Raw genomic sequence first — 71,790 nt, 5'->3', positions numbered from 1 at the left:
ACGAAAAGCAGGACATTCCAGGATGAAATCAGAAACTGGGATGGCTTCTCCAAATTAGGGATGTCCCTGGAAAATAGGGACACTTGGAGGGTATGTGATTGATCCATGTTAAAAATAAATAATCTGTTCCATTTTCTGGCCTAGCCTTCTCTCCCAAATCCAGTTGAAAGCCAACTGCACACCGGTGATTGCATTGTCCGTCCCCCCAATGTTAGAACTGGGGAGCTATCCAGTGAAACTCAATGGGAGATTGGGAGGGCAGGAGGAAGCGTTGTCATAAGCTGCTTTGAGGGTTGTTGTTGCTGTTGTTGTTTTAAAAAGTGGTGTATAAATTTTACAATGCAAATAAAATAGGTTTTTGGAGCGAAATAGACACTGTCTTTAGATGGGCCACAGAACATATGCTCACAGAATTTGTGGTGAAGAGGGAGTGGCTGTTAAACCACTGGAAATTGTCACAGTGAGGGGAATAGGGGTCTCCTCACAACTCCCAACATATTTAAACCGCCTATTTAGAAAGTGGTGTCGTGGTGCTTTAAAGGTACAATGTGACCTGTCTAGAGAAGTTAGCTTTCTTTTTCAATCATTTTTTAAATTCATTTTCACTTTTAACATTTGTCATCCTACAGAAATCATAATCATTTCACAAATAGGATTCTCAGAATCCTAGAACTTCCCTCCACCCCTCCATGGTTTCTCCAGATATTCTTTTTAAACTGCATCGTATCATATTCTCCATATTTTCTTAAAACTCAATTCTTATAGTTCTCGCTTCATTGCAAGTGTTTCTAAAATCCTGCCAACATTTACAGTGTTCTTTCAAGTAACTTAAGAAATTTCCCCATTCTTTATTAAATTTATAGTCCTCTTGATCTCTGATTTTCCCGGTCATTTTCGCCAATTCAGCAGAGTTCATCATCTTTATCTGCCATTCTTCTTTGTCCTCCTTCCATCTTTGGGCAAGTAGCATCTGCGCAGGTGTTGTAGCATACCTTAGTAGTCTCTTCTGATCCTTAGGTATTTCTGAACCTAAAATTCCTAGTAAGAAAGCTTCAGGGTTGTTGTTTTTTACAAAAGTAATGTTAAACATTTTTTTCAACTCATTGTAAATCATTTCCCAATATACCTTTTTTTTTGCATGTCCACCACATGTGGTTAAATGTGCCTTCTTTCTCGTTACACTTCCAACGTGTATCCGTAGCAGTTCTATACACTTTTGCTAGTTTAGTAGGAGTTAGGTACCAGCGAGGTACCAGTTAGGTACATCATTTTCATACACAGTAGTTCTCTTTCAACATACAACATGCTGTAAATTTTAAATCTCCCCTCCGTAATTTTTTCCATGATGCCAATTGTGTATTATGTCCAATATCCCTTGTCCATTGTATCATTACGAGAAGTTAGCTTTCTACTCTGTGCAGGCACATCGAGAATAAAGCTCAATTTACCACTAACTCACCTTGTAGCGTGTTTGAACATAAAACAGCAGAAGACGAGGCACGCCAGGCAGAGGAAACTTTATACTTTCTCCAACCAGCTCTTTTTGATGGCACAACCACTTCTGTAAATAAGAGGCACTTCCAGGCCAAATGTCTCTCCCGGAGAACGCAGAGAAAGAGAGGGAGGCGAGAGAGCAAGTCAGCAGTTGAACAGGCCATGGATCATCTTATCTATCTTTTTCAGCTTGCCGGGCCGGTGTAAGTGGTCTGGTATATATTTATGAACACATCAAAGCAGAGAAGGCTGACATTTAGAAATGGAAAGCCATCAATCGGCAAAGCTACATAGGGAAGGGGGGGTTTTGCCCGTGGAGTACTTTACTTAACTGTAATAGGCGGGTGGCTGTGTTAGAGGTCATTAAATAAAAGAACAGAGGGGCAGAGGGGCAAAACATGCACTCCCTTATCCCTTACAAACTTGTAGCTGCTGCTATTAAATTGTTGGTTTTTTTAAGTGTGCAAGAAAAAATTACTTTGAATTTGTTCTGGTCATTCCCCTTGTTGGTTTAACAGTAGAGGACTATCAGAGGAGCCAGGCCTTCAAAATATTATTTATGTATAAACCCCCTGTGCTGCTTTTCCACAAAATTGTGCTCAAGGTGATAGACAATAAACTAAAAAGGTCTTTGCTCCAAAAACCAATTCCAACAGGGTGTCCACCGTCTGTTCTTGTAGTAAGGTGCAAAAATGCTTTACCATGTTTGTGGCTGGAAAATTATTTGTGGTGGATTTAGTGCTGGGATGTGAATAGATGCTAAGAGAGGATATATTTATTAGATATTATCCTTCCTTCTTCACGTTTGTGAGTTCAGAATGTCATCCCTTTGCAGCGTAAAGGGATGCTTAAATGAGCTAGTTTTAGTCTTTTAATTTAAGCAGTCCAGGATGCTTTAAGGCAGACTGGATTTTCCTGTTGTTTCCTCCTTCTCTGCCCCTTAAAATAACAACCACACACAAAATAGGCTTGTATATGGCAAAAATAACACAGAGAATACTTGTTGAAGAGCAACAGTTACGGCAGCATTGTTCAGGCAGGCTTAAAATGGCAATTCAGTTACAAAGGCATCCTTAAGTCTAGCTTAAGGTGGTGTCTGAGCTTACAGCTCAGGCATGGAGATATTCTCACCTTGCTGGCAGAGCGGAAAGAGATGGAAAGAGTAAGGTTTCTGTGGGGGGAAGGGCATGTGCTCTAAATGTGCTTCAAATGTCACCCCCAGAGTGCATTACTTTTGCAGCATGGAGTAGCTTTTTGAAATGGTGTATCTGTGTGACTGGAGTCAAGAGTACAACAGGAAAAAAATGTTCAATTTTTATTTCTGTTTTGCAAACGCAAACTGAACACTCTGCCCATCAGGCTTTTTCCTATTGTACTCTTGACTCAACTCACATGGACACACCATTCAAGAAAGCTCCTCTATTAGAAGATCTAAAGGGAAGGAAGGCCAGCTGAGGTGAATTGTCTTCCTCCTTCCATTCACAAAAACCTACCAGTGTCAACAGAAGCATCTGATGTTTATAGCATACCCCCACAAAACAGGTCATCTTCTTAAGCTTCCCTAATTTTGTTCCAGCGGGAGTTTAATGTGGTGCTAATCAGACGCAGCAGATTATCTGTCGGTTTCAAAGCAACCTAGAGGGATTTTGATTACTGGCCTTCTAAAGAAAAAGAAAAAGAAAAAAAAAACGAGGAATGCAAAAGGCGGCACTTCTGTCTGAAGAACAAGGCTGCTCAAAAAAACATTAATTTCCTAATCACTTCTGCTGATCTCTGTGACTATGTCAGGAAATGTAATGTCAGGAAAGCTGGCATTACTTCAACAAGGGCTAGCTCTTAAGGCCTATCCTCTAATTTCTCTTCCATACCCTAAATGTTGATGTAAAGTGATGGTTCCTTCCAGTGCCATCTTTGTCTTAGGTGCAGCAGGGTTGAGCTGAATGTTTGTCGTTTTCACTTTGTGCGCTTTGAGAGGGGAGAACGTTTAAAAGAAATAATAACTATGAATTATTGAAAGAATCTAAACTGCTTAAGAAGCAGCAGTGGAAGCTATAAGCTGGGTATGTTTAGCCTGGAAAAGGAGAGACTGGAAGGAGACATGGTGGCCATCTTCGAGTGTCAGGGGGCTGTTGTGTGGGAAGAAGAAGAGGAAGAGGAAGAGGAGGAGGAAGAGGAGGAGGAGGAAGAGGAGGAGGAGGAGTTTGGATTTGATATCCCGTTTTATCACTACCGTAAGGAGTCTCAAAGTGGCTAACAATCTCCTTTCCGTTCCTCCCTGTTATGTACTGAGTTGAATAGGATCCAAAATGCAGCAGTCTGATTGGTCCTAGAACAATAGGATTCAGAATGCAGCAGTCTGATTGGTCCTAGAACAATAGGATCCAGAATGCAGCAGTCTGATTGGTCCACAGGAGACACCCAATCTAGCTCCAGGTGGAAGTGAATCTGCAACCTGATTGGCCTACAGGAGAATCCTGGAATTAGCCAATCATGTGGGGCCCATTGTGTAAATAATGTATATAAGCAGACATTCTGAGGGAACTTCCATTCCTCCTCACCACTATGAGCTGAATAAAGAGTATATTTCACTCCCCCCCCAACAAACACTGTGAGGTGAGTGAGGCTGAGAGACTTCAGAGAAGTGTGACCAGCCCAAGGTCACCCAGCAGCTGCATCTGGAGGAGCGGGGAAGCGAACCCGGTTCACCAGATTACGAGTCCACTACTATTAACCACTACACCACACTGACTGGGGTGAGCTTGTTTTCTCCTGCTCAAGAGACTAGGACCCAAACCGATAGATTGGGGTTGCGAAGAAGGAGATTATGACATGAGGAAGAACTTTCTAACAATGAATCTAACAATGAATCAGTCTATGCAAGAAATACATTTTTTGGACACTACTATAAAAATACAGGATGGGCACATAGACACCACCTTATACCGTAAACCAACTGACCGACAAACATATCTACATGCCTCTAGCTACCATCCCAAACATACCAAACAGTCCATTGTATATAGCCAGGCACTACGTTACAGCCGCATCTGTTCCAATTCTACAGACAGAGACTCTCACCTAAGAGATCTACAGCAAACCTTTTTGGAACTAAAATACCCAGCAGATGAAGTTAGACAACAGATCAACAGAGCCAGACTGATACCCAGAGAGAACTTGCTGCAAGACAGACCCAAAAAAGAAAATAACAGAACACCTCTAGTCATCACATACAGCTCCCAAGTTAAAACAGTACAACGCATCATCAGAGATCTACAACCTCTCCTGGACAATGACAGTTCTCTTTCTCAAGCTCTGGGAGGAAGACCTTTCATTGCCTACAGACAGCCACCCAATCTTAAACAACTCCTAACCCACAATAATACTACAACCAGACCTAACACGGACACTGGCACCAGAGCCTGCAATAAACCCAGATGCCAACTTTGCTGCCACATACACCCGGACAACACCATTACTGGCCCCAACAACATCACACATACCATCTCGGGACTATTTAATTGCTCATCGTCTAACATTGTGTATGCCATCAAATGCCAACAGTGTCCTTCAGCTCTCTATATTGGACAAACAGGCCAGACCTTACGCCAAAGAATAAACGGACATAAATCGGACATCAGGAATCACAAGACAGAGAAACCAGTAGGAGAACACTTCAATCTCCCAGGACATTCTATACAAGATCTCAAAGTAGCTGTTTTACTACAAAGGAATTTCAGAAATAGACTGGAAAGAGAAGCTGCTGAATTGCAACTTATCACCAAACTTAAAACCATGGAGAGACCTGGCCTGAACAAAGACCTTGGATTCTTATCTCATTATACATGACAAAGCCATTTTTCACCTTTTCACCCCTTGCTTTTTCCTGTAAGACCTATTGCAGTCGTTAAGAGTCATCAACAGGCTCATCACAGCTATCTGCCAATCACCCATTCCCACCACCCTTCTGAGTAATACCCCTCCCCACCTTCTCACTATATAGAAGGGTCTGGAAACTTCTGTTTCAGTGTATCTGAAGAAGTGTGCATGCACACGAAAGCTCATACCAAGAACTGACTTAGTTGGTCTTTAAGGTGCTACTGGAAGGAATTTTTTTGTTTTAACTTTCTGATGGTTAGAGCTGTTTGACAGTGGAATGGACTCCCCCACAAAGCACCAGAAGTTGTGTTGGAGGCCCCGCATTGTGGGTGCTGAGTACCCAGGGCCCCCTAGAGTTGGTGCCAGGGACAGGAGTTCTTCTGCATTCAAGGCATTTGCTCCTCTACTGACCATTCCCTCCCCTGTTCTGAGAGAATTGATGGAGCTGATGGAGTTTAGCTTGAAAATATTCCTAGGGAAAAGGAGTTGCCGTGAATAATTATCACATCTGCAGAGACATCCTGGTTCAGTAAAAAGGGGGGGGCATACTGCATTGGTTATTTACAATCCAGCTGCTTTGGCAATTAGAACTTTAACGCTTGATTTTTTGGATACGGTCGAAAGGAGATTCAGCTGAAATCAGGAGCCTTCTCTGTTTTCCAGCTCAGAAATCAAATCAGTAAACAGGAAGTGGGCCCACTGTTGCAATAATTAAATCCCATTTGCCATAACAATGTTTTTGTTCAGTTTAAGGTGTATTTTTTTAAGTGCTGCAGGTGTTCATAATTACCTGTTGCCCAATTATGTGTGTATTTTGTACAAGAAGTTATAAAGCGGGGACTACGGGAGCATTTCAATTTATGAGCTGGTGCATATTTAAGCTGGGAACTCGTGCAGCATAAATGCTTCCTTACCCCACTGGCAATTTTGGATTAAAAGTGTGTTGTAGCACACTGAACACAAATATTGTGTGCTTGTTTCCAATGGGCCTCATGTCAACAGCCAGCATAATTTGGCATATGCTGGAACCCACAGGCCTCAGGAGGACACTCTGGGCTGACGCTGGTCTCAGACATCTCTTTTCCTCCTCCCACTCCACCCCTTTCTTTCTTTAACATTTTAGTGGGATGACAGGTGTGCTGGAAAGCAAAATGTCAACTGGGGCTGGGGACAGGCCCTCCCCACCTTGGGTCTGGCAGATTGAGTAGGTGAGACCAAGAGTGGATCCAATGGTCCAGAAGGCAGTTTCAACCTGTGATGTAGAGGGAAGGGAGGGGCAGATGGGGCTCGTCCACCTGGGAAGGTAACCCATGTAGGAGAAGGAACGGCTTCTGGAGTAAACCCTGAGGAACAATCCATACCCACTGTCTTGTGTGACACCTTTGGGGAAAGAAAAGGCTGAGCAGGGGTGCCCAAATTTTGTTCAAAGAGGGCCAGATTTGATTTGATTTGATTTGATTTGATTTGATTTGATTTGATGAAGTGAACATGCGTGTGGGCCGGCCAAAGTTGTTGACCTTTTTTTTTAGGACTGAAGTTGTTCAGCTTTTGGGGAAAAACCCTACACACAATGTCAGTTTGCATTTCTTAGTGATATGTAGAGATCTTTCATATTCTAATTAATTTAAGAGGGTTCTGGAAGCATCTGGAAGCTTCTCTGTGTGAAAGAAGCAAGAAGAAGGTTCATGATGATTGGATATTCCTTCAGAGAAGCTGAAGACAGCTGGCTCTTACCTCTTTTCTGTCAAGGTTATGCTGACTATAAAAGTCAGGCCAGAAGGAGGCTGGGTTTCACTTTCTCTTTTTGTCTTCCTTCTGGTGTGGTGTTCTGTACATAGTATGTTAAGGTTTAGCCTTATTGTAAGTTTAAGTTAGGGACGCAGGTGGCGCTGTGGGTTAAAGCCTCAGCGCCTAGGACTTGCCGATCGAAAGGTCGGCGGTTCGAATCCCTGCGGCGGGGTGCGCTCCCGCTGCTCGGTCCCAGCGCCTGCCAACCTAGCAGTTCGAAAGCACCCTCGGGTGCAAGTAGATAAATAGGGACCGCTTACCAGCGGGAAGGTAAACAGCGTTTCCGTGTGCGGCTCTGGCTCGCCAGAGCAGCGATGTCACGCTGGCCATGTGACCCGGAAGTGTCTCCGGACAGCGCTGGCCCCTGGCCTCTTAAGTGGGATGGGCGCACAACCCCAGAGTCTGTCAAGACTGGCCCGTACGGGCAGGGGTACCTTTACCTTTACCTTTTTAAGTTTAAGTTAAGTCTGCTGCAACTGGATTTTTTATGGACAGGGCCAATCCTGAATGTATTGGATTTGTGACCGTTATGCTCATTTGCCTTCAGTAGCAGTAAAGCTCTGCTGAATAAAATAAAATATTAGGGACGCGGGTGGTGCTGTGGGTAAAACCTCAGCGCCTAGGACTTGCCGATCGTCAGGTCGGCGGTTCGAATCCCCGCAGCGGGGTGCGCTCCCGTTGTTCAGTCCCAGCGCCTGCCAACCTAGCAGTTTGAAAGCACCCCCGGGTGCAAGTAGATAAATAGGGACTGCTTACTAGCGGGAAGGTAAACGGCATTTCTGTGTGCTGCGCTGGCTCGCCAGATGCAGCTTGTCACGCTGGTCACATGACCCGGAAGTGTCTGCGGACAGCGCTAGCCCCCGGCCTCTTGAGCGAGATGGGCGTGCAACCCCAGAGTCTGTCAAGACTGGCCCGTACGGGCAGGGGTACCTTTACCTTTACTGCTAACTATACATTGGAGTCTACTCTGGATCAATACTGAGTAGAATTTCATGACACACAAATCTGGAGTGGAGTCCCTAAGACAGTTGGGACGGTGTCATCTTTACAATAATCTTTATTGTCATTGTCCCATACAGAACAACGAAATTGAAAATCTAAATCAGACATTCAGAAACCAACAAGCCTGCTATCCCAGCTATCCCAGCCTGGTTAGCCCCCTAAAAACTCTGATACCCCATAATTAAATACACTATACTCCCATAGAGACTACCTTACACTGCATTTAAAACCAAAATCGCATTTGAATAGAAAATGTTTCTCAGGCGACTAGTCCTAGTCCTTATAACCCTGTACAGTGGTACCTCGGGATGCGAACAGGATCCGTTCCGGAGCCCCGTTCGCATCCCGAACAGAATGTAAGACGCAACAGCGCGTCTGCGCATGCACGGGTCACGTTTCGCCATGCATGCGTGTGATGTCATTTTGACCATCTGCGCATGTGCGAGCAACGAAACCCGGAAGTAATGCGCTCCATTATTTCCAGGTCGCCGCAGAGCGCAACCCGAAAGCGCTCAACCTGAAGTGTATTTACCCCGAAGTATGATTGTACCTTCTTCCAGAAGGCAAAAGTTGAAAGAGATCATTTCTGGGGTGAGCACTATCCTGCACGATCTCTGCAGCCTTCTTATGGCACCTGGAAGCATAGATTTGACCCAAGGTCGGGACGCAGGTGGCGCTGTGGGTTAAAGCCTCAGCGCCTAGGGCTTGCCGATCGAAGGGTCGGCGGTTCGAATCCCTGCGGCGGGGTGCGCTCCCGCTGCTCGGTCCCAGCGCCTGCCAACCTAGCAGTTCGAAAGCACCTCCGGGTGCAAGTAGATAAATAGGGACCGCTTACCAGCGGGAAGGTAAACAGCGTTTCCGTGTGCGGCTCTGGCTCTGGCTCTGGCTCTGGCCAGAGCAGCGATGTCACGCTGGCCACGTGACCCGGAAGTGTCTCCGGACAGCGCTGGCCCCTGGCCTCTTAAGTGAGATGGGCGCACAACCCCAGAGTCTGTCAAGACTGGCCCGTACGGGCAGGGGTACCTTTACCTTTACCATTAGGGAGAGTGCACCCAATTATTCTCTCCACAGTCTTTACAACCCTTCCAGCAACTCCTGCAGCCCAGCCAGTGCCAAACGCTTTGCTCTGCTTTCCAGATATACTGCCCAGGCTGACGCCCCAGAGAGGTCTCTTCAGTGCTGCTAATGCAGCAGTTTGACTTCATTCCTGGAGGCGCACTCCACTGTCTCTCAAGACAGACAGATGCCAGCAACTTTTCTGCCCTGCATTTACTCTAAGGGCTTCAGGTGGTCTGCAGTATGTCTGTGAAGAACGCTTACAATCTGAGTTATGCAGAATTCGATGGGATTCAGAATGTAATACAGCAAAATAAATAACTGGAGTAATTAAAATGCAATGAGAATCATTGCAGCACCTAGCACAACACGTTACAGTTGCTGCAGCAGGGAGAGAAAAACCACAAAGTGGTCAGACAAGACTCTCAGCAATTTTCACGTGGTCTGTGTGTGGGGAGGGGGAAAGCTTGGGAACCACTGATGTGCAGGATTTGGTCTTTCCTGCCCCCTGACCTTTGCTCCTCACAACAACCCTGTAAGGTAGGCTGGGTTAAGAAATAGTGACAGGTCCAGGTAATCATCCTGTGCCACTTTTGCATGTTCTGCAGGCCCCATCTACAACCTCTCAGTCATTTGCCATGCATCAGGTGTACAAATGTGTTGTGCCGATTACAAAGACACAAAATGTTTATAGAACTTTTTTTTTGCCAAGTTAGAGACAAAGACCTTCTTTTCTTTTTTTATTAACATATAAAACACATACATGTATTTACACAATGCACATACACAACACACTACCTTATTTTCATAACATAAAACATACCTACATTACTCTATATAATATCTACCTATACTGTACATATCAACATACCTACACACCTTCCCCACACGGACACCCACCAAGTGACTTGACTTCCAGCCGTTCTAGTTACGTTACTTTATTTTTCCAACTATCTTAAACGCATTTCATTATTTCTTTAATCTCTTCTTCTATCTTGACTTTACTCTCCTTTCAGTCTAATCATTTTCTGGATTCACTCAATATCTGTCAGAAATTCTACTTTTTCCACATAATTTTTGAGGTATTCCTTAAAGATAGCCTTATTCACTTTTTGTACCATATCTCCTCTTAAACTCCCTGTTAGTTCGGCAAGAGCCAAAGAAATTCTGATCCAGGAGCAATTGTAGGTGTGAGCTTCCATGCAAAAAAGGAGACACAAATAAACCCCTGCTAGACCCACTCTGACCATTTTTATTTACCGTAAATTATTCCTCAAGAGCAAATCCATCCTCTCTAACACACACACACACACACACACACACACACACACACCTCAAGCCAGGATGCAGCCTGAAGCCAGATACAGATCTGGTGTATCCTCAACAAGCTGGCGCTCGCCTCTTCCAAAAACTGCAACAGAAAAGAGCTTCCTTGCCAAGAATTTGTTTTTCTGGATCACTCGGATAAAACCTCAAGACATCAAGGAAGCTGGTATATCCATCTCTCGGAAGCTAAGCACTGGGAAGGATGCCCACGCAATCTTCCCCCATAATCTTCAACCTTCTGTCAGAAGCAGGGGGACTAGCAAAGCGGGTCAGGTTTTTTTTTCCTGGCTTAATTGCAGCACATTAACTCCTGGCCTGCTAGAGATGCTTTCGCAAAAGGGGTGGGGGAGAAGCTTCTGCAGCTTTCCAGGAAACAAACCTGACATTCTCAGGTGCGAATGTTGTTACACCCCACCCCTCTCTGTGAGGTCACATCTGCTGCCTGTTCTGGGGGGGGGGGGAATAGCAAAGGAAAATAATCCTTTTTACTTCCTCCCTCCTCAGAGTTCAGTCTGTTTTTCGCCATGTAGCTGAAGAGGAAGGAAGCCTGTTCCGTGCTCTCCGGAGTTTCCACGTTTTAGGCTGCAAAAGGGTAATTTTGAACCCTGCTAACTAGACATTGAACTCTCGCAAACGAGAAAAAGCAAGGATAAATAATATCCTAACCCCACCCTCCAAATCCATCCCCAAAGGCTGGCTGTGCTGGTCCCGAGGTCCGAGTCCAGTCCCAGGTCGAAGGTGCAGTAGGGAGGCTGTCCGTCAAGGCTGAAGCTGGGTCCAAGGCAGGGAGTCGGGTGAGGACAGGAACTCTGGCAGAAGAGCAGGACAGGGTGCAGGCAGGAACAGGATACCAACAACGTTGCTCCCACAACCTGGGACTGAGGCTGGCTGGCTTTTATCTGCCCTGAGGCATAGGGCGGCCCCAGTCCACAGGTGACTCGCCTCTCCTGGCCTGGAGGTGAGCACTCCTCCTGCGGGAACTTAGTTCCCTCCTCCTCTCTGCCCTGAGCCTCTGCAGCTCAGGAGAGGCTGGAGGGTCACTGGACCCAGAGGCAACCTCAGCTTCCTCTGACGGGGCTGAGAGTGGAGCACCTGCAGGCAATGGGTCCTCCATCACCTCAGGAGCCAGAGCAGACTCAGCTGGTGCCTGCACCTGAGGACCCAGCACAGGTGAGGACCCTTCAGGCTCATGCCCCAACCCCGGCTCAGCTGATTCTGGAGGCAGGGACTCCTGTGCAGGCTGGGATTCCTCAGGTTCAGCCTCCGAGTCCGAATCCCAGGCCATCACATTGGCAATAACTATCCGGAATTTCAATCAGAAGTCTTTCTCAGGCATACCTGGAGATGCTCAGAACTGAACCTGGGGTTTGTTTGTTTTTGCATGCAAACACTAAGCTATGTAGGGTTGCCACCTTTGTTCTGGCAAACTACAGGGTGGGGTCGTTGGGGGGCATTTTTTTAAAAAATAAATAAATATGGTGCTGAAGTGACTTCAAAGCAAGCCATTACCATCTATTGTAGCCTAACAGGATGGCTCCTCTGGAATTTGTCACACACACACACACACACACACATGCACAAGAATTTGTAGATATGTCTGTGCTTGGCTACCCTAGAGCTCAAATACATGACCTTTCACACACCTGCATTTGGAGAGGATCACTAACTTGGCAGAGAGAGAGAGAAGACCTGAAATACAGGACCAAACTCTATCAATACAGGGCGTAGCGTTTTACTCTGAAATACAGGACAGGTGGAGACTCTATGGGCCTTCCACTAAGAACGCAAAGGAAACGCATGGAGGAACTAAGGACCTCTGGGACTTTTCGTTCTTGAGAGCTTGTGGCATGGCAGGAGTGGGGATTCAATGTTCCTCCAGATGTTGATGGCTTCCAGCTCCTATCATTCCTGGCCATTGACCATGCTGGCTGGAGCCGATGGAAGCTGGAGTCCAAGAACATCTAGAGGTCTGCATAAACCTCAGGCACGATCTCTGTTGTTTCCTCATGATAATGGGTTTGCAGTCAGGAATAGAGCACCATAGATCTGATAAAATATAACCTGCTTAACGCCCCCCTCCATGCTTGCACCCCCAATATCGTTGTTGTATTCAGAGGGCAATAAACATGGTTCTTGATTATGAAAATGACCCTCTGTCATGGACTGGCTAGATGAGGAAGAGTGGTGGGAGGTGCCCACCCAGGGAAGTCACAGAAGATGGTGACTTAGATCCTGGACCGTGGTGCTGGGACACTGAGGAGCAGTCTGGGGAATTAAGAAGAGGAGGAGGAGGAGGAGGAGGAGTAGTAGTAGTTTGGATTTGATATCCCGCTTTATCGCTCCCCTAAGGAATCTCAAAGTAGCTAACAATCTCCTTTCCCTTCCACCCCCACAACAAACACTCTCTGAGGTGAGTGAGGCTGAGAGACTTCAGAGAAGTGTGACTGGCCCAAGGTCACCCAGCAGCTGCATGTGGAGGAGCGGGGAAGCGAACCCAGTTCACCAGATTACAAGTCCACTGCTCTTAACCACTACACCACACTGGATGAGCTGGGAGGTGCTAGAAGCAGGGGGTTGAGCGATCAAGGGGGCAGTCAGGAGAAGGAGGCCCTCCCAGGACAGGCTTAGAGGCTGAGAGTCACAGTGTGAATGCAGACAGAGAAGAGTCAGAGTCCCAGTCCTGCTGGCTCTCCTTCCCCCCCTGACATCCCGATTAACGAGAGTCCTGCATGTTGACTTCCGGGTTAGCGCCATCGGCAATGGTGGAATTCCTCTGATCTAGAGGAACCCGCTCCGCTAAAATCGGGTCGTGCCGCCGCGGCGAAGGCGGAGACCCTCTAAAAATCCCAGGCGGAGGAAGCCTGGGAACGTTGGATTCGGCTCACACCAGGAGCACCTTTTCGGGGGCTCCGAAGTGACGCAGGGTGAGTGGCGCGGTGTCTCGAATCGACTGCTATTTTTGCGGAGTGAAGCCGCACAGCCGTTGCCGGAGAGCGCTGACTTCTTTATGTGGACATTCGGATTTCAAACAACAACCCGTGAGTAGTACGGAAATTGGACTCTTAAAAAAATATTTTCAAATTCGGACGATCGGGGAAGGTCCAAACAGGAAGTCCGCCTCCCCTTTCTGTAAACAATTTAAAGCAAAGAACCTGTCAACTAAGGTCGTGGAGAGTTTTTTCTTTCTTTTTTCTTAAAGGACTTTAATTCTACGGATTAACATTACAAGAGATTTTATTTGGAAGCAGGAAAAGAACTAAATTTGGAAATTGATGTGCCACCCTCCCCCCCGGACCCGGGAGTGGTCCGTGAGAGCCCGCTGATGAAGTATAGAACAATTTGACAGCTGTCAAGCTAGCTGTCAAGACGTAAAAAGAGGACTTTGTATCTGCTGTTTGTATTTGTTACAAGCTTGTTTTTGAAAAGAAGGAAGGACTGATACAAATTAACTGGACTTTTGGATATGTGCTGAAAGGAGTGAAAAGAAACTTAAATTCCCCTAGAGGGAGTTTGGGGAAATTGCAGAGAATGGCTGTTGGAGAGGAACTGAATAGGGCATTTTTTCTCTTGGGAAAGTTGCAAGGTCAAATTGATGTTTTGACTACAAATGTTACAACTTTGGACACAAGAGTGAATACTATCATTGGATTTGATAAGAACTTGGCACAGGAATTTTATTCAACTGAACAAACAGGGAAATTTGAGAAGGAGAATTATGTTGTCTCTGAAGAGAAGGAAGAGGGAGCCGTAACCCTGCAGATGCGAAAGGAGAGCTGCAATTTGAGGCCTGATATGACGGTAACAAGAGGAAATAAACCTTTGAAGATGGAAGCTTGGCCTGAATTGGAAAGTGAAAGATGGAGAGATCTTCTTATGTGGAGATCAGATGACCCTAGGATTACAAATTTGATTCAGGTGAAAGTTGGAGCTTTGGGGACATTTGGATTTGAAAGGAGAATGAAACAAGATTTAGAATACCCCATAGGCTTTATTTTCAAGTACGGAGGATGGGCTGGAAGGAAGGTGGATGCTGCTGGGTTGGAGCTTCCCCGAGATTTGGCTCTGAATACTAAGGACTATCAAAAACACTGGCAGAGGGTACATGAGAGAGATTTAAGAGCCTCTGATGTAAGATCTCCGGGCTGATGGCTTCTTGAGATTGATGGACTTATGTTGGGGATTGAAACCGGGAAGGGGGGATGGGTGGAATGGAAATTGGGAACTCAAAGGGTATATAATATAAACTTGCTTTTTTGTTTTGTTAAAGAGTTGGGAAATTCATGGAAGGGAATTTTTTTTTGACCTTGGAGAAACGTCTTAAGAATAAGTAAAGATATAGAGGTTTGGATGAGAGTTAAGATTGGATAAAGGAAAAGTGGTTTTTAAAAATAAATTAAATTATTTAAATGAAAATAAGGTTGGAAGGATTTGCAGAAATAACGATTTGAACTAGAATACAAAAATGGGAGGTGTGAGGAAGTCAAGGAAATAAGCAAAGGAAGAAAGTTATGCAAGGTTTAATCTGGTCTTTTTTCTTTTTTTTAAGTGAGGGTATTTTCTTTTTTGTTGTTGGTGTATTTTTATGTATTGTGTATTTTTCCTTTTTTCTTTTTCTTTCATTTTGTAACTTTTAAACATTGAATAAATATTATTTTAAAAAGAGAGAGAGAGAGAGTCCTGCATGTTGCTGAGCAATGGACCAGGCAGTCCCAGAGCCCACCTGCTCGATGAAGCCTTTATTTGCTAGAGGAGGAAGTGGTGAGGCAACATCTCAGCTGGACAAGCCAGGGGACTCTGCTGTGTTGTTATTTTCTGTTAATAAATCGCGTTCTGTTCCTCCCATTCTTTCCTGCTCTGTGAATGACCTGGGCTTGCTTGACAGCCCCTTGACACCCTCCAGGCCTAGGTTGCTGTGCAGCCTGGCAGATGATGGTGAATACTGGTTGGTGGCCATTGACGACTGGTAACTATTGCAAACCCCAAGAATCCATACGTCTCTCCATCTTAACCACATAGGGGCTGATACAAATATTTTTGGGAGTTTGCGTTGGTGTGGGGACTACAAAATGCACACTACTATCTGAAACATCAAAAAGAAAATCAGCAAAGCCTCATTGCCCGTAATTCCCTCATTGTAGGTATATGAATGACTTTAGCACATTAGCAATAAATGTGAAGGTATTCTTTCAACAAAAAGATTCTTTGTTCCGGGAAGCAATTCGCAACTGCCAATGTTTTGAAGGCTAAGTCAGCCTTCTAGTACCCATCTGTGTCTATCTGAGCAATGAGAATCCATTTGCACATTAGCATGATGTACCAAACTTTCTTTCAGCATTTCTCAACAGACAGGAGCTCAGATTTATTTTATGTTATTCAAGTTTTGGCAATTGGCCATTTTGGCAGTTTCATTGCATGTGGAGGCACATCTCCCCTCTGAATTTTATGTGTTCCTTCTTTTTCTTCTTCTTTGAAGATCCCTCGTAGCCCAGTAAGATTGTCTTCCATAAACACAGTTTTAACAATGAGTCCGTAAGTGACTGTGGAGGCCAATTCTGGACCCACACGTCCTTCCACAGTGGGGATATTGGTTTCTGGGCGGGAGTTGATCACGGTGTCGATTTGCCAAGCGTGCCATCCTCTCAACACATTTCTCCCTTGCGTCCTGAGTTTGAATGTCTTCAAAGCCCATGACACCTTTGGTAAAGGTTGTTCTCCAACTGGAGCACTCACAGGCCAGTGTTTCCCAATTGTCGGTGTTTATACTACATTTTTTAAGATTTGCCTTGAGACATTCTTTAAACCTCTTTTGTTGACCACCAGCATTATGCTTTCCATTTTTAAGTTTGGAATAGAGTAATTGCTTTGGAAGACGATCATCAGGCATCTGCACAACATGACCAGTCCAACGAAGTTGATTTTGAAGAATCATTGCTTCAACACTGGTGATCTTTGCTCCTTCCAGTACACTGCTATTAATTCGCCTGTCTTCCCAAGTGATGTGTAAAAATTTTCAGAGACACGGTTGATGAAATCTTTTGAGGAGTTGGAGATGGCATTTATAGGTGGTCCATGTTTCACGAGCATATAGTAAGGCTGGTAGTACAATAGCTTTGTAAACAAGCATTTTGGTTTCCCTGCAAATGTCCCGGTCCTCAAACACTCTGCACTTCGGGAGAAAGCCACACTCACAAAGCTCTGGTGATGCTGGATTTTGGCATCAATGTTGGCCCTTGTGGAAAGATAACTGCCTAGGTAGGAGAAGTGATCGACATTTTCCAACTTTACACCATTGAGTTGGATTTGTGGCGCTGCAGAGGGGTTATTTTGTACTTGTGTGGGGTAGTGGTTAAGAGCGGTAGTCTCGTAATCTGGGGAACCGGGTTTGCGTCTCCACTCCTCCACATGCAGCTGCTGGGTGACCTTGGGCCAGTCACACTTCTTTGAAGTCTCTCAGCCCCACTCACCTCACAGAGTGTTTGTTGTGGGGGAGGAAGGGAAAGGAGATTGTTAGCCGCTTTGAGACTCCTTAAAGGGAGTAAAAGGCGGGATATCAAATCCAAACTCTTCTTGTTGTTGGTGGTGCAGCACTTTGTTGTTGTTGTTTTTTTTTTGGATGTTGAGTGATAAGCCAAGCTTTTTGTAAGCTTCTGCAAAGATGGTTTGGAGGTCATCCTCTGAGCGTGCGCACACTATGTTGTCATCAGCATACTGAAGCTCTATGACGGAAGTTACGGTAACCTTACTCTTTGCTTTCAGCCTGCTCAGATTGAAGAGCTTTCCCTCTGTTCGATATATGATTTCTACTCCGGTGTGGAGTTCCCCTTTGACAAAGTGTAGGATCATGGCAATGAAAATAAGGAATAGAGTTGGGGCAATAACACAACCCTGTTTAACACCCACTCGCTGGATCTTGTCATGGTGAGTGGGCTTGCATGTTCCTATGACCCTTGTGAGCAAAGCCATCAGGAATTGTATGTGTTACAGTCGGACTTGAAAGGAATATGAAACAAGATTTGGATTACCCCATAGGCTTCACCTTTAAGTATGGAGGTCTGGCTAGAAGAAATATGGATCTTGTTGGGCCGGAGCTTCTCCGAGATCTGGTGTCCAACATTAAGGACTATCAAAAAGACCGGCAGAGAGGAAGTGAGAGAGAATTAAGAGCCTCGGATGTTAGATCTCCAGGCTGATTGCATATTGAGACTGATAGACATTTGTTGGGGACGGAAACCGGGAAGGGGGTATGGGTGCAATAGAAACTGGGAACCTAAAGGGTATATAATTATATTTGTTTTCTTTTTTGTTTTGTTATTTGTATGAAAATTGGGAAACTCGTGGAAGGGAATTGTGGTCGATCTTAGAAAATGTTTTAAGAATAAGTATTGATGTATAAGTTTGGATGAGAGCTAAGATTAGATAAAGTAAAATTGGTTTTTAAAGTGAATTTAAATTAGGTGAGGACTTGCTGAGTTAACAACTTGAATTGGAATACAGAGAGGGGAGGTGCGAGGAGGTCTGAGAAACAAGATAAAAGAAAAGTAAGCAATTGAAATTCTATGTGTTGTTTTTTTATTGTTTTTAAGATTTGCATTTTTGTATTTTTTGTTATTTCTTGTTTTTCTTTTGTTGTTGTATTTTGTATTATTTTGGAAATGCCAATAAATATTTATTATAAAAAAGGGAATTGTATGTGTTTACCATGCAAGCAGTAGAAGAATCTCAGCCTAGTTGCTGGGTGTAAACAAAGAAGTGGCCCTTAGGATTGCCTCCCGCTTTAAGATGTGGTCACAAAGGGATCTCTCCGTAAGTCACACTCTTGCTCTGAAATGCTGTAATAAAGAATAAAGGAAGGAGCCATGGACCACTGTTCGATCTAGCCCATCAGTCTCTACACGGGTAGTGACTCTCCAGGGCTTCAGGCAGGGGATATTCCCAGACCTACCTGGAGATGCTGAGGACTGAACCTGAGACCTCCTGCACACGGAGCCAATGCTCTACCACTGAGCCATAGAGATGAATGCCAGAAGAACAGCTGCTTTGGCCTGCTTTCTGCTGCAGACTGAAAGTGGCAGCACAGTGCCTTGGAGATTAATTGCCTTAGCTGCTAAACCATCTTCTTTCTTGTTAGACCAGCTGCTTAGGAAGTACTCTTGCACTTCCTTGTTGTTTCTTACCTGATGCCAAAAGGGAGAGGCAAATTCTAATGCAATGTGCTCGAATCATCACAAAAAAGATGCCGGCAAGGGCCCTCGCAGCAACCCTGAGCATATTTTCTCCTCTGTGATGTTGCTAATAGCACCCAGCAATTCACATTTTAAGCCAGTTCTTCTATTTCCTAGCACTGATTCCCCCTCCTCTCCCTGGAAAAACTTGAGCTGTTGAGCTTTAATCAAGGAACATAATGTAAACTAATCTCCCATGTCTACAAGAAAAAGGAGCAATCATGGGCAATTAAGCGCTCCAGCTGATCCCTTAGACAATGAGAATCTCTTTTGAGATTCTAACCAAGGGAGCCACACCCCTTTGCTCAAACTCTTTGCAGGCAAGCTGCCCAATGCCATTGTGCGAGAAAGCACCCTCCATTCCTGGTTGACAGGCGATGGCTTTGAAATCTGGATTCAAATCACCTTGGTTCACTGAGAAGAAGAAGAAGAAGAAGAGTCTGGATTAGATATCCCGCTTTATCACTACCCGAAAGAGTCTCAAAGCGGCTAACATTCTCCTTTCCCTTCCTCCCCCACAACAAACAGTCTGTGAGGTAAGAGAGGCTAAGAGACTTCAGAGAAGTGTGACTAGCCCAAGGTCACCCAGCAGCTGCATGTGGAGGAGCGGGGAAGTGAACCCAGTTCACCAGATTACGAGTCCACCGCTCTTAACCACTACACCACACTGGCTCTCACTGGCTCTTTAACTTAGTTCAATTTTATGCCACAATCTGCAGAAATGGGCATGAATATTCCTGCTTGAGAAAAAGCTGCTTTGGGTTAAAGCCTCAGCGTCTAGGGCTTGCCGATCGAAAGGTCGGCGGTTCGAATCCCTGCGGCGGGGTGCGCTCCCACTGCTCAGTCCCAGCGCCTGCCAACCTAGCAGTTCGAAAGCACCTCCAGGTGCAAGTAGATAAATAGGGACCGCTTACCAGCGGGAAGGTAAACGGCGTTTCCGTGTGCGGCTCTGGCTCTGGCTCTGGCTCTGGCCCTGGCCAGAGCAGCGATGTCACGCTGGCCACGTGACCCGGAAGTGTCTCTGGACAGCGCTGGCCCCTGGCCTCTTAAGTGAGATGGGCGCACAACCCCAGAGTCTGTCAAGACTGGCCCGTACGGGCAGGGGTACCTTTACCTTTTTAAGGTGCTTTGAGACCCGTGTATGTTGAAAGCAGGCCCAAAACATTTTGCTGCCTGAGTTCAGAGGGCAAGATGCTACGATTCTATGTCCCTTCTCCCAACTGAACCTTACTTCAACCCTGGCAATGGGACAGCGTTTGCTAGGGCACCTGAGGGCAGCAAGCTCGTGTGTAGCATGCATGCCACACAGTTCTCCAGCAAAGGGGAGTGGGCAAGGAGGAATGGCTGGGAGGGCAGGGGAACTGCTGCCCCTCAGTATCTGTCGCCTGAAGCAATTGCCTCACTCTGCCTTGTGGTATCACTGGATGAGTGTCTCTCTTCGAAACCCTGGAGATCTGCTTCCAGTCATTGTGGACAATGCCAAGTTAGACGGACCAAATGATCTAACTGAAGCCACATTCCCTCCCACCACCACCCCACTCCAGAATTCCTGGTGGAAAGGGATTGATGTTAAACCACTCTGTGTCAAGGGTGCCCCCCGCAGCCCAAAGGAAGTGCACATGACAGAGGGTTAACTCCATATTGCCGAAAATAACACAGTCGTTTCTACAGATCTGGAGACCTATGCATACTGATTCAGTGTTGAGGCAGCTATTCCCAGGTCTGCGCTCTATGGAGCAGTTGTAGTGACTGGGGACCACTCTCCCTTCACCTACCCCCGACAGGCTGTGTGCATGTAGCTGGAGACTATGCCTGTGTGGAAATTTCCTCTGCTCTTCCCTCTTCAGTCCCCTCCTGGTTCAGGGGAGGGTGAGGAAGTACCTAGCTCTTCGAAAGAAGCTTTCATCACACTTATACCAAAGACTGAGGTTGATAAAAAACAGATCAAGAACTACCGCCCTATATCACTACTTAATGTGGATTACAAAATTTTTGCAGACATTTTGGCAAGAAGACTAAAGAAGGTGCTGGTGGAGGAGATCCATAAAGACCAGGCAGGCTTTCTCCCGGGTAGGCATATATCTACCAATGTAAGGAATATAATTGACATTATAGAAATGCTGACAGTGAACATTAATACAAAAGCAGTTTTAATTTTTGTGGACGCGGAGAAAGCCTTTGACAATATATCTTGGAAATTTATGAAAAAGAATCTCCATGGGATGGGGGTAGGCCAAAGGTTTGAAAATGGTATAAGTGCAATTTATTCTGAGCAAAAGGCAAAGTTAATTGTAAATAATGTGGTTATGGATGAACTTCCTATAGAAAAAGGGACACGTCAGGGGTGCCCAATATCCCCATTACTTTTTATATCGGTCCTGGAGGTCCTGTTAAATATGATTAGGGGAGATCAGCTGGTAAAAGGGATTCAGGTCGGAGCCAGACATTACAAATTAAAGGCCTTTGCAGATGACTTAGTACTGACTTTGCAAGAGTCAGACACTAGTACTAAAAGAGCTTTGGAATTAATTCAAGTATTTGGCCAGGTCGCAGGATTTAAGTTGAATAAACAAAAAACCAAGGTATTGGAAAAGAACTTAACGAATGTTGAAAGGGATAGATTCCAAGAGGAAACTGGGCTAGTGGTGGCAAAGGGTGTAAAATACCTGGGGATTAACATGACATCTAAGAATGTGAACTTATTTAAGGACAACTATGACAAGTGCTGGACTGAGATAAAGAAAGATTTAGAAATATGGTCAAACCTGAAGCTTTCCTTGTTAGGTCGAATTGCAGTGATCAAAATGAATGTATTGCCTAGAATGTTATTCTTGTTTCAGACACTACAAATTGTTGATAAACTGGACTGTTTCAAGAAGTGGCAGAAAGACATATCTAGATTTGTCTGGCAGGGCAAAAAGCCCAGAATTAAGTTTAAGATACTTACTGATTCTAAAGAAAGAGGGGGGTTTGCCCTGCCGGACTTAAGACTTTACTATGAATCGGCAGCTTTCTGCTGGTTAAAAGATTGGCTACTTCTTGAGAATCCAGACATTCTAGATTTGGAAGGATTTGATAATAATTTTGGTTGGCATGCGTATATCTGGTATGACAAGGTTAAAGTGTATAAGGGTTTTAAAAATCACATTGTCAGGAAAGCACTATATAATGTTTGGATACGGTACAAAGATTTATTGGAAAATAAAACTCCCAGGTGGCTTTCACCAATGGAGGCCAAGGAGGTAAAGAAACTCAATATGAGAACTAATTGGCCGAAATATTCTGAAATTTTAGAACAAGAAGGTGGTGAACTTAAACTACAAAGCTATGAGAAAATAAAGTCCAAGGTACGGGATTGGCTCCATTATTTTCAAATAATGGAGGCCTATAAACAAGACAGGAAAATTGGTTTCCAGGTGGAGAAATCGAAACTAGAAACAGAACTGTTAGAACCCAATACTAAGAATTTATCAAGAATGTATAACTTGCTGTTGAAGTGGAATACAATAGATGAGACAGTGAAGTCAGCTATGGTTAAATGGGCACAGGACATAGGTCATGACATTATGTTTGCTGACTGGGAGCAGTTATGGACCACAGGTATTAAATTTACGGCATGTAATGCCTTACGAGAAAACATTATGAAAATGATTTATAGGTGGTACATGACCCCAGTCAAGCTTGCGAAGATTTATCATCTGCCCAATAACAAATGTTGGAAATGCAAAGAGACTGAAGGTACCTTCTTCCATCTTTGGTGGACCTGCCCAAAGATTAAAGCCTTCTGGGAAATGATTTATAATGAAATTAAGAAAGTGCTTAAGTGCACCTTTAACAAGAAACCAGAGGCATTTCTCTTGGGTATGGTCGGCCAGCTGGTGCCGAAGAAGGATAAGAATTTCTTTCTGTACGCTACTACGGCAGCAAGGATTCTTCTAGCAAAGTATTGGAAGACACAAGAGTTACCCACGCTGGAGGAATGGCAGGCGAAAGTGATTGACTTTATGGGACTGGCAGAAATGACCGGCAGAATCCGCGACCAAGAGAAAGAGACTGTGGAAGAAGATTGGAAGAAATTTAAGATGTATCTTAAGAATTATTATAAAACTGAGGAGTGTTAAAATGCTGAGGGAAAAGAAGACGTAGAATTGCAGCGATAAATTGGGTTTAAATTTTAGGGTGGAGTAGAAAAAGAGGATGAATTTATATTTAATTGGGCAAGAAAGGTTGCTGAATAATGGTACTAAATTAAGGATGCAAAAAGGGAAAGGTATGGGGAAGTCCGGGAAAAGAGGGTTATGAAAATAAGGTTAAGAAAATATGAGTTTTTTGTTTGTTTGTTTTTATGTTGTTTTTTTGTTTGTGATAAAAAATTGGAAATTAATAAAAATCTTTATTAAAAAAAAAAAGGAAGTACCTAGCTCTTCACTTGCCTGACCTGCCTCTTCCTCCTCTTCCTCTAGCTACGAAGCTTCCCCTGCCTCTGATTCTCGCCTCCTGGCTGGTCCAGATCCCCACAAACCACTGCTCCCCTCTCCTGAGTCAGACTCCAGCCCCACTTTTCCCAGGGCACACTTGTCAGCATCCTGCCAGTCCCTGATGCTCTGGCAATTGTAGCTCTGGGAGGGGAAGAGAGGCGTCTCCTAACAACTCTGGGTGCCCATAACAAACTACAGCTCCCAGAATTCTTTGAGGGAAGCCATAACTGTTTAAAGTGGTATCACAGTGCTTTAAATGTATTGTGTGAATGTGCCCTCAGTATAAGACAGCTTCCTATGTTCCTAAATTAGGCCAGAAAAAAATGGAAAGGTGGAAGATTCTTAATATATCGGTCCTGTGTCAGAAACAAAGGCTGCCAATTTGGAGCAAACTGCAGGAAGAAATTTACATAGGAAGAGACTCTCAGCAACATCCCTATGGCAAAGGCAGAGAGCTAGCTGCAGTTTGACTCCCTGTCCGCCCAGAATGACAACTTTTTGAAGTTTTGTAAATGACTGCATTGAAATCCAGCTAACTGGAGTGATTGTCTCAGTGCCTCAACTTGCCAGCCCTTTCCGACCGAGCTGTAATTATCTTATTAAGCGGCATTTGAGATGTAATGAACCAAAGGTGCTTATTTTCTCTCTATTACAGCAGGCTCTGCTATCGTTTAATCACCCTGCCATTTAGGTTGTGTTCAGACGTCACTCACAGGGGAGGTCTACAGTCCTGTGCCCCAAAATCTGTAGTTTTCCACAAAAATGAAATTGGGAAAAGAAGAGGAAGGTGGAATAAGGACGGATCCTCATATCCACTACTCTCTGGGCACTTGAGAGTAACATCTGTCCAAACTACGTGTTATGTCTCAGTTTATGAATGGCATCCTCAAACACACCCTTATTGATAACAACCCCCCCCCCTTAAAGATATTTATTGATTGTGTGTGCTTTTTGCTGCTGCTTCTTTTTAGACCTGACTGCATCAATATTCTTTAGCTGCAATGATACATTTTTATCAAACAATCATGCAATGTTAATCAAAGCACAGGAGCCCATAGGTGTGGTAAGCACGTATTGGACATTGCCCATAATATCATTGATGACAACAACCCTTCCCTTTGCCCCATAATTTTTGGTAATTTTCAGGTGAGAGCTTTTCTGTTGTCCTGCAGAAGATGTAAATTTTTGCAGTTGAAAAAAGTGGCAGGGAAAAACACCGATCCTGTCAATTCCCCCCCTGTAGAAACAGTTTGCTACTTCCCATTTTATTTTCTGCCTGCCTATATTTTCCTTAAACATTTAAAGACGGAGACCTTCCCCCTCTGGGAATGTCTGACTCCGTTAAAGAACATGCTTTTTTGAGTTGCCTGTGAGGTGCTGTTTGAGTTCTCTCCGTAGTGACAGATCTCTGTGATGGCAAATTCACACAAGCAAATCTTCATCTGATGGTCATTTCCGAGTGCCAGGCCGCCCGACGAATGGATTAGAGAGATGTCATTACTTGGAGAGAGGGAAAGTAGATGCATACACAAACTATTATTCTTCTCACATCAGCCTCCTCTTCAGACCACAGGCTGTGGCAATGCACCAAATGGGCTGGTTTGCTTTGAAGCCGTCCCAGAAAGCTTACAGACTCCCCTGGTGTCAGAAGTATCTCCTCTGTTGGCTACGTCAGGGTCTCCAGCGACTACAAAGTGCTGATGTTGCCAAGTTTGGGAGGGGGTGCTCCTTCATCTACCACATCAAAGACCGGTACACCCCACCCTCATTTACAGACACTTATATTATGTGTCTATTTACCTTGCATGTGGTCCCAAAGGCATGCAACTTTATGTTGGCAATTTAAATGAATAGTCCATTTCGGACAGTTTAAAAGAAGAAGCACTTTTGCTTTTTTAACTGTTCCATTCATAGAATTATAGTGCAATGCAAAAATCTTAACTCGCTGCTGCTGCTGCTGCTTCGGTGATCTCTCGTAGCCGAGTAAGATTGTCTTCCATGAACGCAATCTTAACAGGGAGTCCGTAAGTGACTGTGGAGGCCAGTTCTGGATCCATACGTCCTTCCACAGTGGGGACATTGGTTCCCGGGCAGGAGTTGATCACTGTGTGGGTTTGCCAAGCATGCCTCCCCCTTAGCACATTTCTCCCTTTCATCCTGAGTTCAAGCGTCTTCAAAGTCCATGACACCTTTGGTCAAGGCTGTTCTCCCATTGCAGCTCTCGCAGGCCAGGGTTCCCCAGTTGTCGGTGTTTATAATCAAGCATCCATGACAGATGGCCATCCAACCTCTGCTTGAAAACCTCCAAGGAAGGAGAGTCCACAACCTCCTGTGGGAGACTGTTCCACTGTCAAACAGCTCTCATTGCCAGAAGGTTCTTCCTGGTGTTGTGTCAGAATCTCCTTTCTTGTAACTTCAAGCCATGGGTTCGAGTCCTACCCTCCACATTTTGATGTGTCACTGAACAGTGTAGCAAGTATTAAGCTGATGAAAAGCATAAGGACATAAGAAGAGCCTGCCTGCTAGATCAGGCCAGTGACCCACCTAGTCCAGCATCCTCTTCTCTCAGTGGCCAGGTGGACATCTATGGAGAAACCTTCAAGCAGGATCTGAGCAGAAGAGCTCTCTCCCCTCCTGCCGTTTCCAGCAAATTGGTGTTCAGAAGCATTACTGCATCTGACTGAGCATAGCCAACATGGCTAGTAGCCATTTATTTGTTTTTGGTTTTTTTTTTTTAAAAAAACACCTGTCCAGTTTTTAAAGGATACCTAAAAAGAGGTGGTGAAATGGGAAAAATTTCACCAAATGATATGACATAAATCCTGGGAAATCTTTGGCCCAGATGTCTGCATTTGATTGCTTAGGAAAGAGCAGCACAAGTCAAGGGGTCTCCTGTCCAGAATAACTGGGAGCCCCTCCAGACTGAGTAGTTGGGGTTTTTTTTGCAGGTTTATTCTGCAACTTGCCATTGATGCAATAACAGTGCATTTAATGGTACATTTGTACTGTGCCATCCACACCTTGTTCCCCTTTCTTATTTGTTCAGCGATGTTTCCCCAACCATCACCAGCTTGGAATATTGGTGCTATAAGGTAAAAGATAAAGGACTCCTGGATGGTTAAGTCCAATCAAAGGCAACTATGGGGTTGTGGCGCTCATCTCGCTTTCAGGCTGAGGGAGCCAGCGTTTGTCTACAGAGAGCTTTCCGGGTCATGTGGCCAGCAGGACTAAACAGTGATGAAAAGTCTGTTCAACTTCCCGGCGCAGCTCCACCTATTTATCTACTTGCACTGGTGTACTTTCAAACTGCTAGGTTGGCAGGAGCAGGGACAGAACAATGGGAGCTTACTCCGTCACAGGGATTCGAACCACCAACCTTCTGATCAGCAAGCCCAAGAGGCTCAGTGGTTTAGACCACAGCGCCACCCACGTCCCTGTAAAAGATGCATTGCAGAAGGGGGAAGCCACCAAGATGACAGAGGCGACACTTGAGGGAGTTTATGAGAAGCCAACGGAGCCGACCTTCACCATGTCTGGCCCCAATCCCAGTGCCACCAACGTGGGTGCCTCCGGCCGCTCGACAGCAAAGCCGTCTCCTCGCAGGCCCCAGGATCCACTGTCAGGCAGAGGAAATGTGCTAGCTGTGGAACAAGGAGTGCAGGCCGTACAACTTCTGCAGGCACTGGAGGGATGTGGAGATTTTATACAGAAAATCCCCCTGGCCTCAAAGTCGGTCCTGTTCCAGTTCTCGTTATGAGTCTCCTCTTTATTGCATCTGTATTCATGTTGCATATTTCGATCATAGACTTCAGTGAATCCCACCTGCCAACTTGAAAACTACAATTTGGACCAAAAGTATGGTAGCTTTCAGAGTTTACTTGGAGTAAAGTCATTTGAGCTGTTTCTCTAGATAAAGCTTGATTTTTTTCCTTAATTGGTTTTGCTGTTGAATGATCCCTTAAACTTTCTTTAAGAAGGGTTTTTTATTCCTTTCTGTCAAAGTTTATTGCTATTTCCTATGTATACTTTATTTCATTAAAATTTGTCTACATAAAAAAAAGGTGCATTGAAGTGGGTTGGAGTAGATGACCCTTAGGAACCCTCCCAGCTCTCAAATTCTGTGGTTCTTGGGTTTCAGCTGGAAGTTCCAGGACATGCACTGATTGGAAGTGAAGTGGTAGTCCCATCCCAAAACCTCTGCAAGAGCAAGCAGTCCTGGAAGTGGGATATGTAACCACCATCATGAGCTCATATTATTCTGAGTAAAGTACAAATAAAAGGGCCACAATTCTGACATAAGAAGAGATCAGTAAGCCCTGTGGTTCCTAGAGTCTTACACACACTCATAAAATGATATTTTTTAAAAAAACAACAACAACACTATTTTCAATCAAATGGCAGGTCATTTCCTCATCAGAACAGCTGTGTTTATTCTCCCTGAGTGTGCTGCAGATGTGCTACAGTTTCCCAAGCTTAAGAACGCTCTCCCTTCCCTCAGACAGCAAAAATCAGGTTGCAAAAAGGCAGGGGTGGGTGGCTTCTGTGCCCCCACCTGACGTTGCAGCAGCCATCAGGAAGATGTTGCCTTTATTTAACACTCCAGACAAGCAAGTCACGGTTCAAAGATGGAGAATGTGGTTATTTTCAATTCCAGGGCTGAACGCAACCTGCTTTCAGAGCCCAGAGAATCCAGCCGTCAAATTGTAGCTGCTCAGGAGGGACAGATGAGTATCGCAGTATTAGCGACGGCAGGGAGAATTGCATACAGTTACTATTCTTTCATCTGTTGTGGAGAGAGCAACAGCAACCGAATGAATAGATATTAGATAAAGATTCCACACTGCAGATAAAGATGTCTCACCAGGCAAGGTTTGTGTCAGGGAACTGACATCAGAGCGAAAAGCGGAGGCAGGGCTCCAGAGCGATGCCGGAGAGGGAACCAGTCGGGGGGAAGGAATTCAGCGTGACACCAATAGAGAGGAGATGGAGGAATCGGTGTCAGGGCTCCAAGACCCTTCAACCGAAACCAGCGGAGAGAGCGCTGGCACGCCCTTGCCATCCCCTTACTTGCGCAGACGCGTTCCGCGCAGGGAACATAGGCGGAGACTTGGGGTCAAGCAGCTTTTATGCTGGAAGAGATTCAAGAAACGCCCACTGGCAGATTCTGCAAGTGACTAACAGGTCACGGAGGGCGAGCTCTAACCCTGAACATGTTTGAGCAAACCACCTAATCGAAGTGGAGGCAGTTTACGCACGAGTAACCACACAATACCGTTACAGTTTGCTATGGTAAGAAAGGGTTTAGAGACTGCAGAAGTTTGCAGCAAATGGTCCGTCCCCCCCAGTGAGAACCCATAGGTTAAACCATGAGTGTAACCATAGGTTTAAACCATAGGTTTAACCATATGTTAAACCAGAAGGCGTGACCAAGATGTTAATTGTTGTCTCAGGATTTAAACAAAAAAGGAAACACTGGTTTTTCTCCCTCTACCAAACCCCTTAAATGCTCAGTACCACAATACCTCAAGAACTGCCTAGGCAATTGTTAAGCGTGTAAGGACAAAAGACGTAATTATAATTTAACAGTTTTCATGTTATTCTATTTTATTAAAGCAACTAGAAAAAAATATGATGGGAAGATCTCACACAGGGGAAAGGAAGCAGTGGGGAGGAGGGGAGGGTTAGGTTGAATTTGGGAAATAAAATAATATATGGGACAGCAAAGGATATAATAGATTCTTATAGAATAGTAATATATTGGGGTGTGTTGTTGTTTTGTTGTTTTGTTTTAATTATTTACTAGCGTTTTTATCTTGTATTTTATTCTGTGAACTGCCCAGAGATCTTGTGTTGAAGGACACTGCATAAATTTTAATAATAAGAATAAGAATAAAGATCACCCAACAAATCCAATTTATCCCCATCTGCATTGTGCATTTAAAGTAGTATTGAACCACTTTAAACAGTCACTGCTTCCCCCAAAGAATTCTGGGTGCTGCGGTTTGTTATGGGTGCTGAGGATTGTTAGCAAACCCCTCTTCCCACCCACCCACCCCAGCTACAATTTCCAGAGTGGTTTAATCATCAGTTCCTCTTCACAAGGAACTCTGGGACCCCTGTACCGTCATACCTCTTGTTACGTTTGCTTCAGGTTAAATCTTTTCAGGTTGCGTCCCATGGTGACTCGGAAGTACCGAAAAGGGTTTTGCCGCTCACGCATGCGCAGACACTCAACATGACATCACGCGCATGTGCAGAAGCGGCGAATCGCAACCAGCGCACGCGCAGACGCAAATTGCGTTCTGCTCATGTTGCGAATGGGGCTCTGGAACGGATCCTGTTCGCAACCAGAGGTACCACTGTAGTAGAAAACATAGCCCAACAGAGCAATCTCTTATTCAAAACAACCTTACTCTGTTGTTTTTTAAAAAATATTTATTGCATTTGGTTAGAATGTCCCGCAACACAAGACAGAATCCTGCATAGAGAAATGGCAATATACCGTATTTTTTGCACCATAACACTCACTTTTTTCCTCCTAGAAAGTAAGGGGAAATGTCTGTGCGTGTTATGGAGGAAATGCCTACGGGTGGCATGCTTACGGATTTTCCTCCTCTAAAAACTATGTGTGTGTTATGGTCGGGTGGTGTGTGTATATATATATATATATATATATATATATATATATATATATATACACACATACATATACACACAGTGGTACCTCAGGTTAAGTACTTAATTCGTTCCGGAGGTCTGTTCTTAACCTGAAACTGTTCTTAACCTGAAGCACCACTTTAGCTAATGGGGCCTCCTGCTGCCGCCACACCGCCGGAGCCCAATTTCTGTTCTCATCCTGAAGCAAAGTTCTTAACCCGAGGTAATATTTCTGGGTTAGCGGAGTCTGTAACCTGAAGCGTCTGTAACCTGAAGCGTATGTAACCTGAGGTACCACTGTATGTGTGTGTGTGTGTGTGTGTGTGTGTATAGCAATCTCATCCACATCTTTGACACCCAATCCTTATTGAAGACTCGGCCTAGGAAAGGTTAGCAGGCAGGTCTGCATAATGCACCCAAGATGCTATCTCTGGTTTCTCTAAAATCCACAGCAAATGCCGGAGATTAAAAGTGCAGGCACCACATCTTTGAACAGCGGTGAACTCCTGAGCTGCATTTGCCCACAAAGAGCTTCTCGCCTGTCAATCACTTTTCCTCCAAGTGCCAGAGGCAGAACGATACAGATCTTTGTTGGGTTTCCACGAAGAGGAGCTTTGATGCTCCGTCTTCCATGGGGGGGGGGGGGCAAAAACCTCCTCTTCTAGGAAACAAAGCAAAGGTCTAGCCAGTTGTCCAGGTATTAGGTTTACTGTACCAGATTTGGGGCAACTTTATCCCCGTGACCTTTAAGCAGTGCCTTCTGTTGTCTTCCATCTGTGCAGCCTCCAACATTGGCAATTAGAATCCATTTTGGGTTTTTTGCATTGTGAAAATGTAGCTCTTCTTGGCTCAGTAAAGCACTGGGGGGGGGGGATAAATACTGCTTCCAGGAGTATCAGGGCTTGGCATATATCACTAAGCTAATTTTTAAAACGTTCATCTCAAAATATATTTGCTTACAACCCTCCGGAAAACATGGTTGCAAACAGAGATGCCACAACTAGCCTGCATAGTTTTTGTTCAGTGCTTCAGACAGAGTTCCCATAATAATAATAATAACAACAACAATAATAAATTTTATTTATACCCCACCATCCCCAGCCAGAGCCAGGTTGCTAACACCAGTAAAATTACAGTAAAAACATAATAGGGGAAAAATACTGGTTAAAATGCAATTTAAAAGGCAGCCTCATTTTAAAAGTAGCCCATAGATCAAAACCATAAGGGGAGGGAAACATAAGGGTCAGACTGAGTCCAAACCAAAGGCCAGGCGGAACAGCTCTGTCTTGCCGGCTCTGCGCAAAGATGTCAAGTCTCGCAGGGGGCTAATCTCTTGTAACAGAGCGTTCCACCAATTCGGGGCCAGTACTGAAAAGGCCCTGGCCCTAGTTGAGACCAATCTAACCACCCTGAAACCTGGAACCTTCAAAATGTCATTTGTGGACCTTAAGGTCCTCCGCAGGGCATACCAGGAGAGGCGGTCCCTTAGGTACGTGGGTCCTAGGCCGATAGCAAAGTTGCTATATCACATGCTGAATGTGGAATAGAGAGGAATTATTACTTCTCGTGATCTGAGCACTGTGCTTTGGAGAAGGGCTATAGCATGGATTTGTTGTCATCCATCAGTCTCGGGAGACAATGCAAGAGTGCATCTTTAGGAAGCTACCGAAATTATTGAGCTTTTTTTTTTACAAACATGCCAAAACACCGCAATTTTTCGATTGCCTAAGATTCAGGACAAAGCGCCGCCTTTCGAATGCTTCTCTCCCAGACGTCAATTACGCCTTTGAAATCCCAGTAAAATCTGGGGAAATCCAGACATGTGGAAGCCCAAAAAAGTTACAGGGCTTGCCGTGGCTGTGGCTGTAAAGACTGATATAGGAGAGACATGTTTTGTTGCAGCCTGGACAGATGGAGGAGGCCAGTTGCGCTGCTGCAGGGCGTTTCTTATCTCTGCACTCCTGCCAGAAGACATTCCTTCTCTGGTCACTTCTTTTGAAATGTTTAAGGTTTTTTGTTAACTTTGCTGTGTTGAATGTGCATAGGTGCCAACACCCTGGGGCCCTGGGTGCCCGAGCACCCACAAAATACTCCATGAAGGGGCCGGGCACCCACACATTTCTGTGCCAGGGCCATGCATGCTGCATGGCACCCATGGCCCCAGACACCCACAGTTGCGTGTCCAAGCTGGCACTCCTGTTCCGTAGTTGATCTTCTTTGCAATGTTTTATTTTGAAATCTTTAAGATATAATATTTTTGTTTCCTGTGAATTACATTGCTTTGAAATGGAACACTCAGGATGAAACGGTGAAATCTGTTATGATTAAATGGGCACAAGATGTTGGACATAATATCATGTTTGCTGACTGGGAACAGTTGTGGATCACAGGTATGAAATTTACGGTATGTAATGCCTTACGAGAGAATATGATGAAAATGATATACAGGTGGTACATGACCCCAGTCAAGCTTGCAAAAATTTATCATTTGCCCGATAACAAATGTTGGAAATGTAAAGAAATTGAAGGAACATTCTTTCACCTTTGGTGGACGTGCCCAAGGATCAAGGCTTTCTGGGAAATGATCTATAATGAAATGAAAAAGGTATTTAAATATACCTTCCTTAAGAAACCAGAGGCCTTTCTCCTGGGCATGGTCGGCCAATTGGTGCCAAAGAAGGACAGAACTTTTTTTTATGTATGCCACAACAGCAGCAAGAATACTTATTGCAAAATACTGGAAGACACAAGATCTACCCACTCTGGAAGAATGGCAGATGAAGGTGATGGACTATATGGGACTGGCAGAAATGACCGGCAGAATCCGAGACCAGGGAAAAGAGTCGGCGGAAGAAGACTGGAAGAAATTTAAAGACTATTTACAGAAATATTGTAGAATTAATGAATGTTAGAATGATGTTGGACAGAAATTAAGTGGTTTCCAGCTGTAATGCTTAAGAGAATATGGAAAAAAAATGCTTAAGAGAATATGAAAAAAAATGGTTTAGAAATAAGTAAAAACTAATGGTGACGATTTGCTGAACTAACAATCTGAATTGGAATACAAAAAAGGGAGGTATGAGGAGGTCTGGGAAATAAGTTAAAAGAAAATAAGTAATGGAAATTATATGTGTTTTTAATTGTTTTTATTTTTGTATTTTTGTATTTTTGTTATTTTTTCTTTTTATTTTATATTGTATTATTTCTGAAAATTTTAATAAATATTCTATAAAAAAAGAATTACATTGCTTTGAAAGTATATTTTATATTCGACTTTCTTTGGTAATGTTTCATTCGGGATTATTTAATTTTATGATAAAAAATAGTAATAAAGAAAAGTTAAAAGCAAAAAGAAATTAAAAACATGTGTCAATAGAACATTGTTGGGGATGTACTCTTAATTGCCTACTAAAGCCTGGCAAAATAAAAGTTTTCAGGAGGCGTTTAGAAGTTGGCTGCTGAATCTCCAGTGGCAGGGTGTTCCACAGGACTGGGTTGATGAAATTAAGGCTCACTTTCTCATCCGTTTCAACTGAGCCTCACCAGCCCTGTGGAACGATCCAAGACACTTTATCATTATAGTAGTACCTCAGGTTACAAACACCTGGGGTTACAAACACTTTGGGTTACAGACTCCGCTAACCCATAAGTTAACCCTTGGGTTAAGAACTTTGCCCCAGGATGAGAACAGAAATCATGTGCCAGCAGTGCGGCAGCAGTTGGAGGCCCCATTAGCTAAAGTGGTACCTCAGGTTAAGAATGGTTTCGGGTTAAGAACGGACCTCCGGAACGAATTAAGATCGTAACCAGAGGTACCACTGTATAATCATTGTTGCTCCACTTTTCTCTGTATGCTAATTGCATTACTAACCTGCACTGGATATTAGTGATTTACTTGCACACGGCATGTGGAAAATAAATAAAAAGTTGTTTTGTGTTTTAAACCTCATTAGTCACTCAGAGGATTAATCACTTGCAGAGCAGAATTTTTACAAAAAACCCACAAGAAAATTAAAACCACCAACAGCAAAAACCCAACAACAACAAAAATGCAAAGGACACTGCCAATTAAATTTCTCTTGCAAAAATTTAATTGCAGGGAGGATAATTTAATGGGCACAGGATATTGGGATGAAAGTCAGATAAGGATGAGAGACAGGGATGGGGCAAAGGTGATGCTTCTCATTTCAAAGGGGGAAGGAAGGCCAGGGTGAAATTTGAGAGCTCTAAGCACTCACAGAGCAGACTGTTATAGATGAGACAGAAGAAGAGTTAGACAACTTTAATCTAAAATCTCTGGGGGGGAAACGACTAGGACTCACTCTCAGACACGAATTAGTGTTGTAGGACTATCTGTCAAGTGGTGGGGGAGAGACAGCTAGGGAAAGTCAGGAGTCAGGGAGTGCAGCTTTAACACTCATTTTCGAGATCTAATTAATCTAATTAGTCTCTCATTCCTGAATTCCTGGGGCTGAATAGGTGCTTCAACAGATGTGCGCGCAACTCAAGGGCAAAAAAAATCCAGTGCTTTCCATCACTGCAAGGAAAGCTCTCCTAGGTGTACATATGAACATCGGAAGCAGACTCGGACAAGGCATGCGCACACCAAACATTTAAAGCACTACGATGCCACTTTAAATAATTCCATCTTCCCCCAAAGAATTCTGCTATTTGCAGCCTAGTTCTAGATGTCTCTACAGGTCTCCTGTTGCAAACCCCTTTGCCAAATGTATCCTGGCTTTTGTTCTCCTTTCTTTTTTAAACTCTACGGTTTCTTTCTTCCCTTCCTAGCCCATAACTGTCAACCGTCCCTTATTTGGTGGGAAACTCCCTTATCCCAGCACTGTGTCCCACTGCTGTCCCTTATTGATGATGTCCCTTAAATTTCCCGGGTTTCAAAGGAAGCAGCTCCTCTCCCTCCCTCCCTCCCTGCCGGCCAGGGAGGAGGGAGGCTCCAACTGTGTTGCTTGGCTGCGTTCCTCACCCAATAAGGAGTCTACTGGGGGGGGTGGAGCTTGCATGCCTTGTGCCGATCAAATCGGCCACATTGCCTGGGGACTCGCCTTTGCTCAGCACTTCCCAGCGGAGAGGTGACGGTGGTTTTCCTTGCTGCATCCCCTTTGTCGGGTTGCTGCGCTGTGGGAACCACCGCTTGAGGCTTCGTTTGGCTGCTGGCTGGGCTTTCTGCCTTTGGCTCGGAGGGGCTCAGAAGTTGAACATACCTGTGCTTGGAAAATCCCTTATTTTGGCTGCTGATCCCTTATTTTTGAGGCTGCTGGTCCCTTATTTTCAAATCTGTAAGTTGACAGCTATGTCCTAGCCCACTAATCCAGAGGATGAAATTCATTATTGGGGAAAGGGGATTTAATATTTTTTTTCTTTCCCTTATTGTTCTGATCTCCTACCCCTTCAGAAACCCCCAAAACGTAAAGTTATTTGTTGATGTATGCGCCAACGAATGGAAACAACAAAAGAAGAGTGGCGGATGAAGTTGATGGACTTTGCAGAACCGGCAACGCTGACAGGAAAAATCCGAAACCAGCATGATCAAGTATTCCAAAAGGACTGGAGTAAATTTATACAATACCTGAAAGATTATTGTAAGCAATTAACATCACTAGCAGGGTTGTCCGAAGACTTGTAATCAGAAATTTTCTACCATTCTATGTTTATTTAAATTTTGAGTCATTTCGTAATGAATGCAATTAGAATGGGGAAACGTACAAAATGCAATGATATAAAGGTTTGTTTTGATAGCCATGAGGCAGGAGGGAAGGAAGTCGATGACTCTGAAGAGCCAGGGCGGTAAAGTGGATAATAATGATGTGAATGTATATAATTAAATGGAAAATAAATGTTAAAAATGTACACACACCAAAATATATATATATATATTCTGGGAGTTGTTATTGCTGCTGGGGGTTGTTAGAAGACTGCCATTCTTCTCACAGAACTACAATTCACAGAGTTTGCAAGCTGTAGCTCTGTGAGGTGAATGCGGTTTCTAAATAGTAATAATAATAATAATAATAATAATAATAATAATAATAATAATAATAATGTATTTATTTATATCCCACCCTCCCCAGCCGAAGCTGATTACCGAAGGAGGGGGTCAGACTGTGCCTTGGTCAAAGGCCTGGTGGAACAGCTCTGTCTTGCAGGCCCTGCAGAAGATGTCAAGTCCCACAGGGCCCTGGTCTCTTGTGACAGAGTGTTCCACCAGATCGGAGCCACAGCCGAAAAGGCCCTGGCTCTGGTTGAGGCCAGCCTAACCTCCCTGTGGCCCGGGATCTCCAAGATGTTTTTGTTTGAAGACCTTAAGGTCCTCCATGAGACATACCAGGAGAGGCAGTCCTGTAGGTACGAGGGTCCTAGGCCGTATAGGGCTTTAAAGGTTTAAACCAGCACCTTATACCTGATCCTGTACTCCACCAGGAGCCAGTGGTCCTTGTATTCTCTTCCACATCACTTTGTACCAGAGATCCTTTTAAATTTGGATTCCAGGGATTACACCTGTGGCCCTCCAGATTTTTCCTAAACTTCAGCTCCCTTCATCCCCAACTGATTTAAGGGGGAGTTCCCATGCATTCAGTTCTTTCCTTCTCACGTGCAATCATTATATATGCATCAAGGTAGTACTACACAGATTGTGTGTTTACAAAGCCTTGTACGCTGTTGGAGGGCACCATGGATAAATAATCCCCTATATTTTCAGTGTTCAGGATGCAAGTGCCAATCATTACAGATATCAGCAGCTCTGGAAGCACCAGCAGATTTGTAGAAGTGCAGAAATCTTTAGGGAAGAGCTCTACAAAGGGGACGCTCCTTAAAACATCCAGATGAAGATAATCGATCACACATTGCTGATTGACTTGGTCAGGGTTCAGGGAGGGCATACTCTGAGCAGAAGCAAACTACACTGCAACATTGAGTTGCAGCTCCCACTGATGAAACAAGGCAGCTTCAGCATCACTTGCAAAAACACCCTTAGCAATGTGTGAATTTATGATCCTGTAAATATTATGTGAATTATGTACGTAGAAAGCTTCTGACCTGTCTGAATTTGCTTGTTCTCCAAACCCTGCATCCCGCCACTTTCTAAATTTGTAATCCTGTTCAATTGCAAGCCTTTTGGCAAGGACTAGCACCTTTTACGGTCCTCATACAGTGCCCAGAAAACTTTAGGCACCTGATTAATAATAATTTCCACGATACTCCCAAATTTCAGTATTTCTATGAAAACCCAGCCTCACCAAATATCTGCTGAAGCCGATTTTGGGACACAATTCTGAAGACAATTCTTTTTGTCTTTCTTTAAAAGAACGTTCCACCTTGAAAAGCCTCAGAAACTCATTACTAAGTGGAAGATAAGATCAACAAATTTCACCAACTACCCTTAAAGGACCTAGCAGGGATGTTGCTACTGCTGTCGGCCAATCATTCACTTTTTTTATATATGATGGGGAGATTTGGTTCCTCTTGTCTCCTTATCGAAAAGGCCATTCCTTAAGCTGTTCGGCTTAAGTTGTCTTTAAAGGAGGGCTCAGCCACTTGACAAGGGGGATAAGATGCAATCGCACTGCAATTAGTAGGAATCATTGGAAAATTCCTGATTTATAATTCTTCTTTCCAGTTACAAGGGCAGTAGTTCTTTGTGGCAACGCCTGACACTCCTCTTTGCAGGAGATAAAACTGGGGAATTCCTTGTCCATTGCCGACAAATTTGGTGGTGCAATTAGAAATATCTGGAGGGGTGTGCGAACTAGATTACAGAACAAAAGGAAGTCTCCTTCACAGAACACATAGTTAAACTGGGGGATTTGCTCCCAGAAGATTTAAACCAGCTTGGATGGCTTTAAGAGACAAATTCATGGAGGATCAGCCTTATCAGCTACAAGCCATGATGGCCATGTTCTCCCTTCACTGTCAGAGGCAGTATGTTTCCAACCAGAGACGGAGGTTATGCGCTTCTTATTACAGGGGAGAGACCTGGAGCTCACCAAGACAGTAGCTAAGTTCCTCTATTTGATTTTTTGTCCTGTATGCTACAGGATCCTGCCCTTGCTGAAACCCACAGCGATGAGGCGGATTGCTTGCCTCTTCTGCCTTTTGGCAGGTCACTGTGCGGTTGGGGCGGCGACGAGATCGCACTGGCCTATCTATTCTGAATGTATTCTGAATGTTCTTATGTGATGCCAATAAAGGTTACTTGAACTTGAACCTGAGTATGTTTCCAATAACCTGTTTCTGGGAATCATAGGTGGGAACTGTTCATTTAATTTGAAACTGCCCATGGTTTCCCTGTTATGATTTTCCCAGTAGTGATGTATGGAAGTGAGAGCTGGACCATAAAGGAGGCTGATCGCCGAAGAATGGATGCTTTTGAATTATGGTGCTGGAGGAGACTCTTGAGAGTCCCATGGACTGCAAGAAGATCCAACCTATCCTTTCTGAATGAAATCAGCCCTGAGTGCTCACTGGAAGGACAGATTGTGAAGCTGAGGCTCCAAGACTTTGGCCACTTCATGAGAAGAGAAGACTCCCTGGAAAAGACCCTGATGCTGGGAAAGATTGAGGGCAGAAGGAGAAGGGGACGACAGAGGACGAGATGGTGGGACAGTGTTCTCGAAGCTACCAGCATGAGTTTGACCAAACTGCGGGAGGCAGTGGAAGACAGGAGTGCCTGGCGTGCTCTGGCCCATGGGCTCACATGGAGTCGGACACAACTAAACAACAACAACGGTTTCCCTGCTCCACAACAACCCTGTGAGGTAGGTAGGCAGTGGCCGTATCACCCAATGAACTTCATAGCTACAAAACCCAGTGGCTATGTTCTAGCTCCATTATCTGAGGCAGGAAGAGTCGGAATGCACATTGCAGGAGGGCAGAGGGCTCTTGCACTCAGGTGAGGCTTGCGAGCTTCCCATTGGGGCATCTGGTCGGCCACTATGAGAACAGGATGAAGGACTAGGTAGGCCACTGGCCTGATCCAGTGGAATTTGCTGCCAAGGAGTGTGGTGGAGTCTCCTTCTTTGGAGGTCTTTAAGCAGAGGCTTGACAACCATATGTCAGGAGTGCTCTGATGGTGTTTCCTGCTTGGCAGGGGGTTGGACTCGATGGCCCTTGTGGTCTCTTCCAACTCTATGATTCTATGAAATCTTGGCCACAACATGCTTGAGACGACCCTAAGGTGTTGGGTAGTTTGGGAAGGAAAGGAAGGAAGGAAGCCTAAGAGTTTTAATCTTCTTCCTCGGAGGTTTATAAGCAGAGGTTCGATGGCCATCTGCCATGGATGCTTGAGCTGAGATTCCTGCACTGCAGGGGGTTGGGCTAGGTCAGCATTTCCCAAACTGGGGTCTCCAACTGTTTTTGGACTACAGTTCCCTTCATCCCTGACTACTGGTCCTGCTAGCTAGGGATGATGGGAGTTGTGGTTCAAAAATTTAATTTGTGGGTTTCGCTTCATGCGTTCAAACATGTTTCATTCCCCATTTGTGGGGTTTAAATAACAAATTCCTGAAAGTTATTGGGAAACAGGGTAGACTGGATTTTGAATGACACGTGTTCTCTTTGTCTTGTCGTCAATGTCCTGTGTTTTATTGTATGTTTTATTTAAAAAAAAAAAACAACTTTAAAAATGGAATGGAAATGGACTCACTCATCTCTAGTCCATCCCTAGTATTTACTAATCTTAAAACCAAAAGGAAGGGTCCATAGCATCGTAACATTCCACCAAGGCAGGTCTGGAGAACTTGTAGTCCTCTAGAGGTTGTTGGGACTTCAGCTCCCATCAGTTCCTAACAGCATGGCAGCCAGGAACAGGTACCAGCAGGTCAGCAATAACTCACATGGAGTATGTTAAGTCTTTATCAGAAGAAACAGGATCTGCTATGGGGAACCTGGTCCAAAGAGCACAGCAACTCTTCTCAGTAGATCTTGCCTCTATGAGGCAGTTGTGGAGACTGAAGGTCTTCGCTTTCCCACAGTTGCCCGAGTCTCCTTTTGTCCTGGGTCCTTCCCAAGCAATCTGAGACTACACTGACATGCATGGCTCTGCTCCTCCCTCTTCATACCTCTTCTGGTTCTGGAAGACCAGGTGGGAGGGGAGCTTGTCTCAGCAGGAGCAGGAGACCCCCTGGCTTCTTTGCAGCCTGACTCATTTTTCCTGACCCCTTTCCTCTCCTGCCTCTGATTCTGGACTGCTCTCTGCCACAGCCTCTTCCTGCTCACTAAACCCTGTTGCCTCTTCAGCTTCCACCACCTCCTCCTCCAGTCTTCTCCCTCTTACCACTCATTGTTGTCCCACACCAGTCCCCAGGCTTTGAATCTCGATCCCTTGGGGGTTCCCTAGCTGGGGCCTCCCATCGATCCTCTGCATCCAACCAGTCCATCTGTCTATAGCAAAGGACAACAGGAGTTGTAGTTCAGCACTTTTAAAAAGTGGAGTTGTAGATCAAAAGCATCACATGCAACACAGGCTTAAAAGACAACTGTTTATTACAGCATATTGATGCATTATATTAATTTACAAAGCGATATGATTTTTATATAGCTGTAAAACACAGCTGCTTATTGGACAATGACTGAAGTATCAACATCACAGACGCTCATGCTCACAACATGCATATTTGTGTGTGTTTTAAGAAAGTGAATATTATACAATATACTAATTTTTTTTAAAAAAAACAAAACACAACCAAACCTTTCTTGGTTTTCCCCAGAGTTCACAGGGTGGGAAATCAAGAATACTGAATACTGGGTATAATTCTGGCTGCCGCATCTCAAAAAGGATACTGCAGAACTGGAAGAAGGTTCAGAAATGTTCAAGGAGATGCAGCGAAAAGTTGCATTCTGTGTGTGTGTGTGTGTGTGTGTGTGTGAGAGAGAGAGAGAGAGAGAGAGAGAGAGAGAATAAGGAAAAATAAGGCCAGGAAGGGGGTGGGCACATTAAGAGGATTATAAAATCACAGATAGCATGAAGTAGAAATAAAGTTTTTCTCCCTTTACTGAACCCAAAGTCATCCAATAAAGCCAATTTATCCCCATCTGTACTATGCATTTAAAGCACTATCATACCACTTTAAAGTGTCATGGCTTGTTGAGAGTTGCTAGGAGGCCCCGTTCCCCTCAAAGAGCTACAATCTCTAGAGCAATTCAACATCCAATCCCTCTTCCAAGGTAACTTCCCAGTGCATCTGCAGGATCACACCTGACTGTCCTGACAGCATCATGAGCACAAACCATGATGACTAAAAGCACCATAAAAAAGGGCTGGCTAGTGGGAGTGTCTGGGAACTGTAGTTCTTCAAAGAGCACAGGGGCCCTATAGCAATTCTCGGCCATCCTTAACCAACTACAGTTCCCAAGATGCTTAGGTGACTATCTAAAGAGGTATGAGACTGCTTTATAAGTTGACAGCGCCTAATCAGAGTCCAGGATAGAAGACTTCTTCACGCAGCACAGAATAAATAATGGAATTTGCAATCAAACGCGGCGACAGCCAACTTGTGGCCACTTTAAAAGGGTATTAGACAAATTCACGGAGGGTAAGGCTATTTATGGTTACCTACTCAGGGTGCCAGAATACTACCTCAAGAACCAGAGATGCCACATCACTGAATGTCACGTTTCAGGGGAAGAAACGCAAGAGCTTTGAGCTCATGTCCTTCTCGTTTGCTTTCCAAAAGAGGCCTCTGGTTTGTCACTGTGAGAAACAGGATGCTTGGCTAGAAGATGGCACATTGGTCTGAACATGCACACAGCTCTTTACACGTCCTTAAGACGTGAAGTAGACAGGGCCTGCACAGCATAATCTGAGCCGCAAACGTGGCAAGGAAAGAAACGGCTACACCCTAACTGCACCACATTTTATGCTACGGGATAGTCCCATACAAAGCCCAGGAACATATTAACCAGAGAAGCGCAAGGCTGGATGAAGCACCATGCGACAGAACACAAAGCTCATAATCCCTACTCAAACCGAAGTTCGGACTGGACTGTAAACACCAGGTCTTTTTGTTAGGACACACACTGAACTCGTTCCTCCTCAGCGTCCATTCAGTGTTCCTCAGAGATTGCAAATCTCTGTGTTTCACAGCCGCCTAATGCCCTTATCTGAAGCACCACCACATAATATTGCCAAGGTTGTTCATTTCCACATGACACAAGAGCAAAGGCTGCTATTTCAACAGCAGGGGATTTTTGTTTATTCCCTGAAGTTAGCCAGACCCGGTGAGCAGAAAGGGTGGAAGGTGTTCAGCCAATGTGGCCCTTCGGGTTTTTCTGTCTGGCCCCTGGAACTCAGCCCCACTCACCTCAGCCTGCCCACTTCACAGAATCACAGACTTGTTGAGTTGGAAGGGACCCAAGGGTCATCTAGTCCAACCCCCGGCAATGCAGGAATCTCAGCTAAATCGTCCGCTTCCTCCTCCTTACTCTGCCCTTGCAAAACTCAGCAGGGAGGACAAAGATAGAATTAGCGGTCTCAGCCTATCACACATTATAGATCTGCAGTCTGCTGGACTCCCCACTTTCTGCCCTACCTGCTGTCCCTGCCCCCCCCCCCCACAGCACCAAGCTCCCTGCTGCCTCTCCTGGCAAGTGGCAGCAGCCCCACAGGAGGGAAGCCAGGTGGGCACCACAGTGGGCCAAGGAGAAGGTGGGCCAAGGAGAAGGGACTGTCACTTGGTGGTACAAGTCTATGCTTTGTGCACAGTAAGATCCCTGCTTCAATCCCTGTCATCTCCAGGTAGGGCTGGGAACATACTTGTGTTCCCCACAGAGCTACTGACAAGTCCTTGTAGACCAGAGGAAACCCACATGGTCTCCTCCAACTATGATTCCCAACGTCTCCATGCTAGTTTTGGCTGGCAGTTCAGCAAGACCACTGGCCTTGGCGGAAGAGAGCTTCGCAACTGGGTAAGGGCACAGGGAGCTGCCTTAAAACAAGACACAACATAGGCTCATCTAGCTCTATATTGTCTACTCGGACTGGCAGTGGCTCTCCAGGGTTTCAGAAATGGCTCTCTCCTCACCTTACCTGGCGATGCCAAGGGCTGGACCTGGGACCTTCAGCATGGAAGGCAGATGTTCTGCCACTCAGCTACAGTCCCAACTCTCTCTTTTGAGTTGTTACAACTAGGCAATGCACATGGATCACGCTGAACAACTGCATCTAAAAGGCTTCTTCCCAACCTATTGGCTGAAACTACAAACGTTTAGGGGAAGAGGAGACCAGGGTGGTTGTTTTGTGCAAAAGGCCTGCAAGTATATCTTATTTATCTACATGCCTGTCTCCTGACACTACTTATCTCTGCTTGGGGTTCTAGTAAAAAACAAGGTAGATGTCAGTAGCCTGATCCCTGCCCACCTGTTCTCTAAAGCATCTCCTCCAATCTGGCAATTCTTATTTTTATGTCATTTTTTATTTAAACAACCCCCCCCCCCAAAAAAAAACACCCCTACTTATCCTTAACAAATAACAATTAACCCACTTGGAGATTTTGACATTCCAAATTATCTGTTTAGGTGGTTTTGGAATACAAATAAAATCTTCACGTATTAAAATCTTGCACGCTGATACTGAACATTACAGAATCTAAGTTGCACGTATATTATTTTGTTTTTTAAGTATCCCCATAGTGTTGAAGTTCAAAACATGTGAAAATCGCTTTGCAATTGGAAACACTAGATTTCAGAATCCAGACCCTTTACTGAATTTCAAGATCTGCGCAATATTTTGTTTCAGTGCCTCATTTGGTGTTTGGAACACAACTTCCAGGTCTTGGTTCTCAGCTGTGAACACTAGAGTTTGTTCTTAAAACAAGGCAAATAATAATAAGCATTTAGAGGGCATGCTCTTGAGATTCCAGGTCATCCAGCAGATTCTGCTACAGGAAACATTGGGCGCTGTGTCCAACCACAGCCAATGAGGTTTTCTGAACCAGGGATGGAAAACTGTGGTGGAGTCTCTGCTATCAAGGAAGAGTGCTTAACATGGGCAGTACTGATGCTGCAACTGGGAAGGGATGGGAAGAGACCAATAGCTCAGAGGTAGAACATGTGCAGAAGGATCTGATTCAGCCCCCAGCATCTCAAGGACATCATTTAGCCATGTTCAGAAAGAGGTCCACCTTTGGACTCTGAAGAACTCCTGCTAGCCAGACACTGGGTTAGCTGGACCAGTCCCCCTAAGGCAAATTCATATTTCCACAGCTCATCAGCAGAGCACCTGAAGGCCACAGGTTCAATCCCTGGGATCTCCAGGTAGATGGATGGCAGGTGGTGGCATGACCGACCTAGACAATGCTGGGCCAGATTGACAAATGATCTGGGATAAGGCAGCCTCCTACGAGATCCTGAAAATGAATTCTAGTTTTATTTTAAAAGATTAAAAACCACATCCAGACAACTCTAGGGATTCTGTTTGGAAAAAAGGGAGGAAAAGGGAGGAAAAGGAAGACCGCAGGAGAGGGAAGTCACATTGCCCCTGCTCAAAAAAAGCCACCAGTCTTTTTTACATTGTGTGTGTTGCATGCATGTCAATGGTGTGTTTCTGTCTCTGTAAGAAGAGGTAGAGGAGCAACTTTTCTGTATGAAACAAGGATGTTTAGAAGCCAAAGTAAGGTTCAGCATAGGGTCCAGATGTCCTTCGACCCACCCCCGACTAGGAGAGAAATCAACGCTCGCTGCAGATGTTTTTTCCACTCCACTATGCACTTGAAGCCATCACAGCTGAAAAAGTGGTGGTACTGTTCCTTTGTTAAAAACTTGCACAGTGGGTTGCCACTTAAAAGGCACTAGTATCCAACAAAAAAGTTGGGAGGTTCAAGTAACATCATTTAAGCAGTCCGTCAAGATTTAAATATGTGCATTAAAACAACAGCATTCTGGGAAAATATTTACAAGAAGCACCTTGTTTCGTGTAAGTAGCGAGAGGAGCGCATACACGCTCGGCACGTCTGCATGAGACCGTCGTTTTGGCATATTAGCACACGTCCGGGAAGGAGGGAAGCAGCACCAGAAACCAGGGTGGGTAAAGTTTCTGCATAGAGAAAGGCTTTGCTCATTTTTCTGCTCTAGCAGGCTTGCAAATAGCCACTCGCCCGGTCGCCTAGGGCGAGTCACCATCACCATCAGGCGACCAAGCAAGAAAGCTTTTGTAAAGTGGACGAGAGCTTGCTCTGACCACAGTACTCCCTCCTGCGAGGCTTGTAACATGCATAAGTGACACAGGCGTGTGTGGTCTGGCGGTAGAGTAAATGTTTTGTGAGCTAGGCACCTGCCCTCTTTGCAAAGCTGTGTTAAATGCATAATTTGCCATGGCCATTGTTACTGTTATTACTATTATTTAAATAAACAGCTCCTGCAGGGGAGGTACTAATCAGGATCAGGACCACAATGAAAAGATTAAATACAAAACAAAAAACCTTTTCCCCCAGCGCCATGATCCCACTCAAATTAACTCTCTGAATCCCCCCCCCCTTTTTCCCATGCCAAACAATAGCTTCTTAGAGGGAGTGGGAAGGGGAATTTTCAGCAACGCAGAAGAAGAGGGTTAACTGCTCGTCTCCCTGTCCATCACAGTCCCAATCCTGATTCTCCCCTGTCCCAATGGCTGGCTATTTAGCGTTAAAAATAATAATAATCACACAGCACCACGCTTTGCATTTCACAGGATATATATTGCTTGCTCCCTCGGTGTCTCAATAAAAAGCTACTGACTTCCCTTCAATGTTTTTCAAAGACTGGAGAGGCAGCCTTGGGAGCTTGAAGCAACTACCTGCAAGCGGATTTGGCAAGCGGCATCCTGGTTTGGTGTTCCGGGCAGGCAACAGGCATGCAAGCCCACAAGAACATCTACTGGCCGCAGCTTAGCATTTCAAAAAGAAGCCAAGAGGAGCTGCTCTCGCTTACAAGTATTTCCGGGCTGCTCTTAGTGCAAGTGGACAACCTTTGAGCGCAAGATGACCAAGGAGAGGTCAGCTTGACTGTTGGGCACGTGGTCACGGGGGGGGGGGGAGAGTCTACTGCAAGCCTCATGGGGCACCAGCTTTCCCACTTGGCTTGCAAAACCCTGCTGCCCAGGACCTTCGTGAGACAAAGGGGCTGCTCAAGTATTCTTGTCCTTGTAGGGAATGCTCTTTGCCTGCCAGAAACACCGATGTGCACAGGTTTTAATACTGCCGAAACATTTTGAATTTGCATCGTTCTCATTTGCTCCATGTTGTGCTTGCGCTATTGTCTTTGTATGCATCTGTTTGTTCTTGGGAGCACTTTTGGCTGGCAGGCGGCATGTATACACAAACAATAACGTAACGCAACATGGCTGCCTCTCTGGAGGGTGGCGGGCTGAGCGCTTTGCTGCTCTCAGCAAAGGGTCCTGTGCCTTCCAGCAGTGAAGCCATGAGGTGACCGGATGAATTCTCTGCTGGGGCGCCTCGCCTCTTGCAAGGGAAGCCCCCCCCCCCAAAAAAAGTGCATTTTCTCTTGAAGCTGGCTTGTGTTGCTTCTGTGCCCTGAATAAGTGTGCCCAAGACACATCGAAAACTCCCAAATGCAGACATACCCTTACACCACGCCTCCCCTATCTGGTGACCTCCAAATGTTTTGGACTACAACTCCCATGAGCCTTGACCACTGCAGTCCCTATGCTCCCCGACCTCTGCAATTCCCATGATTCCCAACCACTGCAGTTTCCCCTGAACCCCGACCTCTGCAACTCCCGTGACCTCCAAACTGCAGCAATATAAACCTGCTAGCACATTTGCAAAGCTAAGCAGGGTCCAGTATGGTTTGAAATTAGATGGGGGACCACATGCTGAGATTTCTGCATTGCAGTGGAGTTGGACTTGATGACCCTCAGGGGTCCCTTCCAACTCCACAAATGTCAAAGACATTCGGAGGTCACCAACTTCGGGAAGGCTGCCTTAACACACACACTCTTCCCCAGTAGGCATGTCAGTCACCACTGCCGCCATCTTCAGCTACTAGTTATGCGTTTCAGACAGTAGTCATCAGTTTGAGAGAGCCAGACCGAAAGCGGAGGATCTTCTTCTTGAGGTTGTGTGAGGCTTTAATCTTGACGAAGGCTTTGGCTGTGTTTTCATGGAGCTCGGAAGCGGCGGCGACCGCCTGGATGGGGAGCGTCTGCACAAACTGGGACCAGATGAGCCCCCCGCTCTCATCCGAGTCGCTGGTTGTTGTGCTCTCGCCCACAAACTCCACCTCGCTCAGGCTGGACTCGCTGTCCCCAAAGCAGTTCGTGGTGTAGTTGCTCCTCTCGTCCTCGCTGGTGTCCACCACCGTCGAGTGGAAGAGCGACTCGCACTCCACCGAATACTCCGAGTCGCTCGCGACGTAGGCGTAGGGGCTGGCGTATGGGTGGGGAGCCTGAGGGTAGGCCCCAAGGCCTTCCCTCCGGTTCCTCCTCACCCTCCTCAGGGCTTCTTCATAGGAGACCTCGGCCGACAGCTTCCAGCGGCGATAGTCGGCCCTCTTGTGCTTCGGTTTCGCCACCACCGGCTCCCGGCTGTGGGGCCTAACCGCCGACTTGAGGACGCCGGGAGGCCGACTCAGGAGGGCGGCCTCCGGCAGCAAGTGGCCGCTTTTCTTCCCTCTCGCGGTGGCCTTCTTCGGCTTCTTATTTGTATCCAGGTCGTCGGGGAAACGGCACTTCTTGCCGGAGGGTTTGGCCTTCTCCCTGCCGGCCTGCGGCCCATTTTCCAGCACGGTGACGAGGTGGGATCTGTGCTTCACCAAGGAGCTTTTGAGTATCCTGACGCTCCGGCTGCCCTTGTGAAGCCTGACCGTCTGCGGCTGAGCCGGGATGTATTTGGCGTTCACCAGCAGGCCTTCCTCCAGGCCCTGAGAGGACGACCCGTCGCTCTTGAAATCCAGCGGAGGCCTGGTTTCCTGAGGCGGCAAAACACCGTGGACCGCTTGTGCCCCACTGTTTTTGAACAGGATCTTTCGGGGCAGCTGAAGAGTTTTGCTTTCCTTCGGGGGTGTTGCGTGTTGGGGAGGGCTCTCCGCAAAAATCTGGCCACTTTCCTTGGGGACGTCGCCCTTGCTTGCGACCGGACACCGCGGCGGCTCTGGCGGTTTGACGTTCCTCGCCGCCTGCTGGCTTTGAAGTTCGTGGTTAGCATTTGGTGGGAAGACCACGGGCGCAGGAACCTTTTTGCTCTCCAGATGCTCGGTTTCTCTCGAATGCTGCTTCAGAGGGGAGAAGGCGCTGCTGTCAAGCGGTGTGCTGGCTCTGCTGGAATGGGGGAAGACCTGGTTTGGGTTCTTGAGAGCAGCGGCCGAATTGCCGCTTGCAACCCCAGGCGCTTGCCGGACACACAGGCTCCCGTGCCTCAAAATCCCTTTGGCGGGGTCCGCATTCAGATTCGTCCTCAGTTTGTTAGTCCGCACCAAAGGGGTCTTTTTTTGCACAAGGCTCAAGATGTAGCCGTCTATTTTCTTGCTGGCTGGGGGACAGGACTCGGGAGGAGAGCTATACGGGAGGCAGGAGGCGCCCGCTTTCGCAGAGTCGTGTTCGGGTCCCACGCAAAGGTCCGCAACGTTGTGCTCTGCCTCTTCCCTCGGGGGGTTGTCTGTCACCGGCAAAAGGAACATGGGGCTCTGCACCGCGACAGCGTGTAAAGGGCTGGGGTAGCGGTAAACGTCGTTCCCGTTTTTCGACACCAGGTCACACTGGTATTTTGGATGCACGTCTGCAACCACCTCAAGGGAATTAGAGTGCGGTGTGGACAACACTCGGCAGGCCATCCCCACCGACGGGTCTTCATGCTGGTTCCCTTTGTTATATTCCAGCCAGCCGATGAGATCTGAAAGGAAGAAATGGGGGAAAGTGAGGAAATACTCCACCGTCAAAGGAAACAACAATATCCGTGGATGGTAAATAGGCTGAGAAATTTTAACCTTCCAAAAACCAAAGTTCAAAATCCATATCCAGAAATGCTCAAGGACACAGTTTCCTGTAGAATTCAGATTTCCCATAATGCTACAGAAACATGGATTTCTCCCGCAAAACAACAACCACCTTAACAAATACTAGATTTTAAATATCGCTCTTCTGGTCAGGGCAGGGCTCCCCTGTCTGCAATTTCTTTAAATGGTTCTGGAGATAGGAATGTTCCCACCAAAACTCAAACCTTAAAAGATGGAAACTGGGTCAACTTTCAGAAAGGTTTCGCTTCATCCTTTCACGTTGAACAACAAGAGATCCTTGGCCTCAGCCCAGTAGACCTGAAGGAGCGTCTCTACCCCCCATCGTTCAGCTTGGACACTGAGGTCCAGATCCAAGGGCCTTCTGGCAGTTCCCTCCCTGTGAGAAGTAAGGTTACAGGGAACCAGGCAAAGGGCCTCCTTGGTGGTGGCGCCCGCCCTGTGGAACGCCCTCCCAGCAGATGTCAAAGAGAACAACAACTACTAGACTTTTAGAAGACATCTGAAGGCAGCCCTGTCTAGGGAAGTTTTAAATGTTTGATGTTTTATTCGTTCCGGAGGTCCGTTCTTAACCTGAAACCGTTCTTAACCTGAGGTACCACTTTAGCTAATGCGGCCTCCCGCTGCGCTATTTCTGTTCTCATCCTGAGGTAAAGTTCTTAACCTGAGGTACTACTTCCGGGTTAGCGGAGTCTGTAACCCGAAGTGTTTGCAACCCGAGGTGTTTGTAACCCAAGGTACCACCGTATTCTGCTGGGAGCCGCCCAGAGTGGCTGGGGAGGCCTGGCCAGATGGGCGGGCTATAAGTTATTATTATTATTATTAAGCACACCTGTATAGCTCTTATTTGGAGAAACAAGTCTTCTGTATCAGTAGGCTTGATCCCCAAAGTCCAGGTGTGACCCTGGTTGACCCAGCAGCCCCCATGGATGGAACCCAAAGTTGTGTCTCCAGTCCCACATGGCTCACTTCCTGCATTCACTTAAAGAATGAAGAGGTGAATGGGGAAAGCTTCACAGGGCTCAAGCCATCCCCGAAGCCACTCCAGGGAATCCCCACCTCCTTTCCCATACCTGCAGACATGGGCCGTCCATCAGAGCCACTCAGGGATGTGTCCAAAGGGCTGCAGAAGCAGGTGCTGGAGTGGCAGCTGGACAAACACTCGCTGAAAACAGAGTTAGAAGAGTTGGAGAGTGATCCTGAGGCCCCGTCGCTCAGCTCGTAAAAGCCTGTTTTAAAAAAACACACGGGGGAAAACCCATTAATCACGTGACACCTAGTTGATAGAAAAAGCCAAGCCTGGAAAGTAAACACATAATACGTGTTACATAATGCACCTTACAGCCATGTGAATGAATGAATGAATGAATGAATGAATGAATGAATGGATCTTTATTTGCGTCAGCCATCAGCCATAGCGATAAAACAACAATACGATATACAAAGAATAGAAATCAAAAGTCAATTATATAAAATACATTTTAAGGTTTTGAATCAATAGTCAAAGAGTGGGTCTTATTCTGATTGCCCCAGCTAAAAACCTTGCAACCTTTGCTGTCGCCTGCTCATCTTGAGCTGCCAAGAGAAGGGACACTGTGGCAGTGGTTGGGCAACCCGGAACAGACAATAAAAGGGGGGTGATAATCTCATCCCTCAAGTCTTTATAAAGAGTGCAAGCCAGAAGGGAGTGCGCCACCAATTCAGTACTGCCATCTCCACAGGGACATAAGCGTTTCTCGTGTGGAGTTACAGCCATGTGTTCTTCAAAGGATGCTTGATTCCTCCTGCCCGCTGCTTTTCTCTCCCAGTTCCAGACTCTAGGTTCCCCCCCCCCAATAAAGTTTCTGAGCATCCTGATACCTCCCCTTTTGATTCTCAGTAAGGTGGGACGCGGGTGGCGCTGTGGTCTAATCCACTGAGCCTAGGGCTTGCCGATGAGAAGGTCAGCAGTTTGAATCCCCGCAACAGAGTGAGCTCCCATTGCTCGGTCCCTGCTCCTGCCAACCTAGCAGTTTGAAAGCACGTCAAAGTGCAAGTAGATAAATAGGGAAGGTAAACGGCATTTCAGTGCGCTGCTCTGGTTTGCCAGAAGTGGCTTAGTCATGCTGGCCACATGACCCAGAAGCTGTACGCCGGCTCCCTCGGCCAATAAAGCGAGATGAGCGCCGCAACCCCAGAGTCGGTCACGACTGGACCTAATGGTCAGGGGTCCCTTTACCTTTAACTTAAGGCTGCTTTGGGTATGCAGACTTCACAACTGAAGCCAGAGTTTGCTATTTGTTTCTGGAAGTGAGAATATACCACTGTACTTCAGCTTGACAGCTGCAGCTATAAACCGAGGCTGAAATGAACACTGGCAAATACTTGAAATGGGCCAAAAAATTGCCGCATTTCCTCACAATGCAACGCTGTGAGAAGCCATGCCCACTTTATGTCTCCTTCGCAGTGTTGCTATCAGCGGCCTTCTCTGCACAAAGCCCTCTGCATGCACAGGTGGAAAAGGAATTGACGCTTAGTGTGTAGCACGATTCAGCTTTGGAACTCCCTGCCTATTGAAATCAGACAGCCACTTTCACTGTTCTCTTTTTGGTGTCTGCTTAAAACATTTTTTGCTGGAACTAGTCTATCAAGACCTGCAGGAGCTGACGTGTCTGCATCTTTTTGGCTGTTGATTTCACTCATCTGGTTTTATTGATATTCTTGATATTTCTCGCAAACTGCTTAGATGCTTCCCTACAATCAAGCTGAGTATGAATTTTGTTAAATAAAACAATCATAATCATGACTACTAATAATAACATTCGAGAGCTGCAAAATCTACCGTTGGTATTTAACTCCCATTAAATTAGCAAAAATGCATAAAACTGTGTCAAATGTATGTAGGAAATGTAAGGAAAAAGAAGGCACCTTTTATCACATGTGGTGGACATGTAAGGTAGTAAAAGAATTTTGGGAAATGATTTATAATGAGTTGAAAAAAATATTTTAAATAACTTTTTCTAAAAGAAACAACAACCCAAAGCTTTTCTTCTAGGAATCCTAGCTGCCGAAATCCAAAGGGAGCAGAAAAAATACTATTTATGTTTGCGACCACAGCTGCGCAGATGTTATTGGCCCAGAGATGGAAAGAAGATAAAGTCCCTACCAGAGGAGAATGGCAGATTAAATTGACGGATTATGCCAAATTGGCAAAAATGTCCAGAAGAATCAGAACAGTGAGCTTGGGTAGCTCAGTTGGTTAAAGAGCGGTGCTGATAACGCCAAGGTTGCAGGTTCGATTCTCCATATGGGACAGCTGCATATTCCTGCATTGCAAGGGGTTGGACTAGATGACCCTTAGGGTCCCATCCAACTCTGCAATTCTCTGATTCCCATAAGAAGAACCTTGCTGGGAAACATGCAAGCAAGACCTGACCACGAGAACACTCTCCTCTCCTGTGTTTCCAGAAACAATTCTTTCAGTAACAGCCCTGGTTCATTCCTACCTGAGCTGGGGCGGCTGTCCGTCTCGAGCTGCTCGTCGGCCGTTTTCTCAACATCCAGCCTCAGGTCGCTAATCTGCTTGTCCAGTTCTTGCAACTGGTTTAACAAACCCGCGTCCCTCCGTCGCAGGCAATTCTAAAAAGCAACGAAAAGACAAAGAGACTCCTGAGCAATGATGGGAGAGGAAGAGAAAAATGAGCTGAAATAGCAGAGATCCACAAACTTTGCTTCAGGGACCCAAGTGTCAGGCTTTGGGGAACCGGGTTCTTCCCCCGTGGCAGTAAACAAAAGATCAACCGAAAGGAACTTCTTAACCAGTTAGAATCTTTAATAATCACAGTGTGAGAAATCTAGAAATGGCGGTGCTCCCAATTAAGGTTTACACCCCCTCCATCCCTATTAATCTACGTCACTCCTACGCCTTGTAATCTGAGCTTATACCCTCTGTGCTTTCTGTTCTGACACTTTCCGAGCTCTCCGTGTCCTTGGAGAAGGGGGTTGGATGCTGTCCAGAGATTGTGAATCTTTTAACTCTCTCTCTTCCAGTGTTTCTTCTGCTAGCTGTTCCCCATCCAGTATTTCCCAGCTTCTGCCTTCTGAATTATGCCCCTCTGCAAACCACTGTTCCAAATCTGTGCTGTCCTCCTGTTCCTGGGAAGATTCAGGCATGGTCTCCTCAATCCTTCCCTTCTGCACTCATCACACACCTGGGATTTATTTGTTTACAGGTGCGGTGTGGCCATTGTTCAAGGCCTGTGGTACAGTCCTACCCATGATGCTGCCCTCTAAAATCCTGCACGCCTTACTGACCAGGAAGGGGAGTGTTTCCTCTTCCTCCCACCCATGTCGTCGTATCCCATCCAGTGCCATTTTTAAAAGAAACACCTTCTTTCCCCCTTGATCCTGGAAGCTTTTTTATAATTATTATTATTATTATGTTAAAGAATGTTATAAGCCCACCTGTCAAAAGTGGCCCATGGAGGATGTGCCAGTTTTGGACCCAGTCAAACCCAGTTTCCTAACTGGATTCTCGTTGTACTCCCCCCACCCCCACCCCCGGGCACGTCAACAGAATCGGAGCCCTGTGTGTTTGATCCAATACAGTCTTCAGGAAAGTAAAGGACCCAGGGTCTGAACATGTCAGGCTACGAATGTGTTTTATAATGCAGGCATTGAGATATAACCCTCTGTTGCAATCTATATATGCTTATAAGCATGCAAGCAAGAGAGCTGGATCAACGTTAAAAGGGGGATAAAGGCACACAGTAATTCCCTTCACTATCCTCAGTTACACAAATGCATTACTTTCTCAAAATAACAACAGAGCTTAAGCAAATTTGCAAAGGTGTTCTTGATGCAAACTGCTATAAAGAATATATTTAGAATACGATCATTAACCTCCGGGTCAGAGCAATCAGTTTTCCTGCTGAATCTCATCATTATATCTCTCCATCATCTTGCCTGTCTACATTGCTTTGTACATATCATTGTTTCGCTGCATTTCCTCTGAAGAAGAAAAAAATGTTACAGGGAATGGTGGAAAATTCATTAACTTATCAGGTCTGATCTGATGACAAAAAAACGTCAACGCCTTTGCTTGCGGGATGTTGTCATTCAGGTTCCACACAACGAAAATCAGCTAGCAGTCTCAGGCCAATTCTATGACACTGTGAATATATCCAGCATGTGGCTTAGTGGCTAGAATGTTGAACTAGGACCTAGGAGGCCACGGGTTCGATTCCCCACTCAGTCACATGAAGCTCACTGGACAACACTGGGCCAGTTACTATCTCTCAGCCTAACCTAATAATTTAATAATAATAAGTTTATTATTTATATCCCACCCATCTGGCTGGGTGGCCCCAGCCACTCCGGGCGGCTTCCAACACATATAAAAACACAACTAAACATCAAACATTAAAAGCTTTCCGATACAGGGTTGCTTTCAGATGTCTTCTAAAAGGTGTGTAGCTCTTTATTTCCTTGACATCTGATGGGCGGGCATTCCACAGGGCAGGTGCCACTACCGAGAAGGCCCTCTGCCTGGTTCCCTGTAGCTTTGCTTCTCGCAATGAGGGAACCGCCAGAAGGCCCTCGGCGCTGGACCTCAGCGTCCGGGCAGAATGATGGGGGTGGAGATGCTCCTTCAGGTCTACTGGGCCGAGGCCGTTTAGGGCTTTAAAGGTCAGCACCAACACTTTGAATTGTGCTCGGAAACGTACTGGGAGCCAGTGAAGGTCTTTCACGACCGGTGTTATATGGTCGCAGCGGCTGTTCCCAGTCACCAGCCTAGCTGCTGCATTCTGGATTACGACTTTTTGATTCCTGAAATTCATTCTGATTGTACAAATAAAATATCAGACAGAATTCTGAAGGCTATGTTGTTAGTGTGTGAAAACAGGTAAGGTCAAAGAATCCCCAGGTATGCGCCTCCAGATGCTGCAGAAACATAGCTGTCTACTTTTCCCTTTTTTTAAGGGAAAGTCCCTTATTCTGAATAGGATTCCTCGCAAGAAATGGGAAAAGTTGACAGCTATGTAGAAATCAGGTGCCATCATGGCGTTTTCACTTGGTAGCAAGTGGCCAGTAGCCAAGTGCAAAATGCGCCCAGCAGCTGGTGAATTTCGAACAATGATGTACGACACAAGATTATTAGAGGAGGGAGAAAGGTTGTTTTCTGCTGCTCCAGAGAAGCGGACACAGAGCAATGGTTCCAAACTACAAGAAAAAAGATTCCACCTAAACATTAGGAAGAACTTCCTGCCAGTAAGAGCTGTTCGACAGTGGAATTTGCTGCCAAGGAGCGTGGTGGAGTCTCCTTCTTTGGAGGTCTTTAAGCAGAGGCTTGACAACCATATGTCAGGAGTGCTCTGATGGTGTTTCCTGCTTGGCAGGGAGTTGGACTCGATGGCCCTTGTGGTCTCTTCCAACTCTATGATTCTATGATTCTATGATTCTATGATTATCCCTCCCTCTGTTTCTGATCTTCAGGCTGTGTATGCTGTTGCATTTGTGTCCAAAACGCACACCCCATGCTCAAGAAGGGGGCATCCGCATGCTTGGAAGAATCCCAAAGGTTTCTAGAAGATAGAAAATCATCTTAAGAAAATTATTGCTGGCTGGCTGTTTGGGGACAGAGATGGAACAAGTGCGGGAGGAGGGAAAATGCAACGGGTGGAATCCTGAACAGCAGCATTCCATGCTGCAATATTTGGTTGCAGCTGCTATTTATATTATGCCAAATGATGCTTTCCAGCGTCAAATGCACAAAAGAGCTAAATTAAGACTGAAAGGGAACTTCGCGGTACAAAGCATCTTGCAAAACGAAGACCTGAATATATTAGATTTCCCAGACTTGAGTTTCTTTTGTAGGCTATTGGCAAGGCAGGTCTATCGCCTCTCTAATGATGCCAGAATTTCCTTTCTAGTAGTGCCAGTGTCCACTCCAGCAGGCACAAGACCAGGATTACGTGACGGGCAGAGAACTTTGGCAAATCCCACACAGCATCGCTGACGCTTCGGCTAACTGGGACTAGGAAGGCGACCAAACTCTTGCTTACTCAAGGAGCACAAGTCCCAAGATTTGGTGCTTTCTCCGGGACTCCCCAGCTAATAGGATTACATGGTCATGTTCTCAAATCCGATCATGGTGGCCCTTTCTAAGTAAACAGACAACTGTCTGGGAATCTGAGGAACTGAGGCAGACAGCGGTGACAAGAGATGAAGTTCTAGGCCGAACAGGCCAAATAAAAGCTGACGAAACGCTGGGTCCAGATAGCCTCTACTCAAAGAGTCCTCAAAGAACTCAGATGTGAAATTACTGCTCTTCTAACAAAATATGCAACTTGTCCCTCAGATCAGCCTCCACACCTGAGGACTGGAATGTAGCCAATGTAACACTAATTTTTTAAAAAGGGATCCAGAGGGAAACGGCAGGCTTGCTAGCTTAATGTCCATCCTGGGAAAACTGATGGGATGGGGAGTATTGGCAAAGATAAAAAAAGCCAAGCATATGGAAGAACAAGCCTTGCTGAAGCAGAGCCAGCATGGCTTCTGCAAGGAGAAGTCCTGTCTCACAAACCTATTAAGAGTTCATTGAGAGTGTCAACAACCAAGTGAAGATTCCTGGATGGTGCCTGGCGTCTCCACCATCTGGAGGTGCGTGCCTGGGGATCACTGGGTCTTGACTGTTTTCACACACTAATACCCCTTCCTGTAGAATTCTATCAGTTATATTTTATCTGCACACTCAGAAGGAATTTGAGGAACCAAAATTGTGGTGTTGTTTTTTGGTGCAGCCTGAGCAAAAGCAGTGAACAATGTCATAGTTATTTTCTGTAGCTTGTCTTCACTTACCCCACCCCGCTGCCCTGCTCACAGTCGTGAAGAATATTCTTATGTTACGAATGCTTTAAGTTATCATCAAAGCTCTTAACCTAGCTCAGGGTTGTCATCTGAACTAGCCAGATGTTTAATTGATAATCAATCACAGCCAGTCCATCATTTGAAAAATAAGACTTTAGAGCAGTCTCGTCCAAAAACAGCAACTAGACATCCCATTGTAACCTCGGTTTAACGAGCCATTTGGCGCCTAGCTTGTATACCTGAGTTTCTAACACTGGCTCATCATGTGCTAGTCCTGAACCTTCAACAGAAACTACTGGAGAGAAAAAGGTTGAGGCTGTCAAGTATAGTGTGGTTAAAAGTGTCAGACAACTACAGTGGTACCTCGGGTTACATATGCTTCAAGTTATAGACTCCGCTAACCCAGAAATAGTGCTTCAGGTTAAGAACTTTGCTTCAGGATGAGAACAGAAATCATGCTCCGGCGGTGCGGCAGCAGCAGGAGGCCCCATTAGCTAAAGTGGTGCTTCAGGTTAAGAACAGTTTCAGGTTAAGAACAGACCTCCGGAACGAATTAAGTACTTAACCCGAGGTACCACTGTAGCTGACTTTGAGAAGACATCTGAAGGCAACCCTGTTTAGGGAAGTTTATAATGTTTGATGTTTTATCGTTTTCAACATTCTGTTGGGAGCTGCCCAGAGTGGCTGGGGAAACCCAGCCAGATGCGCGGGGTATAAATTATTATTATTATTATTATTATTATTATTATTATTATTATTATACTAAGACCTGGGTGACCGTGAGCCTGCCACACCCTCTCAGTCTAAAGCACCTCACAGGGTTGTTGTGAGAATAAAATAGGAAGTATGGGGAACCGAGCTGTCAGAGCTGCCCGAGGTCCCAGCTCACAAAGGACCAACGCCAGTCCGTTGTTATATACAAAAGTCTTTATTGAAACGCAGTTTCGATTTCAAAGCCGCGGCGTGCAGCCCTACGTCTTAAACCCTAGACCGCTGAAGCTCCGTCTGAATCTCCACCCCCCAGACACCAGTTTAAGACTCTAGCCTTGCTCCACCTCTTCGTTTGCTCTTTCCTCCTCTGGGTCCGCCTGTCCGCTGGGGTCTTGCCCTTTCTAGACTCTTCTGACGCTGAGTCCCCTGAGTCTTCCCCCTCCCTCCGGCGGGCTTTAGGACCTGGTTCCCAATCCGGGTTACCTGCTGTGCCGCGCGCCTGTACATTCGAACTTGGCGCGCGCGCCCAGCCGGCAACCTTCTTCCTGACCGTTACACTGCTCCTGTCACTGCTTCCCCCTTCGGAGAGGCTAGCTGGACCTGACCTCCCCTCCGTTCCCTCACTCTGCGATGGAGGCGTGGCCAGCCCTGATTCATCTTCTCTCCCTGCTGGAGAAGCTGGTCCTGATACATGGGACTCTTCCCCCCCACTACGCTCTGGTGGAGGAGCGGGTCCTGATCTCTCGCTGCTGCTTTGGGAGTCCCCGCTGGCCCCTTGCTTCTGGTGTGTCCCCCCTGGGACCCCCCTTGCCCTGGCCGTCGGCGCCCCCCTCTGGGAATCTTCTGATTCGCTGGAGAAGCTCATGGAATCTCTCGGGCCACTCTCATACTCCCCTACGCTGCCCTCAGATTCTTCCCCTTCGCTCTCCATTTCCTCTCTCCCCTGTGCCTCTGCTCCTGAGCCCCTGACACGAGCGCACCACCCTTAAACTCCTTGGATATAAAGGCAAATAATAAATACATAAAGGCTCACTGGTCATGCTAGCTGGAGCTTGTAAGAGTCCAACAACATCTTGAGAGCCAGGAGCTGAGATAATGCACCTTGATTCACTACATGACAAAGGCTAGATGATCCTTTGGGTCCCTTCAAACTCTACGATTCTGTGAGGTGCATTAGCACAAAGCACATCCATGCATTATTCCCCCCTTCCCCTACATGCACACACCACGCTGAGCTGCTGCTCACGAGATTCATTTCCCGTGACTTCCAGATGGCTGGTCTGACTGTGAGCCATCCATCAGGTTCCTATCGATGTGACAGAGCTCTTCAGAGTCCTCTGGCATCTATCTGCCTGCTGTCATTTACGCAGCACAGTCAACATATGAAGGGCTTTGCAGGATTCCTTAAGCAAAAGACACAGGTCTCTGCCTGCAAAGAGCTTACAATGCAACATTTGTCTGAGAAGACTACCCGGGGGGGGGGGAGAACGCCAAAGATTGACGTCCTCTTTGTACCGTTTTCACCGCATGCTGAAGACACGACTCTTTACTCTGGCCTTTTGACAGTTGTTTTGCAGGTCCCACCTCTTTGGTTCGAAATTCGCCAGGGACATTTTGCTCCTGGCTAGTGGCCACTTGCGACCAAGTGAACATTTCTGGGTGCCAGGATGGTGCCTGATGTCTCCACCATCTGGGGATCATTGGATCTCGACTGTTTTCACACACACTAATAGCCCACCCTGTAGAACTGTATCTATTATCTTTTATCTGCATAATCGGAATGAATGTCAGGAACCAAAATGCCTTTTTTTTCTGTGCAGGAACAGTGAACAATGTTCTAGTTAATTGCTCTTGCTTGTCTTCACTCCCCACCCTACCCCACTGCCCTGCTCACAGTTGTGAAGAATATTCTTACATTTTGAATGGTCCGTGTCAACATTAAGAAAAAGAGGCAGGAATTGGCCAAATATATTTGTGGACTGTCCCTGGGTCAAGTGACTTTCCTTCTTAAAGTTCTCAAAGTTCTTAGCCTAGAGCTCAAGGTTGTCGTCTGAACTAGCCAGATGTCTAACCAAGTATCAAACACAGCCATTCCGTCATTTGAAAAATAAGACTTTAGAGGTGTCTTGCCCCCAAATGGCAAGTAGAAATTCCGTTTTGGCGACTGTAACCTTGGTTTAAGCAGCCATTTGGCGCCTAGCATATATACCTGAGTTTCTAACACTGGTTCTGTTCCAATATATATATATATAAAGTAAAGGTAAAGGTACCCCTGCCCGTACGGGCCAGTCTTGACAGACTCTGGGGTTGTGTGCCCATCTCACTCAAGAGGCCAGGGGCCAGCGCTGTCCGGAGACACTTCCGGGTCACGTGGCCAGCGTGACATCGCTGCTCTGGCGAGCCAGAGCCGCACACGGAAACGCCGTTTACCTTCCCGCTGGTAAGCGGTCCCTATTTATCTACTTGCACCCGGAGGTGCTTTCGAACTGCTAGGTTGGCAGGCGCTGGGACCAAGCAGCGGGAGCGCACCCCGCCGCAGGGATTCAAACCGCCGACCTTTCGATCGGCAAGTCCTAGGCGCTGAGGCTTTAACCCACAGCGCCACCTATGATACAGTCAAACATTGGTTCCCAAACAACTCCGTTACCGCACGTTTTGGCTCCTGAACGCTGAAAACCCAGAAGTAAATGCTCCTATTTTCAAACGTTTTTTGGAACCCGAATGTCCGACGCAGCTTCCGATTTGTTAAGGAGGCTTCCTTGCCACTTCTGGGCAGGCAGAAGGGCAGCTCCTTTCTGTACAGAAAGCAGCTGACTGGAGCAGGTGCAAAACCAGAGGCCAAGCTGATCAGAGCAGCCTGGCAGGCAGGGCAAGGAGAAAAAGTAGGAGTGAATCACAGAATCAAAAGACAAAGCCATCAGTTGAAGCTGTCTATCTGCTGCCAGGCCAGATTCAAGGTGGGCAAGGCTCAAAGGTGTTTCTTATTTTAAAAGTCCAAGGAGATTCCGACTAAACACCAGGAAAAACTTTGGGACAGTAAGAGCTGTTTGACAGTGGAACAGTCTCCCTCGGGCGGTTGTGGACTCTCCTTCCTTGGAGGTTTTTAAGCAGAGGCTGGATGGCCATCTGTCACGGATGCTTAACTGAGATTCCTGAATTGCAGGGGGCTGGACTAGATGATCCTTGGAGGCCCTTCCAACTGTACAATTCTACGGTTTTATTAAACAACTTGGGAATGGGCTACTAGAGAGACTGACCTCCTGGTGGCATCAACAGTTTCCACTGTTCACTTTGTGTCCACCAGAAGCAGGGCCTTCTGTGTGGTGGCCCCTTTCATTCATTCATTAACATTAGTAATGAATCAACAATCCACTCATTTAGATGCACACTGAAGACATCTATCTATCATCTACCTACCTACCTACCTACCTACCATCTATCTATCTCTATCTATCATCTACCTATCTATCTATCATCTATCATCATCTATCTATCTATCTATTTATCATCATCTATCTATCTAATCATCCATCCAAGCCTTTTCAGAATGAAATTTCAATCCTGTAGTGTTGAATTGATCCTGTAGTATCAAATTGAATATTTTCAAGCATCCGCCTTCACTGTCCTCTTTTTGGCACCTCCTAAAAATATTCCTGTTCAGACAAGCATACCCAGATGCTCGGAAAGTTGAGGCAACTTTATTCTGTTTCAGTATTCTATATTTTGTATGTTTTAAAGTATGGTTGTGAGTCCACCCCCCCCCCTTGATTTTATTATTTTACCTTTAATATATATATTAAAATAAATGGAAAGAGGCTGAGTGAGGCCAGGTCCTCATTTCTCAACCTCCCTCCCTCCAAAGTCTATACTGACTGGGGCTCCAACAATGCAAGGTTCTGCACTTGGGCAGAAAGAACCAGATTCAAAAATAGAAGATTAGCCTTTTTTGCTGCTGCATTCAACTGCTGGCTCATGTTCAGCTTGTGGTCCACCAAGACCCCTAGACCCTTTTCACATGCACTGTTGTAAGCCCGGCGGCTTCCAAAGAGGATCAGACCAACTGATGCAGGATACGGCTGTCAATGGCTACCAGTTACAAGGGGGATGTTGTGCCAACACTGGAGGAAGAAGTATTCTTCTGAATGCCAGCTACTTGAATGCGCAGTTGGGCCAAAGGACAGTTGTGCTCAGGTACTGCTTATGGGTAGTTAAAGCTATGGTTTTCCCGGTACTGATGTATGGAAGTGAGAGCTGGACCATAAGGAAGGCTGATCGCCGAAGAATTGATGCTTTTGAATTATGGTGCTGGAGGAGAGTCCCATGGACTGCAAGAAGTTCAAACCTCTCCATTCTGAAGGAAATCAGCCCTGAGTGCTCACTGGAAGGACAGATCATGAAGCTGAGGCTCCCAGACTTTGGCCATCTCATAAGCGAAGACTCCCTTGAAAAGACCCTGATGTTGGGAAAGATGGAGGGCACAAGGAGAAGGGGACGACAGAGGACGAGATGGTTGGACAGTGTTCTCGAAGCTACAAACATGAGTTTGACCAAATTGCGGGAGGCAGGGGAAGACAGGAGTGCCTGGCGTGCTCTGGTCCAGGGGGTCACGAAGAGTCGGTAACGACTAAACAACAACAACAAAGTTCCCTTATATCTCTCTTAAAATAATAAACATGCCACAATCTTGCGTAATGTATATAAAAGAAGTTTACTCACATCATCAGTTCACAGTTGGATCCCTGAAGGCAGACTTGGTTACAAAGTATATACATGTGGATCTGTCCCATATGGGGATAATCCCAGTGTCCTCTGTTGGCTGAGAGCCAACAGAGCATTTCTAGCTAAATGGCTGCTCCAACAACGGATGAAGTCAAAGAGAGAGAAGGTGCGCTGCGTGACTTGCCCTTTTGTTACCTGGACAGGTAACGTCACACCCACCTCCAGTCACATGCAAAAGGAAGGATGCTCCAGCTCAGGAGGAAACAGGAAGTTTCGACTGGCTGGACCAAACAAAATTTTGGGGTCGCACACTTACGAAGCTAGTGAGTTCCATGGTTTCGCCATGCGCTGTGTGAAAAAGTCTTCCAGCCCTGAATCTTCCAAGATTTTGCTTCAATGGACATCCATGAGTTTTAATATTACAAGAGAGAGGTGGGAAGTTTTCACTCTCTTTCTGAATTATTTTAGAAACGTTCATTGTGTCACTTCTTATTCACCTTCCCTCTAAGTGAAAACATCTCTACCCCTTGATAATGTTGTCTGCCCTTTTCTGAGCCTTTTCCCCCAATTCTACACCATTTGCATGACATTGCAGTATTTGCACTTACTGTAGAGTTGTTGTTGTTATTTTATTTATACCCCGCCCATCTGGCTGGGTTTCCCCAGCCACTCTGGGCGGCTTCCAACACAATTTTAAAATACAGTAATGCCTCAAACATTAAAAGCTTCCCTAAACAGGGCTGCCTTCAGATGTCGTCTAAAAGTCTGGTAGTTGTTTGTTCTTTTTGACATCTGGTAGGAGGGTGTTCCACAGGGCGGGTGCCACTACCGAGAAGGCCCTCTGCCTGCCATGGCGTCACGAAGAGTCGGACACGACTAAACGACTAAACAACAACAATTGCTTATGGGCTTCCCATAAGCATCAGGTTTACCATTGTGAAAATCAGGTTCTTCTGATGTCCTCCCCCAGTTCCATCTGCCTTTGGAGGACAGCATACAGGACCTGTGTTCTATTGCTTGCCCATAGCTCTGATTCCTTCCGGTTCCTTCGAGGAATAGCGGGCGTCAAAAATTGCATTGCAACACAGAGGAAGGTGGCTTGTGATTCTGGAGGGACAGAAGCGTGGTTGCTTTCAGCCTGGCATCTACCAAGGAGGTCTATGGCAAGCCCTGACCCGCACCATGCAGGCTGGAGGAGACTCTGTTGCTGATGTGCCCACACAGAACATCTGGACACATGGAGCAAGATTATTGCTAGTGCAAAACCTGCCTGTCTTCATAAAAGCCTGGCTAAATGATCCAGCATTCTGTTCTTACAGTGGTCCATCGGATGCTCGAGTTCGAAGCCCGGACGTTGGAGCTGAGCACAGCAGCCCTCTCCCATCCTGTGGTTACCTTACCAAAACACTATCTGCAACATACTGTCAACAAACACTTCTTTCCCCGGTTACTTGGTTGAAACTATGGGCAAGTCTGTGGTCCGAATTACTGCCCCCCCCCCAAATTGGTTCTCTTTCCTGGTTGAACTATCCAATGGCAGTGGTTGCAATGACAGCTGCTAAAAATGCCCATGCGTTTTCTGCATTCCTTCATCGCCCAGTTCCCAGCTCACACCTGCAAAACAGATGTTCCACACACACCTGTACCTTGTTGTGTTTATGGTAATAAAGCCCTGTTCAGGGAAGTTTTTAATGTGTGACATTTTAGTGTATTTTTGGTCTCTGTGGAAGCCGCCCAGAGTGGCTGGGGAAACCCAGCCAGATGGACGGGGTAAAAATAATAAATTATTATTATTATTATTATGGACACAGGGTTTGAAACTAGCAGGGCGTCAGGTGCATTTTGCACCTAAAAATTCTCCATTTGCGAGCACCTCCAAAAGTCTGGGCTGACACTCAAGGATTACTGAAATGTTATGTGCTTTGAAGTACAGCGGTACCTCGGGTTACGAACTTAATTCATTCCAGAGGTCCGTTCTTAACCTGAAACTGTTCTTAACCTGAAGCACCACTTTAGCTAATGTGGCCCCCCCGCTGCCACAGCGCCACCACCGCACAATTTCTGTTCTCATCCTGAAGCAAAGTTCTTAACCCAAGGTACTATTTCTGGGTTAACGGAGTCTGTAACCTGAAGCGTATGTAACCCGAGGTACCACTGTATACATTAAGGATAGACAATACGTTAAGGAATTTAACAATAAAGAGTAGAATGTTTTGAAAACTGAAGTATGGTACCAATATTTTTATTGTAAACACCGAATTAAACATGCATTAACCATTTCTGCTAAAAATGTGATATGAACAATGTGTCACTTATGTGAATTGCGTATTAGTCCATGCTTATCAGAATACTAAATAAAAAGTGTTGCCGACCCACCCCCTTCAGTAGCGACTAGACATTCTGTTTTGGCACCCACAACCCAGGTCCCACAAGCTATTTGGCCTCTAGCTTTTCTATCCCAGTTTCTAACGCTGTATGGCACAGAATGTCCACAAACTTTCCAACTGATCCGGGAACAGAGCTGCTGGAACATGTGCAGTCCAACTCCTGTGAGGGAAGCGAAAACTATCCCTTTGGCTGGGACTGAAAACTTCGCACAGGATTTGTAGAACGGAATGAGCGTTGTGGCATTCAGGTTCTAGATCCTGAAAGAGCTGCTGTATGAAAGATGGGGAATCTTGCATGCTACTTCCACTGTCGGTGCAACAGTGACCTGGCAAGCAGGGAAAGGGGGACACCAGGACTGATAAAATGAGGAGTAGAAGCTATTTGAACTGACCATTCTGCTTCCTGGCTGCAGGCTTCTTGTTTGTTCTAGCAAGTGACCGCTACTTGTGGGTCCTTCACCGTCACCCATCACCCAGCCCCTTTTCGGTCCAGTATACCTGAAGGAGCATCTCCACCCCCATCATTCTGCCCAGACACTGAGGTCCAGAGCCGACGGCCTTCTGGCGGTTCCCTCACTGCGAGAAGCCAAGTTACAGGGAACCAGGCAGAGGACCTTCTCGGTAGTGGCACCCGCCCTGCGGAACGCCCTCCCACCAGATGTCAAAGAGAACAACAACTACCAGACTTTTAGAAGACATCTGAAGGCAGCCCTCTTTAGGGAAGCTTTTAATGTTTAACAGACTACTGTATTTTAATACTTTGTTGGAAGCTGCCCAGAGTGGCTGGGGAAATAATAAATTATTATTATCATTATTATCATTATTATTATTACTTCGTGACCCCCTGTAATGTTTCCCACTGCGGCGCTCCTAGTCCACTCCAATGCTCCTTGCACTCTTGCATGCACAACACACTGCCTTTTAATATATTGTTCAAAATCAAACATACCAATCAAGCACATTGTTGGGCCATAAGCAACATTTCCATCTATTTTTACTGAGATGGAGTGATTCTTGGCTTCACTGACTTTGACTGCAGAAGCTGAGTTGCTTTCGTCCCCCACTCCCAAGCCTCGGCGCACAGACCTCGCCTTCCTTGGCAGAGAAAGTCGTGGCACAGAAGACATGAACAGCCTCACTTAACAAGCTGCCAAGGGCAAGAGACTCGAGTCTGACAATCCTTTCTTTTTTCATTGTGGCAAAAGTAACAGCTCCCCTGAAACTTCCCTTGCACAAACCTCCGCTGGAACGGAGCACACAGAAAGGCCTTGGGTGCCAGCAGTCGCAAGCCAGCTGGAACCTCTTGCCTTGCAAGCTGCGCACGGGAAAGGAAGGAAAACCCTCCTTTGCTGCAGTGGGCAAAGATCCCTTTGCTCCTGCACTATCCCCAGTGGAATGCAGCAGCAGGATCCAGTCTAGGGGAGCACCAGCCAATTCCCATGCCTTTGCTGCCAGTGTATTTCTTAGCGGCGCTGCAGAAGGTGTTCCCGCTGGCTTTGCAGAGTGGAAAGCATGCAAGAGCAGCGCCGTTCCCACTCATTTCAGTGATGCTTGTGCAGGAGAATTTCCCTGGCAGCCATTGTTCTCTGCAGGCTCTCCTCCTCCCAGGACAGGCAGGGCTGTAAACTCAGAGGCAGAGTGCCCGCCTTGCACGCAGAAAAGTCCCAGGTTCAATCCCCGGCCTCTCCACGAACACCCTTCATTTGAAACCCTGGAGAGCTGCTGCCAGCCAGTGCAAGCTGTACTGAGCTACATGGGCCAATGGTCTGCCTCAATTTAAGGCAAGCTTCCTTTGAGCCATGCTTAATCCAGGTACCTCGAATTGTGTTCTTGGACACCTAAGAGTTGACTACAGAAATAGACTACAGAGATCAGGTGATGCTCTAATCATTTCGCCCAGTTCTTCCTAATTCCCCTTTTACGATTCAACAAAAGCAATCTCCGAAAGGCCCCAGCAAGGACAGAAACTCAATAAGATAAATGCTTCCTTCCTGGCCCTCATGTCTGCTCTTGCCAACACGGACACACAGTCCCTTAACAGCATCTGCAGGAGGCAAATTAATTCCATGCAGCAGGCAATCTAATACTGGAGTCCGTGCCCAAGGAATACAGCGAGCTGGCGATACACTTCTTCGCCAAGTGCCCTCCCCAAATCTCCCACGAAAAGACGAAAGGAAAAACCACTGAATTTAGGAAGGAAAAAAAGGAAAAGCCATTCCCTAAGGTTACTTTCAGTGCAGTGCGGTGGCAAACACACCCACCCACAGCTCCCTCCCCTCCACCTCATTTGGAAGCTGCAGTAATTAATCACTACATACTAGCAGCTATGGCTGCTATTGTTAGACCCCAAAGAGGATGAGCAAAGGGGAGGCCGGAGAACAGGAGCAGGAGTCTGGCTGTCCTGCCTAGGGTAGAGCAGATTTAAAAAATTATTATTATTCTGATTTCTGCACTAGGATACTACCCGCAGATTGCCTCAGACAGAACCATTCGATTCTTTGAGACAGACTGGTGTCTATTCTGCATCCTGCAGCTCTGATGTTTTGGAGCACTGGGAGACGCCAAATCACACAGTGCCCCTGCGTCTCCCACAAACTCATACAAGAAAGGGGGTGTCCCCACATTTTGTATGGCCACGGGTGAGTGCCCAGATCCACTCTCTGCTCCCTCATTTGGAGCGGAGCCTCAAATCCCCTGCAATGGGGCTGCCTGCCACTGACTTGTAACCGACTGAGACAGACAGCTCGGTTTTATTCTGCATGCACACTCGATCTCACACACACCCTCACCGATGAGTTGGCGCTTGCCCTTTCTTTCCTTCTCCCCCCCCCCCCAACCCATCTACAGTCACCCCATAAGCTTTTGGGGGGTGGTCACTTCTGTATGGAAGTGACCGGTCATTGCGCTCCCAATGGAGCAGCTCTAAAAAAATATATCTCCAAGTGTATTTCCAGCAGGGAAGCTGTCTCAGGCGCCCAAGACAAACCTCTTTTTATCCCCTGCAAACCGCCTCTCTCTGAGGCGCTCCTGATCTGCAACCGAGTGGCGTAGCGTGGGTTGTCAGCACCCGGGGCAAGGCAAGTAATTTGCACCCCTAACCCGTGGATTTGCGCCCCCTAACCCTAACCCCCAGATGTTGCGCCCGGTGCGGCCGGCCCCCCACCCTGCACCCCCCACGCTACGCCACTGCTGCAACCCAACGAATCCGGCGCTCAGGACTCTTAATAAAGAGCAGCCGTTACCCGAGGGAAGGCTCAGACAAGGGGGGTCTCCCAAAGGAGACGAAAACAGACACCCGATTGCCAACTCCCACGTGCGCCCGGATGGAGACGAGGAGCTTTCTGCACGCGCTCAGAGGTCCCCTCGCCGCGCGCCCCGTGCGCTGCAAACAGGCGCGGGGGCTGGAGGACGGCTGTGCCCGCACCTACTCCTTCCGCCGCAAGGGGGGGTCTCCGCGCCCCTCCGCCGCGCCCCCACCGCGCTGCGCCCCTGGGCTCACCAGCTGCCTCCGCAGGAGCAGGATGTTTTCCTCCAGGAACTTCTCCTCCAGGCTGCGCGGGGCGGCGGCGGCGACCCCCGGCGCGGCTGCCTCTCCCGCCGCCGTCTCTCCGGAGCCGCTCCCCCCCGGCCGGGCATCGGCGGGCGCGGCGGCCAGCAGCCGCTTGACGCGCAGCTCGTGGCGCTGGCGCAGCAGCTCCAGCTCGGCCAGCCCGGCCAGGGTGGCCTCCAGGCGCTCGCGGGTGCGCAGCCGCTCCGCCTCGCTCGCCTCGCTCTTGGCGCCGTCGCGCGGCCCCCGGGCCTCGGGCTCCCGCCCCGACGACGCCGGGGGGCCCTGCAGCTGCCCGGGCTCCGCGATCGCCTGCTTCATCCCCGAGCCGGCACTCCCCCGATCAGAGCAGGGAGATCCGGGCGCGAAAGATGCGCTCCGCACACCCCCGAGGCGCTCAGCGCGCGGAGCCCCGCGGCACCGGGATCTGGCAGCCCCCCGGCAAGCGCATCCCGGACCCACCGCCGCCTCTCCCCGGAGCGCCCAGGCTGCCTCCTTCCTCTGCGGCGTCTCGGCTCGCTCTCCTCCCAAGCCCCCTTTTCCCTTCCCGGCTCCTCCCCTCGCCCTCTCCCGGCTGCTCGGGCGCGGCGCCTCCCCGTCTCCCTCCTTCTCTCCCTCCCACCCTCCGATTCTCCCGCCCCCCGGCGGCGGCGGCGGAGGAAGCCCCCCTGGAGGTCACGCGCGCCAAGCCGGCCAGACGCCGCCGCGGTGAGGGGCGCGCGGACGGAGCGGCGGGGAAAGAGAGTCTGCAGAGCAGCTTGGACGTCGGTTATAGAATCATGGAATCGCAAAGTTGCAAGGAAGGGACCACGAGGGTCATCTAGTCCGACCCGCGGCGAGGCAGGGAATCTTTTGCCCAGTGTAGGACTCGAACCCACGACCTTGAAATGGAGAGTCTCTTGTTGCACCACCTTCTTCTCTCACTTGCTCATGTGAGCCTCCTTTTAAACCCTAGGCCACAATTAGCTGACATGCCATGTCAAGGAAACATATATAATATGACATGATATACCATATAACATATAGTAGAATTGGAAGGGACCACGAGGGTCATCTAGTCCAACCCCCTGCAATAAAGGAATCTTTCGCCCGCAATCTTTCCCTGCCCAAGTGTGGCAGCGCTCAAGTCTGTATAGCATCATGAGACTCCTAATCTCAGGGTTGTGGGTTTGAATCCCACATCGGGCAAAAGATTCCCACTTCACAGTGGGCTGGACTAGATGATCAAACCCCCTGCAATAGGGCGGTATATAAATTCAATAAATAATCATCATCAACCTCATGGTCCCTTCCAACTCCACGATTCCGTGAAATCAAGGCACTGCAAGGGGGAACGCTGGAAGCCAAATTACAATAACAGAGGTTCCCACTAAATATTTGGAAGACCTTTCTGACGGTAAGAGGAGTTTGACAGCAGAATAGACTTGGAAGGTGGTGGCCCCTCCTTCAGTGGAGGGTTTTAAACAGAAGTTGGTGGGTGCACGGATTTGGCAGACCATCAATTCATCTACCTCAAACAAACCATTGTATGCAATCTTTCCTCAGCTTCTGGTCCACGATTCCTCTGAGGCTGTCTACAAATCGCTTATCAACTGGTCCCAAGCATTTAAAATAGATCCATTGTTTTGATGAGGCCAAGGGTCTATTTGTTCCAGCATCCTTGTCTCACAGTGGCCACATAGATGCTTGTGCGAAACCTACACACTCTGCCTACAGGGATGCGGGTGGCGCTGTGGACTAAACCACTGAGCCTCTTGGGCTTGCCAATCAGCTCCTGCCAACCGCATGCCAGTGCGTGCGTTCTGGTTTCCGTCATGGTGTCCTGTTGCCTGCCGCCTTTGACTGGACTTAACTGTCCAGGGGTCCTTTACCTTTTACACTCTCAGCCCACCTGAAATTCCCAGCAACTGATATTCAGAGCCATCCTGCTTTCGAGATCCCCTCCCCACAAACTGAATTTCAAAAATCAAAATCTGAAAATGTCCAGAATCCAAAAGAGCTCACATTCTGCCAATATTGATAGGAATAAACATAATAAGAAGCTGTCTTGAATTTATCTGTTTGGTTTGGAACACAAAAAAACTTTAATAAAAACCTTTTTTTTTTTTAAAGGAAGCTGTCCTTTTGAAATTATTTACAGTGGTTCCTCGGGTTACAGACGCTTCAGGTTACAGACTCTGCTAACCCAGAAATATTATCTCGGGTTAAGAGCTTCATGATGAGAACAGAAACCGTGTGGCAGCAGCGGGAGGCCCCATTAGCTAAAGTGGTACCTCAGGTTAAGAACAGTTTGAGGTTAAGAACGGACCTCCAGAACAAATTACCGGTAAGTTCTTAACCCGAGGTACCACTGTATTACATTTGTATACCTCCCTTCATCCGTAGATCTCAGGGCAGTTCATAACATAAAAATGCATAATAAAAACACAAAATACATCATAAAAACAAGAACAACAACAAAAAATCACATGCCAATAGCCCCCCCCCAAAAAAAACACATTTAAAAGGAGTATAATATGTTAATCAGCCAAATTAATCAGTTAATATAGCTGGTTTATGTCAGTCAGTTAATTTATCAGTTCTACCATCCAATATGAATGACCCCTGGGCTCCCAGACCAGGACCTGGGAGAGCAGGGTTCGAATCCCCACTCTGCCATGAAACTCGCTGGGTGACCTTGGGGGCCAGTCACTGCTTCTCAGCCTAACCTACCTCACAGGACTGTTGTGAGGATTAAATGAGGCGGGGAGTACCATATACTTGAGCCTTGAGCTCCTGGCAGGGGTAGAGGGGGAAAGGTGGGATATAAATGCAGAAAATAATAAATGAATGAATGAGTCATACAGTCTACTGGCTCCAGTTGTGATATTGCTGCGTCTTCCCTTCCCTGCAATTTCCCCCCAGAAACGCACCTAATGGGCTGACATTTCGAAAAGATAACGCATGAGCACATGGAATGTTCATAAACATTCCCTTGTGCCTCACCTGCGCAGCCAATGGCTGGGAACATCTGGTTTCAAGAAAGTGCAGCCAGAAGTTTCAAAAAGTGCCATCCATGTTCGTTTCGTGGCCCTGCTTTTTCTCTCTTCAATTTTTATCTGGTTTGGGGAGTCAATTACCCAAATCATTTGCGTCCTTTGCTTTAATGTGATCCCCATCCGTATCCCTGTAACCAGAGGAAAGTTCCTAGAAGACTATTATTATCCCAAATCCGGCTTTGACTTTGCTAATAGGTATATAAGTTAATAGATTGGTTTTTTAATAATGGATTTGCCCTTTAGGCTGAGTTTCTCAAGTTACTGTTCTTTGGTGTCTGTTTTAAACCCGCAGTGCTTTCTTAAAGGATGGGTTCAGATTGCCTAAAATGTGTGTTGCCGCCCCCACCCCCGCTTGCAATCCTTTCTAGTAATGCGAACCATCTTTCCTGTTAGCCCAGCTGTGCAGAGACAGGGAGGTTGCAGGGGAAAGGAATTTCAAGAGCAGAGAACTCCTCATTTGCCCAACCCCATTCCTTTCTGATGGTCAGCATTTTATGGATGATTCTGCATAATCACCAGCTCCGAGACTCTCTTTAAATCTGCATAACAGATGAGTTTTGTATCCAGATTGCACCTGCCAGCCCCCCCCCCAAGGTTCTGTGCATTCAAGCTCCCGCGCTGCAGAATACCACATTGCATCCCATTTGGTAGAAGACAGAAAGGGCAACCAGAGCATTGGAGTGT

At 46.4% G+C, this 71,790-nt stretch overlaps 1 protein-coding gene and 1 pseudogene across 2 annotated transcripts; one reads left to right on the top strand and one right to left on the bottom strand.

Moving 5' to 3' along the window:
* The first annotated feature begins 26,771 nt into the window (after window positions 1-26,771).
* LOC307221989 (protein transport protein Sec61 subunit beta pseudogene) lies at window positions 26,772-27,076 on the top strand (annotated as a pseudogene). The gene has a single exon. The product of its transcript is annotated as a protein transport protein Sec61 subunit beta pseudogene (transcript).
* Window positions 27,077-40,381: 13,305 nt separating this feature from the next.
* DACT1 (dishevelled binding antagonist of beta catenin 1) lies at window positions 40,382-68,575 on the bottom strand. Its single transcript, XM_079988968.1, has 4 exons — window positions 68,021-68,575; window positions 52,342-52,474; window positions 49,930-50,085; window positions 40,382-48,735 (listed from the first exon to the last, which is right to left on the bottom strand). The coding sequence occupies exons 1-4, from the start codon at window positions 68,387-68,389 to the stop codon at window positions 46,904-46,906; spliced, it is 2,490 nt and encodes an 829-aa protein (XP_079845094.1). The 5' UTR covers window positions 68,390-68,575; the 3' UTR covers window positions 40,382-46,903.
* Window positions 68,576-71,790: the final 3,215 nt, after the last annotated feature.

Source organism: Podarcis cretensis (assembly GCF_951804945.1).
Source record: "Podarcis cretensis genome assembly, chromosome: 1".
NCBI classification, from domain to species: domain Eukaryota; kingdom Metazoa; phylum Chordata; class Lepidosauria; order Squamata; family Lacertidae; genus Podarcis; species Podarcis cretensis.
This window is presented reverse-complemented; position numbering and strand designations above follow the sequence as displayed.

Coding starts and splice junctions, on each gene's coding strand:
- DACT1 (XM_079988968.1), bottom strand. CDS start 68,389: ATGAAGCAGGCGATCGCGGAGCCCGGGCAGCTGCAGGGCCCCCCGGCG. Junction 52,475..68,020: donor TGCTCCTGCGGAGGCAGCTG/GTGAGCCCAGGG, acceptor GTTGCTTTTTAG/AATTGCCTGCGACGGAGGGA. Junction 48,736..49,929: donor TGGACGGCCCATGTCTGCAG/GTATGGGAAAGG, acceptor TCTTCCTTTCAG/ATCTCATCGGCTGGCTGGAA.